The sequence below is a fragment of the Scardinius erythrophthalmus genome (assembly GCF_964197995.2).
Source record: "Scardinius erythrophthalmus genome assembly, chromosome: 24".
In the NCBI taxonomy this organism is placed as follows: domain Eukaryota; kingdom Metazoa; phylum Chordata; class Actinopteri; order Cypriniformes; family Leuciscidae; genus Scardinius; species Scardinius erythrophthalmus.
In genome coordinates this window covers 6,955,147-7,027,235 of record NC_138244.1, presented here as the reverse complement: position 1 = coordinate 7,027,235, position 72,089 = coordinate 6,955,147, and the positions used below count along the sequence as shown (strand labels likewise).

At 37.7% G+C, this 72,089-nt stretch overlaps 1 protein-coding gene across 2 annotated transcripts; it reads right to left on the bottom strand.

Moving 5' to 3' along the window:
- Window positions 1–44,810: 44,810 nt before the first annotated feature.
- Window positions 44,811–71,491, bottom strand: LOC308684779 (beta-1,4 N-acetylgalactosaminyltransferase 2-like). Of its 2 annotated transcripts, none has more exons than XM_081356057.1 (11): window positions 71,398–71,491; window positions 65,898–65,954; window positions 65,670–65,807; window positions 63,957–64,063; window positions 58,517–58,554; window positions 58,100–58,280; window positions 57,703–57,789; window positions 55,507–55,688; window positions 55,275–55,418; window positions 54,809–55,037; window positions 44,811–45,141 (listed from the first exon to the last, which is right to left on the bottom strand). In XM_081356057.1, exons 1-11 carry the CDS (start codon window positions 71,484–71,486, stop codon window positions 44,927–44,929), a joined length of 1,467 nt encoding a protein of 488 aa, XP_081212183.1. In that variant the 5' UTR covers window positions 71,487–71,491; the 3' UTR covers window positions 44,811–44,926. The 2 variants fall into 2 exon arrangements, with proteins under 2 accessions (XP_081212183.1, XP_081212184.1); XM_081356058.1 differs by lacking the exon at window positions 44,811–45,141 and adding an exon at window positions 52,314–53,577.
- Window positions 71,492–72,089: the final 598 nt, after the last annotated feature.

The window sequence follows — 72,089 nt, the reverse complement described above, 5'->3', positions numbered from 1 at the left end:
ATGTACAAGTAATTCTATACCATGTTAGCAATATGCATCACAATATTAACTACCATTGAAATGTTTAGAGGCAGTATATATATATATATATATATATATATATATATATATATATAAAAACACTTTTATTCAGTAAAGGAGCATTAAACTGATCAAACGTGAAAGTAACCACTTATAATTTTACAAAAGATTTCTGTTTAAAATAAATGCTCTTCTTTTGAACTTTCATTGAAAAAACAGGGTTTCCACACAAACATTGAGTAACACAATTGTATTACTGATGATGGTAATAATAATATGTTTCTTGATCAGCAAATCAGCATATTAGAATGATTTCTGAAGGATCATGTGACACTGAAGACTGGAGTAATGATGCTGGAAATTTTAGCTTTAATCACAGGAATAAATTACATTGTAGTAATATTTCATACAGTATTTGTTTTTAATGTATTTTTGATCAAATAAATACAGCATTGGTAAGCATAAGATACATCTTTCAATGACTTTAAAAAAACGTTTGAATGGTAATGTACTTGGTTTCGAAGGAAATATTCTAATCATTATTTCTTGTTTTCACAGAATAGATATTGAATTATTCACTGATTTTCTTATGCTAGCTATTGTCAATTTACACCTCACTACATATTTATCAGATTTGTTAATTCCAGTTGGATGAGAAAAGTTAAATTAAATTCAATATAAATTCTCCAAAAACAAGTCAATTTATCTTCTAAGGATGATTAGATATTTTTACTGAAAAACAAGGCAAAAATTCTGATTAACAAAATGATTTTTGCAGTGTAATCGCAACCTTGAGTTTCTCACACAAATGTGATAAATGATGCGAGGAAGACAAAGAGGAGTCTGTAATAATGTGATGAAGAAAATTATACAGAGGGAAAAAACAAAATGCAGTCTGCAGGCAAACATTCAGATAGAGTGGAAATCCACAGGAGATTCTATACTAAAAAAAAAGTCAAGAGAGAGAGAGAGAGAGAGAGAGAGAGAGAGAGAGAGAGAGAGAGAGAGAGAGAGAGAGAGAGAGAGAGAGAGAGAGAGAGAGAGAGAGAGAGAGAGAGAGAGAGAGAGAGAAATTAGAAGGTGTGAAAGGCAAGTGAAAGAGGGATCAAACCTTACTACTCACTGGAGTGTCGAGTGAATTCGCGGATTCACAGTTAGGGGTCTGTGAATACAAGTGTATGAATATTTATAAAGGACAGTGGGCGAACAAGGCTGAAATGAAACAAAAACATGAGCCAAAAAGTTATCGTTTACTTAAGCGAAGATGCGTCTTTCTCTCCTCTCGATTCCGAATGAAATTTCTTCAGTGTGTATGTAACTGTGAGCCGCTGCCCTCAGAGTAAATCTGAGAGGATTTCTGACGGCGAACTAGTGAGGGGTAGTAAAGGGCATCCGAGAGAGAGAGCGAGAGTCCGTTTGAAGGAATATGAAAGCCTTGTGCCAAGTGACTTTTCCTCCCAGACACTATAATACACTGAAGCTACAAGTAAATGCAAGATCTCAGAGAGTTTCCTGTGGTTTACCAGCCTCCACTCAACAAACCTGAATATTAACCTGGTGTTTTGATTCGCTCCACTCACAGAACTCATTCCTCCATCAAGATGCGGGCAACCTGTAGATGTCAGGAGCTATCTGCTTAAATGATTCTGAACATGCCGCAACCTGCAGAAATCGAAATCATCGCAGACTTAGCATGAAAACACGGACTCGAGAAAGCTTGACAGACACTTCATTGGTCCATGAAGGATAATTCATAAGGGCTGCTTGGACACCTGCTAACTCTATGGTGACATGAACAAACCAAAATCAAAGTCTTCTTCACAGCTGGAGAGAGTATGAAGAGGAAACAGACCATTCAATGAAAAATTAATGAGAGACACACTCAACATGGTGGCTGTAGAAAAGCAGAAGAGCCAATTGGTTTATTAGCCACAAAACATAACCAGACCATTGTTTGGAATGGAATGCAAGCATGCTAGTTACTAAATACTCTGTTGAATTATATGTATTATATGTATGCATGTATGTATGTACAGTACTGTGCAAAAGTCTTAGGCATGTTAATACCCCCCCTCCCCCCTCCCCCCCCCAAAAAAATGGTTTTAAGTCAGTTATATTATTCTTTTTGCCATTAATTGTAATAATCCAGTGAGATTTGTGTATGCACAAGGAGTCTGACAACAGCCGGTATGATCTGATCTCACCATCATCGAGTCCGTCTGTGATTACATGAAAAAACTGAAAAAACTGAGACAGACTAAATCCAGAAGAACTGCGGGAACGTCTCCAAGATGCTTGAAGAAAAAAAAAGATATATATAGATATGTAGTTGCACATTTTGGTAAATTGTGTATGACGACAATGTAATTGAAAATGACGTATGATCATGTATATAGAATGCCATTCCGAGCATAATCCTGGTCTTTCCCATGAATACACAAACCTGAGATGGGTATATCTTGGTAATTTGGTTATATATATATATATATATATATATATAGCCAAATTATATATATATATATATAACCAAATTACCAAGATGGTTACCAACTAGCTTACTTCGAAAATGGCATAACACCCTCTCAGTCAATGCAACCACAAAAACACAATCCCCTGAGGCAAACAAACATCCCAACAGAGTCAACATATCGGCAGCCAAAGAGCTCAATAATGGTTTTGAGGGTTTCTACCACTCATTAGAACTGCGCTACTGGTGGAACGAGAAGATAAGCGTTGGATCGGTGGCCTGTGACACGCTTGTCCTTATCTGACGGACCCATCGATCGTCTATCAATACAGAACCCAGAAAAATGAGCGAGACTAACACCTGTTCGATCAGAACAGCCAAATAGCACCTGATGACCTGCAGGACATCTAGTTAGACAGCCAATAAATGGACAAAGCAAAGGAGGAGACATGGATGAGCACACACAGAGACCTCTGACGGCAGCTCGATGCCCTGTGACCGAGGCATTACGCTTTGGAGCAGAAGTACACAACCTTTCTGCTGAGAAACACAGGGCAGATGCACAGTAGAGTCCACGCTACGTCAGAGAACAACGCTGTGAATAAACTCTCTCAAAACAAATCTAGCACATCCCTATTTGCTCCCTACCTCTAGCATGCTAAAGTTTAGCTCTAGCCCTTTAAGAATACACTTTTCCTGTTGTTTTCAATTAGAACCGCAAGACCTTGATTAGGACAGGTGTTTGATTAGAGCCGTAACTAAACTCTGCAGATAAAGTAGCGCTGTTGGCCAATTTGCATCATTTTTGCCATAAATAGTATAATAACAATGCTATGTTCATAACAGTACACAGCTCTTAATTTTTCTGCAGTATATAGTATACTGAGCATAGTATGCACATTTTCTGGTTTAAATTCAGTTCTAAATTAATTTTATGCTAATGAAGTTACCTAAACACCAAGGTTACACATGCAAGTTGTTAATATATACAAACCTAAATGCAAAGTAAAATATAATATTATGGTAAGGAATTTAACTAATGTAAACCTTCAAGTGCAAAAAGAAACAATATGCGATAATGTCATTTAACTAATACTAGTAATGTTTACATGCAAATGGTCGATAAAGTCATTTAGATAATGCTATCGTTCAAATGCAACTGGATACAATATGCAATGCAGTTGTTTAACTAGTGCTAACGTTCACATGCAAACAGAACAAATATGCAATATGGTTGTTTCGTTAATGTTAACATTCACATCAAGTGGAAAGAATACGCAATGAGGTCACCCAGGCCCTGTTTACAGCTGGTATTAAGATACGAAAAATTTGGATACATAGTATATATGAAGATTTGGTCGATCGGATCACAAGTAGACGAGGGAGACATTCCCATTTACTCTAATATTTAAATCAGTCTCTTTTGTTCACTTTCAACCACTTCTGTCCTGATTTATTCAAGGGAAGGGACTATGGGCGGGTCTTTCGATCTAATGGTCAAAATAAGCTTGCACAATTTACATTACATTTACGTAACCGTAGATGACGGAAAAACATGAGGAGAGCATCTGCTTTTGTTTCTGCTCTGACAGCCGCAAGATCACACCGAACGCTGTGAGTGTGTGTTAGAAATCAGGAATGGTGAGATAACATCGTGCTTGGTACGGTTTTTCATCTTCAAACCAAACTTGGGTCTTCAGCCAATAAAGGTTAAATCCCTTCTGGCTGGCGTGCTTCCCATAAAGTTTACGCATCAGGTCAGTAGACGGAGAGAAGGCAGTCAACGGCAGCCGACACAATTACCAAGCGACAAGCAATGCTCCGTAGGTTAGAACGTCCCATTTAACAAAGCTTGGTTTCGCACCTAGGCTTCGAGGGTGTGGTCTTTGAAGTCTGTGTCCTTCAAAGGATGCAGCCTCTGAATTAAAACACAGCTTATCAGAAAAGGTCCTCTAGCTAATGCTAACGTTCACATGCAAGCGGAAACAATTTGCGATGAGGCCATTTGGCTAATACTTATGTTCATATACAAATGGAAACAATAAGATAAATTCATCTGACACTATGGCCAAATACTGGTGTAGCCTACGGTCTTCCAACATTCTCAAAAGTAAGTACTTACTTTTTGTGCAAGTATGCTAATTGAGATGCCGCCGTTGATTAGCTAGTTCAGGTGTGTTTGATTACAGCCAGATCTGAACTCTGCAGGAAGGTATATTTCCAGGAGCATGTCTGCTCTACAGCATTGTTCAAAAATAGACCGTGATTACCGCCAGTGGTGAAGCAGATTTGCTGTAGGCTACAGTGTTTGTTCGAAATATACATCCGCTAGGAGGAATCATGAAGTACAGGCCTGTCACATGAAAGCTGCCATTTCTAAACAACACACACACAACAAATGCCTGCACATTTATGGCAAAAATGACTGGGTTGTTTTGAATAAATCAGGCTATTGATTTATTGGTTCAAAGTTGTTGTAAAAGGATTGCGGCATCACTGATGTATTAAAACGTGGAAATATCCATTACTAGTAATGGATCGCAATCTACTCGAGTGAAAATAAAGAGGCTGAATGTTTATAGACACACTTAAACCCAAACATCCTGTGCTTTTACTCCTCTTGGCGAGAAACACCTTCTACCCCTCTCGGCGTCGAAGTCTGGCCCCGAAAACTCGCCCGGTTTTCTGCAAGAGCCCACGGCCGGCCAATAATGAGGGAGAGAAAGAGAGCATGTCAAGAAGTGGATTCTTTCTGCTGAGCGCCATCTGGAAAAGGCGAGCAAGATAAACAAAAACGCTCCTCGTATCCCCTCCTCACATACACACACACGCACACGTACACACAAAGCCTTTTGGATTGTCAGGGATTCTGGCTTATCAATTTCCAGCCAGATACAAACCCAAAGATGAGAAAAACGCACAATAGCAGGAGCGAGCAAGAAATAAACGAGAAATGTGGGTTTTTCAGGCGATAATGGCCGACCTAAAGCAATGATGACTGGGTGTTCTCCTTCCCCACAGACCTTTTTGGATTTCAATCTAGTCAAACTTTGCCCCAAAACCCACACGGTAAATTGGAAAACGGTGAGATCCAACATATGGTCACAGACAAAAGGAGGTGTAAAAATGAGACCTCAATGACACGGTGCAACTCATGCTGTAGAATGGATCACATGGAAAAAAAGGTGATTGTGTGAACCTGAAAATGCCTCCAGGATAAATGTGAAGTGGAGAGGAAGTCAAGATGACATGTGGTTTGGGTTGGGTACCGAAACCCGGTACCGATATGGAACCGGTACCTAAGTAACCGGTGTGTAACCAAAACGCAGATTTCGGTGCCACTTAAATGCTTTAGCTGTCAGTTGAAATATTTGCACCCGTTCTCCGAAACGAACAATGTCATTTTTAATGTCATTCACCATCGTTTTGATGCTTTTTCGGTTCAGGCACCGGTACCGTTTTAAAAGTATCGATTTGGCACCGGTAGCGAAAGAAAACCAAATGATACCCAACCCTACATGTGAACCTTCAGAATCCTAAAATGAATAGCCTATGAAACATTTGAGGGCAGTTAAACTTTAAACACTAGAATAGATGTATTCAACTGGACAAAGAGAGACACCACCAATTCATTTTGTTCCCTCTTGATTTTACAAACTCAACACTCTTTCTACACCCTCAAAACGGGGTCTAATGCCCGTACACTTGTATGATTTTGAGCTGTCCCAGACGAAAGATGACCAATCGTGGCGATTTCTGTGGTCGTGGCAACCGCGTCTACTGACTAGCCAATAAAAATGCAACATGAAATGACGCATTGATCAACGCGACATGGCGTTAAAACGTAAAACTACTTTCCTCAAGCTCCATTTACAAAATTGTCCTCTTCTCCCTAGCCATGACCGCATCCATATGCTCCTCTTTTGCTTCCTCCTCTTTTTAGCGCACATAAAAAACATAATTGCCAAAGTGCGAATCACCTTTCTCTATTTGTTTACCACTAGCACTTGCTGATGACGTTTCATTCTTCTATACTAACTTGCGTCATTGCCTATGATTCAATAAGTGTCGACATAAATGTCGTACACAAGTTTATTAGATCCATGTAGTATAGTGTGATTTGTAATGATCTTATAGGATTGCCGAAATCGCAGGCATAACGCTGCTTCGCTTTCTCAATTACGTGTGCAAGAAACGAGATGACACACCTTAACCCAAACACACACTAGCATCAGCTGACCTGTATTGTTCGAGCGTTGAGGGGCTCAGGTGGCAGGTGGCAGGTGAGATCTTGGGGCGTTTGACAAATAGAAGCGGTCAGATAACGGTAAGCCAGCATCTCCCAGAAGAGGACGTAGACGGTGAAGAACCAGACGGCTGTCCGTTCACATTGAATCACAGCTGAAGAGTTTGACCTGATTACTAACCTGCCTGTTCAGCCAGAGCTCTGAGGACGCACAAAGACGCCAGAGACTGACGAAGAGAGAGCGAAGGCCAGCGACACAGAGCAGAAACTTTGTTTTGATATCTTTAATTGAGAAGATTAGAAACCGATGATAATGTGAAATCACAGCACTTAAGGACATGTCTGTTGTCTGCGAACGACGATTCCATCAATCTCGAAGCAACTAAAAACTAATTACAGCTCAACACACACACAGTGGCTGAATCACATTTCGCATACTTATACCAAGTATAAAAAAAAATATGTCCTGTGTTGGTTGGATTCATATTATTCTTATTAACACAATACATTGAAATAAAACTGATATTCGCATGACTATTTCATGATACAGTGTATCAGACATTGTGAGCTGAATACGTGTAAATGAACATACAGTGCATTTACTCTGAAACCGATGTATGAACATCCCAATATTTCCCAAAATGTTCAGCCCTAAAACGATTTCACATTTAAAATGAATAAAGTTTTCAGAGAAAAGTAATGTTTTGGCTCTTTTTATTATTATTATTATTATTATTATTAAAAATACTAATATTCTATGCAGATGCAATCCCCAACAAAATCACCCAAATCATTATAGAATTATTAAATCTACAGCTATTCAAGTAATCTGGTGTACATTTTTTTCCCTCATATTGCAATATATATCACAGTAAAACAAAATTTCGCAATGTCCAGTTTTTCCTAAATATCATCCAAAAATGTAATTTTTTTTTATAAAACATAAATGAAAGAAAATAAATTAAAAAAATTATAATTGCTATATAGCTTCACTGTGTTATATTAAAATTATTTTTAGGAAAATATTGCCGTTTATTGCTGTACAGAGGCATAAATAAAAATGAATTAATAAATAGGATCGAAAATGTGGTGGAAAAAACAGTGTTGTTTTACATTTTACTGTTTCACTTATTGCATGTAACCAAAACACTCTGTTAAGCTTCTTTTTTTTTCAGAACAAATACAAAAATATTGAGATGAATTAAAATTGATGATCATCAAAAGAATGAAAAATATTGAGATTAAATTTAAGCCCTAGTAATTCTAGCCCTGAACGCATACAAATAGTATACAATCTGGCCATGATTGGGGATGCACTAATCCTAAACTTGCATACTATCATGTCAACCTGAAAATGAAAACATCACGTTGGTTTCAAGCTTCTTATTTTTGTATGTTTTTTATTATTGTTAAGGGAAGGTCCCATAACGACTTCTCTGTGTGGCGTCTGGTTTACACAACATCCTCTCCCGGCATGATATTACCCGAGAGATAAAGGGCCGGCATTCATTTTTAATGTCAGAAATGTAATGCATTGTGAAGCGTCCAAACACACACACATATACATGCAGAAAGGCACACCTCATTAAGCAGTGCAGGAAATACTCTGATATCCCCGAGTCAGTGTAAGATCCGCCGTGCCACGAGACTAATGCGACTAATCGTTTGTCTGGAAAGCTCACGGATACCCTCAGGTAATGGGGCAGCACCTCTAGAGACAGACAGACGGAGGGGGGTTAGTGGTCCTGCAGTGTAAATCATCTGTGGAGGTCACAGTTACAACAATTCGTCTACAATGAGAGCGGACGACGCAACGCGGCAAAACCAGACTGATTACGACATAATCAATGAGAAACAGCAGGCATGTGACGCACTTTACAACACCTTGACTGATGATAACGTTTTGGGAAACCTGTTGGAAACTATTATTATTCAAATGAACATTTGCTAAGCTCCGCCCCCTTAGCTACTTTAAGTTAGAATTGGACAGTGACATTTTTAAGGCGGGGCTTAGCAAAGGTTTAATTCCATTGGGTGTCACTAAAGGTGCAAAATGACACACTTAACTCTGAATTGCCATGTAAATTTTAGTTCTAAGGGTTATTTGTGAGAAATTCATGTCAAAATATGATCAAATTGAGCTTTACCTTCACATTCCACCAAATAAATCAGTATTTTCAAGTAAAAACCTCTGATTTAAAGCAGAGACATCAAAACATTTTGTTAGATTTAAACAAGTCTTTAAAGGATTAGTTCACTTTCCAAAAATGTGTTGCTGATAATTTACTCACCCCGATGTCATCCAAGATATCCATGTCTTTCTTTCTTCAGTCGAAAAGAAATTAAGGTTTTTGAGGGGAACATTCCAGGATTTTACCATCTGTGAGATGCGCCACGCATTGCCTCATCACGTTGGAAAGGTCACGAAAATAAATAATAATAATAATAAATTAAGTTGAAGGAGAAAATGAGATGAAATTTTGAGTACACAGACAAATAACTTAGATAGATGACGTGACGTGTGACCTTTCCAACGTGATGACGCAATGCGTGGCGCATCTCAGAGATGGTACAAGACGAGTATTTGTGGTTAAAAGTATATATATATTTTTTATTTATTTTTTTTTGGGAAAATGACAGATCGTTTCGCTAGATAAGACCGTTATTTCTCGACTGGGATCGTGTAGAGACTTTGAAGCTGCATTGAGACGGACATTTGAACCTTCTTTGAACATTAGTATAGTTGGTTGCCATTGAAGTCCATTATATGTAGAAAAATCCTGGAATGTTTTCTTCAAAAACCTTAATTTCTTTTCGACTGAAGAAAGAAAGACATGGATATCTTGGATGACATCGGGGTGAGTAAATTATCAGCAAAAAATTTTTTTGAAAGTGAACTAATCCTTTAATATTTTATGCAATTCCGCTAGTCAAGTTAATTATCTTGTTTTAAGATCTTTAAATATTTTTACTTAAAAAAAACAAGACAAAAATACTGATTAAAAACATCTGTTAAGGAGCTCTGCTCAACATCTAGAAAGCATACATTTCAAATTTAAGTACCATATATGCATTAAAAACATCTGATATCCAAGAATCTGTTGAATGTCATTCTAACATATCAACAGAGACCCTTTCGAGGTGATAATACCTCTATAAGGCAACAAAGCTGTCTAAACTGGGGCATCGTTAATTAAAACGGAAACACTCACGTAACAGATGTGGTGCTGCATGCAAGGCGGCAGGAAAAAACGCAGCACTCTAATCCTTTCGACGGTATTATAAAAACATATAGAAATGTCAGGGCCTGTCGACATGGTTCAGCGCCCAGGCGTCTGGAAAAGTGATTCTTGTCCTGACTGAAATGATTTCTGCACAAGCTAAACACATTGTACTCGTGCTTTTCTTCAGAGGGATTTGGAAGTTTTAACTTTGTGGCAGGTGGCAGCGGCCGTCCCTGGCAGCCTGTCGAAATGTTGCCATGACTGATGGCATGTAATCCCAGCACAGCGAACACGTTCTCCTGCGTCTGGAGACAAACAGCTGAAGATCTGCTCGTCTCTGAGCTGCTTTAGGATTTGCAGTGAAATCATTTGGCAAGTTAAAGGTGAAGTGTGACATTTTTTGGATGGCAAAATACTAAAATACCATTTAAATGTGTAGAAACAACTACAAGTAAGCTGTGGCGCCCTAAAAATATAGCTTCAACATACCCAATCACGTGAATTTAGGGCGGGGCTATCTGTTTGTCCAACCAATGAGAGAGGTTTAGAAACACTCATTGTTTTTGCAGTTGGCACAGAAATACACACTTCACCTTGAAATACTGAGAGATTCATGTTACGGATCTGATTTAAAAAGAAAAAAAAAGTCCAATCTATGGGAAATGCATCCCAGTAAGCAAATATACTGTATATCAAATGCCAAACAGTCAAAAAGTTGATGAAGAAATGATTTTCACTCAAAAAATAATAGTAAATTTCACAAACAATTACAAGGAAATGGCAAGTAACGCCTTGAATTAAACATGACATTTTGGAGTAGAAAAACTGAAATGGAATTTTCTTTCTTTATTTTCCAAAATTTGGTTTTATTTACAACACTTTTTACAGTGTCGAAAACTCCAAAGTGTTGTTACAACATCCGAAAGGGAACATTAAGCATTGTATTATGGATGCAAGATTTCAGTTAGATGTAATTCAAGAAGCTGTTTAAGCAGAATGACTGTGACGCATGTTAAACACTGACTTGAGTTGAGCGGGGAAACATGTTTGATCAAACAGTGGAAGACTGAGGCTGTGTCCCAAATAAGTACTTATTTTGAACAAGTTATTTCTTAATGACTGCTAAAAAAGCATGTTCTATATAGTACGAATGTAATCTGGATGTACTACATTCGCCATGTTGTCATTATCATGTGACCAACCAGAGTCAGTTGCGTCGCTTCACTTCCATTCATAAATCCTCTCCCATTGCCTCATGGGATAGTAAAGCATCCATCATATGCACACTTCAGAATCTCGCCGGAAGTAGTATCATCCGGGTACTTTTTGCAGACTCTTTTCAGACATACTTCTTTTGTCACATACTGTTTTTCACCAACTATATAGTATTTAAGTGTGATTTCGGATGCAGTCTGAGTGTTTAAAACTTGTCATTTGACAACAAGTTCATTTGATGCTGCTAGAAAAAAATAAAAGAAAAAATAAATCAATCACACACTTCACCCTTAAATTTAGCTTTTTATACTATGGCCTTTCGCCTGTTTTAAATGACTTTAAATTTAAATGCATTTTCCCCTCCTGAGATCTTCATTTTACCACAAAGGCCATCCGTTTGTAATTTCTGCAGCGGCATCTAACAGCCGGCCATTATTAACTTCAGCGTCCAACTACTTAATTATCTGAATGAATCAGCATTTGATCATTATGCTCCTTCAGAACACATTCAATTCACAGATGTCTAATAATGACTCAGCTTTCTACCATAATAACATTTATAATGCAAACGCAGGAACTTCCTCTCCGCTCTCCCACGGTTTGGGTTGTTCAGGGTGAGTTGGGCCTGTTCGGAGCAGAATTAAAGCAGCAGATTCAAAGTAAAAAATTGAATATTATTTTGCTCTTTTGAAGTAAAAGTGATGGATGTACGATGTAGACATATACAACACTGGAAAATGAGGACGTCGAGAAGCCACAAATTTCACAAAGACAGACAAGAAAAGGATGCTGTCTGGAGAAGCAAGAAACTTGTGTTTTTTAGTTTTATGCTCTTCACCTTTATGCAAAAGAGCAAATAAGGAACACCGCACATTCAATGTGAGACAAGATGGTGCCATGACGGAAACCTCCTGTTGTCAAACAAGAGCCAATTCCATTTTGAATTGCTACATCACAATGCTCAAAATGGCGGCTGTAGGAATGGAAGCCCCGCCTTCCAGTTAAAAGAGTCAATTGATTGTTTGTTTACTCTAACACGAATAATAATAATAATAATCTTGCATGATTTGCGCTTAAGATGCACAATTTACTCTTTATGGTTTCCCAAGATAGAAACTTCCAAAAATATACAACCCTTTCCTTTTTTTACGTTTGCAATGAATATGTTTAGATATGGAGACTGACCTCATGATAAACATAATCAATGACAAAACGTCCATTGCTAAAAACTCACACAAGTTTGCATCCTTACTATGACAAATATGAATGTGCTACCAAAAGTGACAGAAGTCTGAACAGAACAAAAAATTTGATTTAAGAAAAAAAAAAAAAAAATAAATTAAGAAATAAAATCAGATAAAACAAATCAGGTTTTCTAAATTACAATTTTCGAATTAAGACAATAATGAAAATGAATAATAAAAAAGTAATTTTAAAAATCCTGTACAAAGCCTTAAATGCGGCATGACTCGGGTTCAATTTATTTTATAATTTTGACAAACTTGCCTTACAATTATGTATATTTTTTTTACATTTTTTATTTGACCATATACTTTCTAAAAACAAAAATATAGTAATCTCAGTTCAAATTAGGTGTCATTTTACTACACCTTCTGTAAATGATTGGAAGGAAATGAAGGAAAATCTGTGGAATTCCAAAATATTTAATAGGGAAACATGGGAATTGCAGAAATTCTAGAATGACAGCTGTTCCAATTTTCCCAGGTCCAGAGTCTGTGTGCGCCAACATACAAGCGACAAAAAACAAATGTTTTCCTGAGGAACATTGTCTGTGCATGTGTCATAGCGGTGTAGTGTGAAACAGACCTAACATGTACTAAGGATGACAGGAGAGACAGAGATGCCAGACTAGGTTGAGGTGTTTTCATAGAGATGCTTGGCATTCCTACTAGCTCACATCCCTGCGTTCCTCACGGCAGAAATTCACTGCAAATGCAATGAGCGAAAACAAGCCGGGATTCAGGCAGACTTTCACCCTCACCTCTCATTAGAGAGGCAATATTGTTGTAAACGAGAGAGGCGTGTTCACTGCATTAATATGAGAAGAAATAATCAGATTTATTGGCCCACAGCTACAAACTATCACCAGCCAGGAACGCAACACAAATCGCTATTTCAGGAAGGAGTAGGACACGTACGCTGACAAAAAAACAGTCTAATTGATATTCCGAACTGACTTTGTTAATTAAAGCGCTGATTATCGTGCCAAATGGGTCATGACAACTGGAGGCGATGGCTTGTCCTTTAAAAGCAATTGTTAAATTTGTAACAAATTGTCTCTGTTCCCAAGAGTCCTTATCGGAGGTGACGTGACGAGTAAAGGAAATACTGTGCTCTCAAACAACGACAAAAGATCCACCTCAAAGAATTCACTCAAAGCCTCCTGCTATAAACCTGCCAACGTCCCTGCTATGAAGTATGCTAAAAGCACCACATCAAATGGCATTAGTAGAACAAACTAGGTGGAAAATACCTGGATGAATATACTGAAATGTGAATCCGATGAACACTTTGCTGCAGGATTCCCAAGTCCAAGGTTTTCCTGCGTAACTGGGCTTCTTTTAAACTGTCCCCACGGGTTAAAGGTTTGACATACTGCATAAAGTATATTTGACTGGTAGAATATAAAATATTTCAATGCAAGCATTTCAATGACAAAACTCTGCTAGATGTTAGGTTTTCTGATCACTACGATATAGTGGTTTTCATTTTGCTTAACAGTGACTGTAAAATATATATTTTAGGTACGGGAATGCATTCATTTAAGTTTTGATATTTGGGATACGGTCATTGGGTTACTTTAGCCCAATGGCCAATCAAAAATAACCCAAGTTTTGTTACGCAGACCTGGCAACCCTGCTTTACAATCCCATGAGGCCACTGCATTTTTCATCTAATGCAGTACATACTCTTGACAGTATGCAACTTATTTTAAAAGACTTTATTTAGTATTTAGAGTCTAAAACATTTTATTTTGCCAAAAAATCTGTAAAAACTAAACTGTTAAATTCAGGGTCAAATCAAAAGTCTGATCGCTTTATTTTGCATATCAAACTCAAATCAGTTTACACTCTTAAAATTAAAGGTTCGTTATTGATGGTTCTTTAAAGAACCTTTAACATTCATGGAATCTTTCCATTACACAAAAGGCTCTTAGTGGAAAAAGGTTATTAAAATCGTCTTCACACTAAGAAAAAAAAATTGGTTCTTTTAAGAATGTTCACTGAAGGGTTCTTTTGGGGAACCAAATATGGTTCTTCTATGGCATTGCTGGTGAAAACCCTGTTTTGAATGTTTTTAGATATACTGGCCCAATGATGAAACATCTATTGCTAAAGTCTCACTCATGAAAAACCTACAAGTTTGAATCGTGACGACCAATATGAATGTTCTACCAAAAGTGACAACAGTCGAAAAATAATAATAATTAAGATTTAAGAAAAAAATAAAGAAAAATAAAAGAAAATTCAAGAAAAAAACAAAAATCAATCAGGTAATAAAAGATAAGAAAAAAAATAGTTTTTCTTAATTACTTGCTAACTTAGAAAACATTTAACAATAATAATACCGTAATAAATAAATAATAATAATTAAAAAAATTGCATTCAAAGACTTAAAAAAAATGCAGCCTGTTTTGAGGTTTCTTTCATGTCTGTAGCACAAACAGCTTGGTGTCTATTAAATATTAAAGTTTGTGATTCTTTTCATAGCAGCATGACTAAAAAAAAAATGGAGAAAGATTTCAAAAACTTTATGTTTCATTTTTGAGTAAACTAAAATCAGAGATGGGCATCGTCAGTATGAGGTCTCTAATGGAGTCAGCAGGCAGATCCTGTACAAAGAGTGTGTGTAGTTACTGAAAGAGTTAGTATTGGCCGGGCCATCTACAGTTAAGCCTCAAGCCTTCCTTTATTGGCCTCTAAGAGAGACGATAAGATAAAGTGTACCGTTCAGGTGGAGAACAGTGCTTGTTTTCGAGACTGAATGACACAGAGGACATTCAGAAAGCTGAACTGGATTACTTGAAGTAAATAAAAAACACGCCCGGCTTCTGATAAATCCACTAGGCACGTGTGGATGCAGATGAGAAGAGAGCGCTGGTTTGATATGAAGCGGGGGCATCCGTGCCCTTGTCCTGCGACCGTGACTCCGCGCGGTCATCACTGGAGGAAACAACTCCCCGCTCGGCGCTGGAAAGAGATGAGACGGTAGCCGTCAGCAGGGGTCCGGACCCCCCTCAACTAATCACAACGCTTAGATTGGCGCCTCCACACGTCCCGTACCTGGTAACGAGATCGTTCCTTTTGATAAACCAGCGAGCCTACAGGGAATGTGAGGCAGACACAAAAACACGCTCTAATGCGCTTGCGCACGTGTCCGGCTCAAGGACGTCTGCCTTGTTGATGCGAGGGCCGCGGAGCGGAGGTGAGATTGGTTCGAGACTGAATTATTGATCAGCTAACAGATTTAGCGATGAGGAATTCATGGATCCGTCTGCTTCCCCCCCCTTTGGGCTCGGGAAGAAAAAGCCCTGGACCAGGAAGAGGAGAAGAAAGAAAGAATTCACAGGATTTATAAAAGCTATAAGAAATGTAGGGATTGTGAACGTGTGAGCTAATACTCAGGTAAACAAAATCGATCGGAGTTGTTGTGAATTGAAAACAGCAGGCTGATGTTTGGCTCAAGCTTTCAGTCAGAGCTCTTATCGGTCGAAATCGAATCCTCGGGTCTTAAAACTTATCAGCGAGAGAAAGGTCTTGCTGCTGGGCTCGATAGGGGGGCTAGCCACACCATTAGCCTCTCCACCGCAATTACATCTGGAGACGCAGCGTTATTTTTAGTTAGTCACTTAAAGCATGCGCTTATAGAAGCCATTTAACCCAGCAGGAGTTTTGACCCTCGAACTAAAAAGACAGGACTTTGCTGTACAAATCAAAAGTGCTTCACAGAGCATCCGTTTGTCTGCGGCTTCACATAGTAATGCCTGAACGAGTCTAAGCTCTGGTCACTCTCTCAGTCAATGACTGCATGTCACACAGCACCAGCGTTTTGTTTAATGAGCTTACAGGGAGATTTCTAATGAGATCTGGTGTCATTGAGGAAATCGGCCAGCACAGACCCAATTTGGAGCTTGAATTTGTGCCACAAATCCAGCTGCTTCCCTGTTCGGATGCATTAAATTGGTGTGAAGTTTGTTAAAAGTGCCTTTGGGAAAGAAAAAAAAATGCAAATGAGATTTCTGCAATATCACAAACGTTTCTCTGAGATTCAATAGAGAGCCAATGGAGACTTTTATGCTCAGAAAAAGATATGAGCAAATGTCAGATCTCAATATGAACTCAAATAATTCTCATCAATCCAATACCAATTGATCTCAAAGTTTTCCAAGAAGTAATCATCAGAGATCTCAATATGAACTCAAATAATCTCATCAATCCAATACCAAATTACCTTAAACTTTTCCAAAAAGCAATCAGTGATCTCAATATGAACTCAAATAATTCTCATCAGTCCAATACCAAATGATCTCAAACCTTTCCAAGAAGCAAACGTCAGAGATATGAAAATGAACAAATACTTCTCAAACTGAATATCAAATGACCTTCAACTTTTCAAGAGGCAAACATCAGTGATCTCAAAATGAACTAAATTCCCATTTATCCAATACCAAATAACCTGAAATCTCATCAATCCAATACCAAATGATCTCAAACTTTTCCAAGAAGCAATTTGAACTCAAATAATTCATCAAATCAATTACCAAATAATCTGAGCTGCTATTTATATTCATTTTATAGCTCTAAACTCTTACTGTGTGCCATTAATAATCTCATGACTGACATGCCTGTCATGACATGACTAAGAACTCCACCAGAACTTCTCAGGGTACAATGAATACTCATAACACGTATATTTCAAATCTACAGAAGCACTTCACACACATTTTCAAATCATAAAAGGTGCTTTTTTCCCCCCCTTGTCAAATAACCTTGTTTCCAAGAACAGCGGTGAAGAACTTCTCAACTCTGAAAAACCCATAATCACCTCAGATTCAAAATTCTCACACTGAAACCCTGAGCAGGTCTGGGAGGAAACTGTGAAACACAATATATTGTGGATTAGGGTGAAGTATCATCCACCCCCAGACCAATAAAAGCATCTCCGCAGGAAAACCGAAGAACTTACGGTGAAGTTTCTGGCTTACAATTTCAGATTTTACTTTTCATTGGAAGGTCACAGATTCGCTAAGGAATCTACTGCAAATAAACAACATCAGTCACTAAACACAGCGGAAGGACCAAAAAAAGTAGCCAATCCGCCAAAAAACAGTCTATAAAAAAGAAGAAACAAAGGGGGGAAGTTAGCTGTTCCCTAAATATCCCAACAGATGCAATCATTCAACACAATATGATCAGCATCAGAGTCTACAAATAAACTAGCTCAAAATCCTAGTTCGAAATCCTGGTAGGCCTTAACATGACAAGTCCGATTTAGCCGATTAGCAGACAGACAAGCTAATCTTGTGCAGACGAGCCTGTTCACATATCCTGAGGGAGCATCTGGAAAAGCAAAAACGCTTATTTCTCATTTAGCCATTGCGTTAGCCAAGAGCTCAGTTGTAATTCTCCCAAAACCCACCACAGCCCCTCTAATGCTTATCATGATAATTAAAGGTCTGAACAGCAACAGATTAAAATGATGCTAACCACAAACACATGCTAACACCTTAACTTCAAAGTAGGAGCGCAAGTTTGAGAAGTGGGTTTATTCCTTGGTTTGCGTGTAAAACCTTTTGGTGTCACAAAAGCAGGGTGGCGTGTTTTTAGCTTCTGTGAGCTGTTGTTAGCATGTGTTTAGACATGTTTATGAGGTCTGCGGCACAGACTGTGATGTCATTTGCTTAAAGGCAGGCATTTGCTTTAAAGTTTAAAGTCAGGAAACTACTCCACAGAGACTGAAGCTTTGCTAAACGCTAAATTTGAATTCTGGGATACTGCCTAAAGGCAAAGGATTCTATAGCATTAGCAAAGACCTAGAACATGAAATACACAAAAGCAAAGAATAAATCTCATAACATCAAATTGAGAGGAGAATTCAACATACCCTTACACTTACAAAACAGTCCTGTGGTATTGGCATGTTTTTTGGGCATGTACAAATGGTAAAAGCATTGCATATTGACTTACTCAGCATGTCTTATTCAATACACTCTTCACAAGATGGTAATACTATGGTGCATTGAATTCATGTACCATGTTATTTACCAAAGTTAACTACCACCATATTTTGGACATAAAACAAGGTAACACTGTAGCATTTTGACATACTAAGCATGTATCAATCAATACACTTTTGTACTTAGTACCATAGTTTTGCCATGTTTTTTGGAGCTTGATGCCTTGCTAATACCACAACATCATGTTTTTTTTTATGTTTTTTACATATACCATGTTAAAACCAGGTTTTTGGACATATATACCAAGGTAATGTTGTCCCACAAAAAGTACTGTGGTGGTATCAGATGGTAATACTGTGGTACTTTAAATTATACAATGGTATTAAAAATTAATGTATAATTGGCATTTACCTAAAGGTACAACAGTGGGGTTTTTTTTTTGGACATGTACCATGGTCTTTCTAAGAAAATACTATGGTAGTACTATGGTACATATCCAAAAACATGGCAATACCATGGTATCATGTCCAAAAACCATGATAACTTTTTATTTATTTAAAGTACCATTAATTAAAGTACCAAGTAAACACTATGGTACATGAATCAGTACCATGGTAAATCATGTGATACCATCACTACTGCTTCAGCACTTTTCGGTAAACAGGTGTAAACAGGAAAGACATGAGAAATGTGTGTTTATATAAAGAGCTGCGGGTCAATGTGGTGGAGTCTCGACCCAGATGAGTCAGATGGAGTGGGGTGCGTGTCCGATCGGATCAGGCTACACACACCCGTACGGCTGGAGAAACACTGAAGACACACAGCTGTAACGACACCATCAGCCAGCCACGGATCCGAGGACGGATCCTGAGCCCGAGGCACCGTGGCAGCCGGATAAGGGATGGAGAGAAAAATACAAACAGAGAGCATGACAAAAGACTGAAAAAGAGAAGGGAAGCGAAACCATGGGGATGTGAGGAACAAGAAAATTACGCAAAGAATATGAATAAAGCACCAAAGGCCAGAAGGAGCTATTCTTAACTCATTAACATGCTTCTCTTTCATTTAAAGCTGAAGTGTGTAATTTATTTGGATGTTAAAATGCTTTCTTCTGTCCCAGTTTAATATGCCAAGATTACTTTAAGCAAGACAAAGAGTTTATTGGTTTGAGCATCCAGACCAGATCAAAACAGCAACACTGGTTCGACCAATGGTGCGAGTTGGAGGTGGGACTATCTAATTGGCTGACCAATGGCAGAGAGTTCATTTATCAAACCCATTTAGTGATGCTGCAATCACTTCTGTCCCAAATGGAACCACACTTTTTTTTCTTTTTTTTTTATGTTAAAGGAACACGCTGACTTTGTGGGACTTTAGCCTATTCACCGTATCCCCCAGAGTTAGATAAGTCCATACATACCCTATTCATCTCAGTGCGTGCCGTAACTCTGTCTGAAGCACCCACTGCTAGCCTAGCTTAGCACAAAGACTGGAGGTAAATGGCTCCAGCTAGCCTACGGCTCGCAATAAGTGACAAAATAACGCCAACATTTTCCTATGTTGTGATTTGTATAGTCACAGTGTGTACAAATAATAAGGTCACATGAGACACAGCCATCTTCTAACAGTATACATACTGGGAACTATATTCTCAGAAGGCGAAGCACTGCTACTTGGGCGGAGTGATCTGCTCGCAGCACCTGAGAAGCCCTGTGGTGAGGAGCAGAGAGTTCGCTCAGAGTTGGAGTAAATCACTCCGCCCAAGTTAGCGGTGGGTGCGTCAGACAGAGTTACGGTGCGCACGGAGAAGAAAAGGGTATGAACTCATCTAACTCTGGGGGATACGGTGAATAAGCTAAAGTCCCAAAAAGTCGGCGTGTTCCTTTCAAACTGTATAATCCAAATGGATTGACTTTTTATGTGCAATTCAAATACACAAATCTTACATTCAGGCCTAAATATTTTGAGTGTGTGTGTGTGTGTGTGTGTGTGTGCTAAAAAAATAGAAAAGAACATGCAGGAAGGAAAAGAACGGTTCAGACGGGCAGCTACAGAGGTCAGGAAGCAAAACAACAAACACCAAAATCAAAGGCCTCGTCATCTCCGAGCGGCCACCTCTCTCTGCCGGTCTGGTTTCATGCACATAGCTGGAATTCCTGGCTCTGGATCAGCTCTGGAATGTTTCCGCAGAGAGTCCCAGAGCAGCACAAGTCTTCCCCTCCACCTCCACGGCCCGGCAGGGTCACCTCCAAACACATGTCTGGGTCCCGGCATGCTCTATAGTGTAGACATATCTCCACACCCAACGCATGACTGATATGAGTGGTATCAGATATAAGGGTCATGACCTCATAAAACAGAGAGATTAGAGATCTCATTACAGAACTATGGTTTCAATTACAGATGGATTGCAGCTCTATGTTGCAAACTCTAAATGCAAAACAAGCAACTAACCTTATTATCTGTTGTTGATGTAAAAGACATGAATGCAACGTGAAGCATTACGACATATACGTATATGTATATGTATATGTATGTATGTATGTATGTATGTATGTATGTTTGTATGTATATATCATACAAACACACTTTATAAATTATCCATCTATAAAAGATTAAAAAATACAGGCAGACAAACAGATAGAAAGACAGAGATAGACAATAGATAGACAGACAGACAGACAGACAGACACTTTATAATTTATCTATAAATTATAATATATAAATAAAAAAATATATATTAAAATGTATTAAAATTGTGTGTGTGTGTGTGTGTCATCATTGATCTATATTTTATAATTGATCCTTTTCTTAATTATAAAAGATAGATAGATAGATAGACAGACAGACAGACAGACAGACAGACAGACAGATGAATAGATGGACAGATATAAACACACACACACACACACACACACACACACACTTGTAATACATTTACAAAATTTCTAATATTTTTTAATAATTCAATATTCGGCCAGAGCTTGAGGTGAGTTTGGTAAGTCACACTTCTGCTGTTGCTTATGCATTTACAATAATGCAATTTTCTTATTCAGCCTATGACTTGGTAATAATTTAGCAGTGGGCCTATGCAGTTCATAATAATATACATAACATATATTTAAAAAGGGCATTTAGGGTCATTCATGCTGGTCTGAGCTGGTCTTTTCAGCAGGGAAGGAAAAACAACAGCGTTTCCCATGATACCTCACCACGCTTTTAAGACATGCTGAAAATACTGTGTGAACCAGTTCTGCTTTTCTTTGAGTGTCTTTCACACTCGAGTCCAAGGAAAGCCACCGTAAAGTCTCGGATTAATGTCGAAAATAAAATATTGCAACCACCTCCTCCTCTGGCAACTGTCTCAACTCCTCACAGACTTCTTGCCAGCTTGCCGTCTTTCCGTCTTTTCGCTCAGGTTGGTGTGACCTTGGTTTCCAGCTGTTTGGCAAATGTCTGACCCTTCACTCATGCGTTTTGGCTCCGCCGGGACTCGTCTATTGCTTAATTAACAGCCAAGAGACTTACCCCTCCTCAACGTGCAAAGAAACCCCACAAACATTACCCACACCGCTGCCACATGGAAGCCCACATTATGAGAACTGTAGTGTCAGTAATTAAAACCAATCTCCATGTGACGCAACTGCTCTGTTTGAACAAGACATTACTCAGATCTGTAGAAATGAATTACACCCTTCAGTGCCCAAGTGAACTCCTCGCTGGAATGGCGGGGAAAAAACTGCAACAAAGGTGAAGGGAACGGCAATGTCACGCGCGTGTCAGGGGGATCTATCATTTTGCACTTATCCGTTTGACTGAGGCGGGTTCAACCGTAAAATCTCTCTGCGTGCAAAGATAAATATAAAGCATGCATCGGTTCACCTGAGCTTCTGAAATAATACCCCAACCCGCAGTTAGTTCAACTGTGCTGGAAACATTTTGGCAGCCTTAAAGGGTTAGTTCACCCAAAAATGTAAATTCTGTCAGTAATTACTCACCCTCATATTGTTCCAACCCCGTAAGACTTTCGTTCATCTTCAGAACACAAATGAAGATATTTTTGATGAAATCTGAGAGCTGGCTCACTCCTCCATAGGCTGCTAGGTAATCGATATCTGCCATCCTAGAAAAGTTAGTAAAGACATTGTTAAAACAGTCCAAGTGACTACAGGCTCAACCTTAAGTTTATCAAGCGACGAGAATACTTTTTGTGCGAAAAAATAAATGAATAAATAAATAACAACTTTATTCAACTATTAATTTTCTTTTGTGTGTGTGGGCCTCTGAGTGAGTTCACACAGTGTGACAGCGCAGCGCTTCTGGGTTGTACGTCAGAACAGGGGCTCACTATTGGCCGACGCTGGTCATGTGTGTGATGCGTGTGATGCTGGCCAACAGTGAGCCTCTGTTCTGACGTACAACCCAGAAGCGCTGCGCAGTTACACTACGTGAACTCACTCAGACGCCCACACAGAAGAAAATGAATAGTTGAATAAAGTCTCTTTAAAAAAAGTATTCTCGTCGCTTGATAAACTTAAGGTTGAGCCTGTAGTCACTTGAACTATATTAACAATGTCTTTACTAACTTTTCTAGGATGGCAGATATCGATTACCTAGCAGCCTATGGAGGAGTGAGCCAGCTCTCAGATTTCATCAAAAATATCTTCATTTGTGTTCTGAAGATGAACGAAAGTCTTACGGGGTTGGAACAATATGAGGGTGAGTAATTACTGACAGAATTTTCAGTTTTGGGTGAACTAACCCTTAAATATATCATCAAAAAGTCAGAGAAGTGTGAGTATGTCTCATAATAGGCAGGCCCAGACACAATCGGTAGACACATTTTGGTGTTGTTTTCATTTTGAGGCAAATTATGGATTAGGAGTGTACCGATATGAAAATTTTGGCTGGTTATTATATTCATGTTATAATTGCCCCATATTATAAATCTTACAACTTAAATAAATAAATATTTTGTATGCTTTTGTGGATATAGGAATCACAAAATAAATATTCCTACTGAAATTTGCTATACATCAACAGATCCAAATAAATAATAAGCTATATGCTTCTTGTAAATTTAGGCATCATAATAAATGTTACTTTTGAAATCTGCTACAGAAATATTGTTTGATACCTGATAAAGTAAAAAAACAAAAACTGAAATTATTAATAATACATTTTAATAACATTAATAATTAAATTTAGAATAATTAATCATGTAAAAAACTACATGAAGTTAAACATATTTTAAAAAAACCTGCAATAGAAATATTGTTTGGAACCTGATAAAGTAAAAAAAAAAAAAAAATCGATGATTAACAATACATTAATAATTAAAATAAATTATAATAATAAATAATGTAAAAAAATACATTAAGTGAAATATGCAATAAAAATATTTTTTTTTATTATTTTAAAAAGTAAAATTATTAATACATTTAAAAATAAATGCAAAAACATTAAGAATTAAAATTTATTAAAAATTAATTTGATGAAAAAAGCCGTAATAATCAATAACCGATATGACAATAAAGTTAAACCTGTATTAAAAACAATAATAACAACACCAACACACATTAAATAATTAAAATGTATTAAAAATACATTTTTAATAAAAAATTAAAAAAACATTCTAACCAATGTGTTGCTGATGTACATCTGTTCGATGAATTTAAACATGGTAAAATGTATTAAACAAAGCTGAGCACTGCACTCTTATTGGTAGCTGAAAGCATTAGCCACAAATATGTAATACATGAACACCCATGGGGTGAAAAACATCTAGATCTTTGTGGACGACGGGCGTCAGCGTCTGTAAATCTGCAGGGCTTTCTGCACACTTCTGTGGATGCTGATAATAGGTTACAAAAAAAAGCGAATTTATGTTTTGTATTCTTGAATTACGCCACTCAACCCATGTTTCCAGCTCAGAAAGAAACAGCTCGTGCCTGAAAACTTTCAAGTGGAAGCTGTCTGGATTTTCCACTGTAATAGTCAAGGACCTGGCAGTTTCCCAGAATGAGGCAAGTCTTAGACTAATTAAGGCTGTCAATGGAGGCTCTCCTTTTATTCTCGATCTGGGTTTAATCCCCGCTTGCCCCATTTGCTCCAAAGGGAGCTCCCGCCTGGGCTCAGTCCAACTCTCTATCCGTACAGTAGAGCGTTTCTGTGGGCTTGAGGCGGCTGTAATGTTACGCCATAGTCTCGGCCTGCGCTGATAGCGTGTTATGCTTGTAACGAGACTCTTTGAAGCAAAAGCTGGAGATCTTGTTCTCCTGCGGGCGAAGGTTTTGTGTGCATGTGCAAAAGTCCTTCCCACACATTCCAGTCTTATTTTCCCTAGAACACTGACTTTTTTTTAAAACTCAGAATCCATCTGCGTGACCAGAACGAAGCTGAGGAAATGGTTTTGTGCCCATCAGCAGATGGTATTAAAAGAGAGGGAAAAGATGGAGGAAGTGAAAGGGGGAAAAGGCGCAACTTTCTTGGTTTGGTCAGTGTACTGCGGTTTATATGTGACACTCGAGCGAAGCTGCATGAAGATCCCCGGGCGGCACAGATCTGGGGCCAGCTGTTGATTAGCAAGCGTGAGAATGAATGCAATCTCACCTTATGCCCGTCATTTCCCATGATGCTGTTGTAATCTGATGTAACTCGGCCCTTAGGGGGCTCAGGGGGCTTAAAACTACTCTCTCGACTTCGCACATCGCCAAGATGCCATAATAACCAGATTAAACCATAGATAAGACCTTGTAGGACCGACACACATGCCCAATGACAATGAGCCGGCCACAGTGTAAAGACAAAATGAAAAAATGTATTACACATTTATGGCCGATAAGCCAATTAGCATATCATATTTTCATCTTATAAATCCATTCTATTTTGTTAAAAATGAAAACCATATAGATACTAGTTTTACACACACACACAAAAAAACTTTTTGAAATCTGATTTAGAAATAATGGCTGATGCAAAATGAAAAAGCTATGTGAATTCAGGCATTACAATATACATTTTCCTTAAGACATTTGCTATAGAAATATTGGCTGGAAACAAAAAATCATTAAATTAAAAATACACAGATTTTCATTACAATCTGATACTATTTTGTCTAAATATATTCAAAACAAAACACTATAACTGAGATCAATTGTTTTAATTACCATAAGTGAATTTAAGCATCACAACATTATATAGTACGATATGAAAAATGGATATTCATTTTGAGATTTACTCTATATTAACAGTGTTATTAAATTTAAACATTAAATTTAAGTGAGCGTTAGAAGATGGCAATAATCATGTGCAATTATATATATATATATATATATATATATATATTATCTACTGATACCGAAATGAAAAAATATCAGCAGATAACCGATATGATACATATACATACATAGGTATAAAAATTGGTGTATATATAAAATATAGGTATTCACATTTAAATGTAGAGTGGGAGTGATCTAATGACATTTCGATGTGGGCGGGGCTACCTAAATACATGACCAAAACAGAAAAGGTGTGTTGGACATCGGCTGCGGCTGGATGTAACCGATCGGCGAGAGTTGCCGCGTGCAGGAGCTGAAAAATCTGAGATTTGAAGTCGGACACTTTCTGCTTCCCGTAGTGACCGTTCACGTGGTGTTTGCATACTTTACCACAGCTGAATTGAAATAAATGCAATATTTGCCAAATACACAGACGTTTCAGATTCGTTTTCATTTAATACTTTATGCACTGCTCAATACAGCGTCTGTTTGTAAAAGAATAAAGTTCAACATAAGCCTATACTACTTAAATACCAATGTAGTGTGGTCTACGGTTTTTCACACAATATAACATTGCGACTACATGAAAAAAGATTTTACTGTTATAAAACAGATTTGTGAACATTAGTGGAACTGAAGGTGTGAGCCGGCTGCTCTCGGCATACGTCACAGTCACGGGGCGTCTGCGCTGTCTCAAGTCGGACACAATTTCTAACCAGCATGCACTGCTTCAAGTCAGCCGGCGATCAGTCTGCACAGTGCTGTATGAAGCCTAAACTGAGCATTCAACAATGTGCCTGTCACTTGCCACAGTCGGACAGGACAAAAACACGGCCTGGAACCTGGAAGAGAGGCAATTAATTCCATCACATCTACTTTACCTAATTATTAGAGCATGAACTGTTAAATTGAAAACTATGAGAAGAATCTAAAGTGGAGACTTCAACGTCGCTCTCTGGACTGAATCAAATCGGGACTGTGTTAAGAAACACTTGCCAAACTATTTCAGAATATCTGTGTGAATAAGCCATTTTAGAGCAGCCAGACTCAACACATTGGTCCAAGGAAAAGCATCCGACGTTTCCAAGAATCTCCAATATCAACATGCCTTACTTTAAGTGCAGAGCAGAGTCAGACATGTTAAAAGGCAACACAAATGACCAATCAAAGACGCTCAGACATAAACTAGCAACATGAGAACATGCTTAAAAGCCTGTAATGGGCCAAACCACAGGGGAGGGAAAAAAGGAAGTTCTTCTGTGTCATTTCTTCTTTGGCAAGGTATAAGTCTCAATAAGTCGTTGTTGATGGAAAAACAAGTCCCTTCGAATAAAGGAAGTCATGGGTGTTGCTACTGAGAAAGGGTGAATGTACAACATTAAACATCACTATCCTCCAGGCAAACACCAGACAAATGCTACTCCTTTATTTAGCTTTTGATAAACCCAAGTGCTCCAGCCAAGTGCTTTCCCTGACAGCCCTGCAGGTGATTGTGGGTAATAGATGATTTCTGAGTGTAAAACACAGGGACATTCGGAAGGTGAATGAAATCATTCAGCTCCGTGCAGAGAGGACATTCATCATGCGTTTCGCGGCTCAGATAAGGGACAGTCGCTCTATTCTAAACGCTCGCAGGACGGCTGATAAGCCCGAGCGCTGTAGGCAGGAGCAGGACCTGATTTCACACCGACTACGTGGTGTGTGTGCGTGAACGCAGATGGTGTGTATTTATGAGGACGCTGCCTCTTGCTGCTGGGGTTGTTCGTTTCACCACACCACACCCACCCTTGGCTCTGTTGCCCCCACATGGAGAACGATCCCGGCTAATCTGGCTCGTTTGTTTAAAGCCATTTAATGAGGATAATCCCCCAGAGATGTCTCCTCCCTTTCACTGTAGAGCTCGGCATAGAAATACAGGAGAGCCCAATAAAGACGCAATTTAGAGGCACAACAAGGCGGTACAATGTGAGAGACGCACAACTTCAGAGCTCCGGCTGAAAGGAGCCAGTGTGCCAAGACAAACAGCGGGATTTACACAGTTAAAGACACAAAAAGAGCTTGTCTCCGTACCTGTTGTACTCGCACTGTACTCGAGCCCACATGCAAAGTGAATGAACAATGTGGGAAAAGCACTGCTTTTAAACATGCACAATTGAACCTTTTACCACAGAAACCTGATACGTTTCTAACTAGTGGCTTTAAATCACAACACTGTGAAATGTGAAGAGCAGTGCAAAGACTAAGGAACTATGTATTAACCAGATCCAACCCATTAAAAATGAATCCATCCATTAGCCTCAGACAATTCAAGGTCATAACTAGCAGTCGACCCATATGGGTTCATAGCGTAAATAATTAAATAGCAAATGAGACATAAAATTGCTTAAATTGCCATTTGGCAAGATATTTGCTTCAATTTCACTAAAAATATTTAGGGGGGGGGGGGGTCATAGGATACACTACTGGGTTGTTTTGGAAGTGATACAAGGAGAGGAACACACTAATTCTTGCCAAATCTCTCAAAACGGTAGCCAATTTATTGCCATGGTCAATAAATAACAAGATTCAGGACACTAAACAGTCATTTAAGAATCTGACATACTGGTCAGATTTTAAAGCTAACATTCCCTGACCAAGCTGGTGTTTAGTTGGTTTTAGCTGGTTTCTCAGCTTGACCAGCTAAGACCAGCCTGGTCAGCTAAAAAGACTAGTGTCCAAAACCCCTCTAAAACCAGCCTGAGAGGCTAAAACCAATCAGCTTAGGCTGGGTTTTGCTGTTTGTGTGTTTGATATTAGGTTACTAGTAAGATTGAAACAGTGCTTAGCAGCAATGGCAAAAACTACCAGCAACAATGAAACACAGTAACTGGGATACTGACTAGTAGCAAAGAGACTAACTGATAGTCAATAAGGACTAGGCCTATTTAATGAATATAAATACGAACAGGGAGCGAATTATAGGGATTTGGGTTGTCTGAACCCATTAAAATAAGTCAAAACAAAGGGTTGAGGGTCTTTAAAGAATGTTTTCATTTTAAATATAATACATTTTAACAACATGTTCAACCGTTTAAGTAACCACAAGAGTAAGTCAGATAGCTAAATAGACGCTCGCGATGTCACGACTATAGCAACAGCAACGACAAACGACTTTCTGTTATCATTATATCGACCAACCAACAGTCATTAGCCGACTAATCTTTTTAATAAAGATATACAAATAAACAAAATGTCTTCAACATAGTTTGACGGTTATCGTTATGGGCGACACTAAACTCAACCGATAGGCTATCTCGAGAGCGCCCCGAAAATCCAGACAGAAAAGATCTGGAAAGTCATACACTAGTTCGCACACTGCATACTACTCCAGTTTATTGAATACTAACTAGTGAAAAAAACAACATAACCTATTCATATTTAAATGAAAAGTAGTAAGAACAAAAAAATGCATTCTAGTTTCAAGGAATGAATGTTGAAAAGGCTATTCACTACACAATCGGTACATCATCTCACATGCAACATGCGTCTCCGTCATCCCGGGATGTGCGTCCCGTCTGAAACCAAACACAACCATACGGTCTACTGAAATGTGCAACGCGTCAGACACACAAATACAGACTCACCTATCTTGGTAGTTCAGTAGTTGCAGCGAAGACCACGGATTCCCTTCAGACTGAGAGGAATAGATTCCCGGTGCACGGAAAGTTCACATGTCACTCACGCGCGGAGAGACACAGATCTTCGGTTCCGTGATCCCCGTTACTGAATAAAACACTGAACGTTCGCTACACGCCCAGGTATCTGATCACATGATGCATCCAGGTGTGACTGCACTCTCTCTCTCACATACACACACACACACACACACACCTGGAGGTCCGATCGCGCTCTCCTCCTCCAGCCCGGTTACTCGCGTACGGAGGGACGGAGCTGATGTGTGTGTGAGTGTGTGTGTGTGTGTCTCCTCCCCTTCCCCGAGCTGAGAGCTTTAAACCACAGAACAAGCGAAGACCTGATGGAAGAGAGAGCTCGATCTTAAATGCTTTTAATCTAGTGTAGATTAGTGAAAAGAGCATCTCTTCCAAATCAATGATTACTTTTAATGCTCTGGTCTGGCACTTATAAAAAAAAAAAAGTGGTAATATGTTGTTTATGTTTCTTGATGTGTACCACACCATAGTATTAATTGAAGTAGGCTATACACAGTGCATACGCAGAGAGACAAGGCACCATAGTATTACCATATCAGATGGTAAAATATGGTAGGCTACTTTGATATAGTCCATATATGGCTTTTTTTTTTGTACTTTACATGGTAAATGTCCAAAATACTATGGTGAAGTATGGATGTAGATATGGTAATCATTCAGTACCATGTTTTATAACAAAGTATGGCATAACCTTCTGATACCATAATTAGCTTTAGTTGTGTTTTGCTTTGTGCAGCACAGTCAGCACTGGCACAACAACTTTCACTGACAGATCAAACTCTATCGTGTGTATCATCTGTCAGCAGTGCAAGTCACCTGTGAAAGTTTAACACAGTCACATCCATCTCCTGCAGTGGGACACGGTGTAGTTTATTCTTGTCAGGGGTCGTACAATAAATTATCCCATTTCTGTAGCTCTGTGTGGGGAAGCAAAATATGAGGTGTTCAATCAAACACGAGGTGTCAAACCCAGATCTCTATATGGGATTCTATTGTATGGGGCTGTAAATTTGAGAGCTGTTTCTAAATGCATTCTTGTGCAGGGCCCAAGAGACTCCGAACAGGTCTTTGTTCCGGATAACCACCCAGAAGTCATCTCCAGAACATTTTCCATGTGTACACCTTATACAGCCATGCACAAAATCATCTTCCATTAAAAAATAACTGGAAAAAGTTCACTTCCGCCAGGTTTTCCAGTTAAAATCTTGCAAAACAGAAAATTAAGCCTAGGACCATTAAGAACTTTTGCATTATTTTCATAACAAGCCCCAATTCTCACTATCATAATCTGTCTGGATGTTTTATTTTAAGTTTTTATATTATATTTGTTACATTTTTTACTATTTAAGCATAACATTTTATAGATTTTACATTAATTATAATAAAAACAAATATATTCAGAATATATTATATGGGAATGGGAGGAAGGATATGTTTAATTGTCATGAAAATAATATCATAAAGCAAAAAATTACTTTATATTTTACATTAATATATTATTTCAACAAATAATATAATTACTTTAACAGATAATAAGATTTATTTGCATTATGGTAATGAAAATGGGAGGAGAGATATAATTGTAATGAAAATCTTAAAAGGATAATTTAAAATTAATTAAGGATAAACTAATTTAATTAATTAAGGGTAATTGAAAAGCCCAAAAATGAAAATGTTGTCATCATTTACTCACCCTCAAGTTGTTCTAAATCTGTATAAATGTATTATTTTTATTTTGAAGAATATGGGTAACCAAACAGCTGATGGGCCCCATTGATTTCCATAGTATTTTTTATTTTTTTTTCCATATGGAAGTTCATCAACTGTTTGGTTACCCATATTTTTCAAAATATCTTCATTTGCGTTCAACAGAAGAAAGAAATTCATATGGGTTTGGAACAACATGAGGGTGAGTAAATGATAGAATTTTCAATTGTGTGTGAACTATCCCTTTAATGGTCCTAAAATAGGCTTTATTTTCTTTGTGCAAAATATCATTTTAAATGTCTTTCTTTTGATTTTGAGGGTGAAACGAAGTCATGTTTTGCAAAGATTCATCTCTTCATTTTAACTGAAACCTGTAGCTGCCCGGAAAGAAAGAGAGAGGCCAAGATCCAGAGCCTCCTTGTTTACTGAGTGTCACTTTTTGGTGAGTGATTTATGGTTATGCAAATGTGCATGTCTGAGAAGAGAGCGGGCACTGCCCCAAAGACTCATGGGATGAATCAAGAGTGGCGGCCCTGTGTCAGACTTACAGCTGAGGCAGCTGTACACAAGATGGAAGTGTGTGAGAAAGAGAGAGAGAGAGAGAGAGACAGGGAGAAGAGACACGGATAGCAAAATAAGGAAATGAAAAAGAGAGAGATCGGATAATGAGATCCGTGCAGAGAAACGGCCTTCGCTGGCAACCATGTGAGTGATGAGTTACAGGCCAGAGCAGACAGACACATGTGCGACTGGATTATTTTTAAGTGTGACTGGAATGTTAAGCAACACAGTTTTGCAGAACAGCAGATCATGACGCTGTAACAAAAATATTTAAGTCAGAGGTTAAATCCAACAATGCATTTCTAAACTACATCAATCTCTCTTCAAAATAAAGCTGCAGTTCACAAACAAAATAGCCTGCCAAATTTTTATGTTTTACCTGTATCATGCTAATACTATGGTATTCTTTGCAGCACCATGCAGTTGGCTACCATTTAAATACCATGGCATACACATGAACCATAGTCCTATACAAAGTACCAAAGTATTACCATCCTGTATCAAGGTAGGCTACTGGTTTGTAAGTGTTTGTACTGAAGGACTAAGCATTTCATTTGGGAATATTCAACAGAATATATTATAATAATTTATATCAAGCCAAAACCTTCAGCTCAGTTTCTATTTGAGTAGCTGATTTTGAGCCGTTTATGACAGCGCTGGATAGTGTGAGTCTTCAGCGTGGCCCTTTATGACACGATCGGCTGCACTGTCTGTAATGTTTAGTGCTGTTTGCTGAAAGTTGTGTATTTATGCACACTTTATTTGATGTTGCTGCCGTTTTGCACAGAATTTCCCTTCAGGGATCAATAAAGTATACCGTTTCCATCTGCCTGTTTATGTGCGCGTGCACGACGACGTTAGAGAGCCCTCTACTGGCCGAGACGAGCAACAAACACTCGCTGTGTGTCCTAAACCAGAAAAAAAAAGGCCTTGGTTAAATTTAACTACCCATAAAAGATGTGAATTCCTCATCCATCCTCTTTCAGACCTTGAGACATAAAGTCAATACGGCCTTACTGCCGATTCCGTTTTCATAGCCTGATTCATTATGATTTACTTCCCTGACAGCTGAAATTTCCATTTTTTCACCTCCATGAAGCTTCAGACTCTGTTCAAGTGAAGGATCTTGGCGCCTGTAAATCGTCCCAGTCAGTGGCTTCCGGGGCCCGTGGAAAGATTGTGTGGCAGATGGAGGCTCTTACACGAGGAAAGGTGGCATAGCGTGAGATAGCAGAGTTGAGAAAAACTCATCACACATTCTGAGGCGGCTTATTTTAGACACACGTTTCGTTAAAGCGCCCCATCTGATTCATCGCACACAGGCGCGGATTTATGGGTGGGCCTGGGTGGGCACGTGCCCACCCAGATTGACCGGTGGCCCACCCAATCAGATTAATAAAAACAATTTAAATTTTTAATTTTAATAATAATAATAATGAATTAATAAATAATTTCATTTTAATAGTTTCCTGAGGACATTTATGTACAATAGCTACGAAAAATAGCTACAAAAGAAAAATATTATGTCGGCATATCACGTGTCAGTCCAGTAATGCTATCACGCAACACCACTCTCTACTTGCGACTCGCGTGACAGACAGATGAACTTCAGGTTTAAAGCAGCCGCGGAGGGCTGACTGACATGAGTACAAGGTAGTTAAATTCACTACCTACGTACCGATCTGCTATACTTGACATATTTATCAGGCGTGCGTGTTACATAGGCGTAATTTGCGAGTGGGGCGGGTGGGACATGTCCCCACCACTTTTTAAAACATTTCGCGGCACGAATGTACCAATTCTACAAATAAACATCTCCAGTTAACCAGCAGAGCATTCATTTCGTTCGTTTGTTAAATAAGAGACGATCTAGCGCTGAAATGTGTTTTTTAAATCAAGTGATGAAAGTGCTTGTTGCCGCTGCGATAAGTGGCGCGGATACAGTGTTTTCTCGTGTGGCTCGCGCACACACCGCACTGTCTTGACTCGACGGACGCGCGCTTCAATCCGTTGCGGATACTCTCTATTCGTTCTGGTGAAATCACACATCATAATGCACACGTGTCCCTCCTTGATATACAACCACTGATGAACATAATCAGTTTTGATGAAAAAAAAAAAAAAAAATTAGGCTGGTGCGGACTAGATTCCACAACCTCTGACACTGTTGGCGAAAGTTCTACCACTGGACCATTTAGGTGTACGTTGTTCAAGTAAGCGAATCTATGTATTTTAGTCACACAACAAATCTATTATACAGCATATATTTGGCTACATCTCATTAAACGACAAATGTAGCATACTATTTAAATCGATGAACATCGTAATGTTATTGTACAATGTACATATATCTAATTTAGCAAAGTTACGCCACTGGGCGTGTATATAAGCTTAAAAAACCGAGGCCCCCCCGTATATTCACCAGGCCCCCCTATTAATGACATTCTGTATCCGCCACTGATCGCACACCTCCGCTGCTCAGAGACTGCCGTCCCGCTGGGAGAGCGGCAATTCACTGGAGTTGTGTACAAAACGAAATTCTGAATTATACAGGGGTCGTTCACACAGACGTTCTTGCGTCTGTGCTGTTTTTAAAAAAGCGTCACAGTCGAGCTAAAATGTTATCTTGTAAGAAAAAGAAGAAAAAAAAACACGTCAAAGAACCTTACTTCGAGACTTTAATGAATACCAAGGTATTAGGCTACTATGGAAGCTAAATGTAGCCTATGTGATATCCCTGCTAAAAGGAACACTTGTCATGGTTAAAGGGATAGTTCACCCTTTCGCTCATCTTAAAACATAAATGAAGATATAGGCTGCTATTTGAAGAATACATTCCTGTCCCTAATAACAGCTAACGTTATGCAACTAAGTTACCACTAAAGAGATCGTAAAACTAGTCGAGTGGTGGGTTCTCAAGTCTCACGCATTGGCCGTGAGACACAATTCAACCAGTTCACACGCTCACACGCCACACCGTGTATTTCTCACGCTGAAAAGGCAATGCCAACCAAGTTGTCCAGCAAGCTTTATATATAACGTTGTATACGAGGTGCAGGCACACAAAGTGAAGTTTCCTGCCGCCAGCACGTATCTCGGCCAGAGTGCGTTCGTTACTAGGCAACATAAATGCGCGAACACACGGAAGTTGACGGAACATTCTCGGCCACCGTACGTTCGTTACTAGGTAACGAATAACATTGCGCGAAAACACGTCGTGATGGAGAAGGTAAGTTGGAAGAAAGCTTGTCTAACATTTTTAGGCTAGAACATTTAATATATAGCCCATCGTTTACATTATTATTGATGAGTCAAAAACTCTACTTTGCAACCAGGCCAGAAGCTTTGGCTCAGTTTGGCTAGCTTACATTATCTGAAACTAAGGGAAATGTTAGTGGGTATATGGGAAGTAATGAAGATGTATTTTCTTCAACACAAAACACATGTCATAAGCTGGATTGTGTACTCTTGTTTACACACACACACACACACACACACACACACACACACACACACACACACACACACACACACACACACACACACACCTTAATACTCTAATATGTAATTTGTTCACAATGTCCCACCACACAATAAATCATTTTACCATTTCGACTAGATGCATTCAAAATGCAAAAATATTTGTTTTCCAAACTGTTTGGAGCAATTAGTATGAAGGTAAAACAGTAGCAAAACTCGAGAGCATGTAAATGTGAATTTGAGAACTTGTACAATAAATATTCGTACTTGTACATGAACATTTACACTCACAGCTCCAATGTGAAAACCTGTAAAATAAAAATCTGAAGTTGAATGTTGAAATTTGCACTCGCAAACAATAGTCACAAACCTGTATTCTGAATCTGAAGCTGCAGACAAGTAGACACAAATGTGTAAAATGCCATTCACAGAAATACAACGACAGACACAAACTTGTAATATATATTTTGCGTTTAATCTTACGTTCACATTCGCGGTACTTCCTCAATTAAGCACTTGCAGCTTCTCAAATCTGTCACTGCAATTTCAAATTTCGCGCCTTGACTTTTGCTACTCTTTTCGCGACATATCAGGTGCAAAACTAACTTGTGCACTTGAAACTCAGAGGCGGTGAGAGGGAAAGGGGGGCGGGAGAAGGGGGGGTCAAAGGAGCCGTTTTATTGGTTGGCACCTAGCCAATGAAATGGGAGTTCGATGATGTCACGAAACCCGCGTGCACTGAAACACTAACATGGCTTAATGCATTAGACTGATATTAAAATAAATAAACGAAATTATCAAACTCAGTAGGCACAATGCTAATGCATACTACAGAAAAGCAGATGAGCACAGAATATGACGTAAAACATATGACGTATGCCATATATATATATGCCCTATATATGGTATATATACCATATAGACTGTAAAAGAGTTTTGTGTGTCCAACAGTTAGGCTAGGGTGAATATTTAAAACATTTACATTTTTCCAAAGCGACTTACATTGCATATTAAGGTATACATTTTACATTCTTATCAGATAATTTAGGTGCATTTTCATATTGCAATGGAATTGGCACACACACACACACACACACACACACACACACACACACACACACACACACACACACACACACACACACATATATATATATATGTATATATATATATATATATATAGGCTATATATATATATATATATATATATATATATATATATATATATATATATATGAAGAGTTCAGATGCAAAAGCCTCTAAATGCCATTTGAAATTTTCTTATAGAATGATCATTTTTATCAAGCTTGTATATTTAAGTTCAGTAATTTCACTTAAATGATAATTAATAGGTAATCTTCACTGCCATTTAAGTGAAATTATTGAATTTAAATATATGAGCATCTGAACTCTTCATTTATATATATATATATATATATATATATATATATATATATAAGCAAATGTGTGTTCAGTGCAAATAAACTTGCTGCCTAGTGTTTTATTAATAAAGTAACAAATTATGTGTTTTTTTTATTGTTTTTAATTTTTATTTTATAACTGTTGGTCCATTAAGCCTCATTAAGCGTTTTCTTGGGTTTCGAGGAAAACGTACAATTAAACGCGTTGCGTTCATATTCTGTGCTCAATTTTTTTCTGTATAGGCTATGCTTTATGGTGTTTCCTGTTTGGTCTTTTAATACCACTGTCTCAATTAAACGCGTTGCGTTCATATTCTGTTCATTGGTGAGGCATCGACCAATAAAATGACTTCATTCCGACCCCAGCCCCGCCCCCGACTCTGCTCTCGCAAGTCTGCATTTACAAGTGCACGAGTGAGTTTTGCTACAGGCATATCGCAAAAAGAGTAGCAAAAGTCAAAGCGCTAGGATTTGAAGTTGTACTGCCAGATATGAGAGGTTGTGAGTGCCGACTTGTGGTTGTACAACGAAACTGAACTAAAGCACAAAGATAAATGTGTAGTACACAATTGTGCCTGTCATTTTGTTTATGTAAATGACACTTTACACATTTGTAACTATTAATCTGCAACTTCGAATTCAAAACACAGGTGTTCTGAGTATTGTCTGTGTGTGCAAATCGATAGATGCAGCTTTTCACATCAGAGCTGCAAGTATAAATTTCAACTTACAAATACAAATATTAATTTTACAAGTTCTCACATTCAAATTAGCAAGCTCTCGAGTTTTGCTACTGTTTTACCTTCATAAATTTGTTATATTTTTGTAATTTTGTATATTTGTAATTTTGAAATATAACATTAAAGAGTATATTTGATGTGATGAATTGCTCTGTCATCTATCCGATTTACCAATTGTTGTAATTTCAATGAACAATGGGTAAAATTGGGGGGCGGGGACGGGCAGGGGCGGGGCTCCATTAGGGCTCCTCCCCTAACTGCATGTAATCTCACTCCAAGCTTTTGATAAAACTTGAGAATCCTTTAGTCCTTAGTTAAATTTTCTGAAGAGACTCGATCACTAGCCTATATGATAAACAGATTGAATTTAGGTTTTTGTTTTCTCAACTCGTTCACTTCACGTGCGAGAACCAATGAGGGTCGTACTCGTGTTACGCAGGACGTTTGAGCTTCAGCAAGAACCAATGAGGTTCATTCTCGTGTTACGCAGCACGATGGTCTCCCAACCTGACAAGCTGAAAAGTGCCAAAAACTCCACTACAACCAGACCAGTCGAACCACAACCGGCTTAGACTGGTTTAAGAGGGGTTTTCAACAGGGACTGGTACCCAAAAACATTTTATTGTCATAGTACCATCCTAAAAAAATCACTATATACAATGCAAAACAAAAATAGGCTACACTACGTTTATACAGTGTGTGCCATTGTAAAGACTACATCAATCCCTCGCAGCCTCGTTTTCATCCGCGGTAAATTCAATATGGCGCCTATTTACCTAAGGTCTATAGCTGCAGTTTAGACACAGTGGTTTTTGCTGTATCCCCATAGCAGTTTGTGTGACAGACAAGTTCCACACAGTATGAAGATACACATTTGTGTGTGTGCTTTTGACCAGCTGCATGTGCTAATTGTGTTGCGCAGGTATGCCCACCTGTGTGCTTTGAGATCAGCTCCATTCATGCGTCCACACTTACATCTGTTGGTTTTGTTCTTCATGTGTTGTGTTTGAGAGCTGTGTAGCTTTATGACTCAGTGGAGTGAGAGATGATGAGATGATAGTCACTCCTCCACTCAACCTGATTCAATTCTGTTTCCTTATTCACCCAGATCTAATGCAAGACTTCACGCCGACTCGTACATAAATAACCTACATTTGGGAAGCCGAAACGGAAATGTGTTATTTCTTGATAATGATCTTGATAATGAGAACTTCACTGAATTGACAGACACACGGACTCATATATAACTAGGTTGTTGTCATCATCACTTTGATCAAAGAGCACAAAAACATCTTCATTTTCATCATTTCACAGTTCTCATTTTAAAATCAGTCTAATACCTTATACTGGGGCTTTGCTTTGATCTCCTCTGTGATTACAGTTTCTTTCAGTTCGCATGCATTTTTGCTACATTTCAGTTGCTTAAAGTAACAAACTAATAATAATTATAATAATAATAATAATATTATCAAGTGACTTGACTTGACTTGATTATATTTTAGAAAATAATATTTTATATTTATTATATAACATCCATAAGTAGCGTATTAATAATAAAAATACTACTTTTATTTCTCTAATATGTTTAATTTGATATTTGTTTTATATTTATTTGTGATAATGATGATAATTGACTTTTGCTCTATTATGGAATATAATTGTTCTATAAAATATTTTTGTTTTGTTTTACAATATTAATAAGTAACTTAAAGGCACAATATGCAACTTTTTTGCTTTAAAAATAGCAAAAATCACTATATCTATGTTATATATATTTTTTTAGTTGTGTACTTACATTATCCCGACTGTTTCCAACAACTTTCAAACCAGGAGAAATTTGTAATTTAATTCAAGAAACATCCCGTTTCTTTATTTCCGTTTTGTCGCTTCCAATGGCGTCATATCCGTGTTGTCCCTGGTTTCCGCTCGTGCTGCCATGGCAACCAGAGCCGTCTGATAGTAACCAAAGCGACTGACGCGGACAACTTTGTAGTTCGCAATGTCTATTTCCACGCTGTTGTTGTTTCGTTCAAACATTATGGACCATGGCAAGCAGACTTTGGATAAAAAAAGGAGAACTAAAACGAGAATCAATATCAGCGCGGTGTTTTCGAGATGCCTAGAGCTCCCATAGACAGTATATAAACGAGAGCTCCACGTCCGAGACTTCGACCGCTCCTACATGTACTTTATTAAACAGGTGAGCACATTTACATAAAACTAATCAATGTTATATAGTTCAACAATGATAAAATGTCAGAATATGATCTGTATGTTATGTTGATCTAGCTTACTGCTAGTCTCACAGACAAACTAACACATACATTTCAACACATTCAAATGCAGTTTAGTGTGATAGTGTAATGTTAGACCAAGTGAAACAGCGCTGCGTTACCTCACAAGTTTAATTTGTCTAATAAACTGACCTGTGAGTAGTAATTCTGCGTGTAGTTCGGTAGAATGAAATGTGCATATTCCTTTTATATCCGCGGGACTCGCGTCGCGTGTGGAGCTGATAGCTGTCTCTTAGCAATCCCGAACTGCTTCATATCACAGTCATGATAAAAGCATCGATTTATTTACTCATCCATAAACATTATTAGATCGGTCGGCTTGTCGTTGACGACAAGATCCATAATTCTTAGCAAATGTTGCGTCATCAATCTACGCCTTTGTTATTGTAAATAGGTTAGCGACCCCTAGTGGCGAAAAATGCCATACTGTACGTTTAATAAAAATAATTTATAATCCAATTATATTTGATGTCAGCATCACTGACATCACTGAACTTACTTAAACTGAACTATGACGCTATTTTCTTCAAAACAAACTTTGTTGCATTATTTTCCTGTTATCATTGTAAAGCTGCTTTGAAACTGAATTGATTGTAAAAAGCGCTATATAAATTCAGGTGACTTGACTTGACTTAAAATATAATTTTATTTGTGTGAAATATGATGTGGTATAGTGTTAAGCTAAAGTATAAATGATTAAGCTAAAGTATAAATGATTAAGCTAAAGTACAAATTACAGCATAATTATGTTATATTTATTTTACAATATCAATAAGTAACTTGTTGATAATAATAATATTTGCTCTATAATTCATTATAATGCTCTAAAAATATTATTTAACATTTTGTAGTTACTTAATAATAGCCTACTATAAATAAATGTATTGCTTAAAGTAACTTACGACTAAACAATTGCTCTATAATATTTATGCGTTCATATTTTTATTTTATTTATAATATTAATATGTATCTTAATAACAGTAAGTAATTTCATTGCTTAAAGTACTTCAGTATTTGCTGTGGAGCTGTGAAATGGTGGAGATGTTCCTACATGACATGAGGAATTTTTATCCTTCAGACCAGCAGCTCTTTCTCACAGAGAAAGCAAGAGCTCTCGTGTGGGTTTGGTGTAAAATCCTCGGCGATTTCACGGTGCAGCGGGTACGGCGTGGGTACGGCCCGGCCCGGTCGCTCAGCCTGATCCGATGCCATCACTCTGCCATCTGTTCATCTCTATTTCCAGCCCTGAGATCCAGATCCAAATCAAAGGAGGACTGACAGGGCCCTCAGGCTGCTTTCATATGCGAAGCTCCATCCTGGACCCATACAGAGCAGAGGTAATATGTTTAATATATATACAGTATATATACAGTATATATATATATATATATATATATATATATATATAAAGAGATTTCTAAAACAGCAGTGTGCAATGACAAACATTGTGGATAGAGAAACTATACAACAATTTATCAAAGACAGATGTGTCCTACATTTATCAGCCCTAAAAAAATGATACAATGCTTTTCATAAAATAGGAAAATAGGTTTTAGAAGGTTCTTTATCTGAATGATAAATGAGTTTAAAGAATCCAAACACAAATCTTTTAGGTTATGTTATGTAGGTCAACGTGAGCTGCAGAAATAAAATCCTCCTCATGACTGACCGTTCTGCTGATCATGAAGACTTCATCCTGTCAGTCAAAGTGCTGACATCCTCACCACAGACAGACAGTCAAAGACTCACTGACCCTTCAGCATCAGCACAAAGAAAAACATCAAACCACAATGAACCTGACAATCCATTTTTATCCACATTAATATAACGGTAGTAAGCTATACAATACTTATCCTTTACTGTGGATTGTTTGTAGTTGCAGTTTTAGTGTTGATGGTTGTCACATCTCATAATTGAGCTGCTTCTGACATCTAGCGGCGCTTAAATGTACTGCATCAGTGACGCTTACGTAGCCGTGATGTCACCACGCTGTTTTGTTTTGCTCTTAAATTGGGATTTATAATTCTCTTATGTCGTATTTTCGTTTGTGTTCTGGTATTACTTGTATCGATAACCAGCTCCACTGATTTCCTCGGATTCAGGGTTGATTATTATTGCTCTGAAACTAAATGTCCCATCATTTGCTCACGTTTCACCTACGTCACTGCGTTCCCATGATGCAACGCGAAAGTAAACAGAAATATTTTTTTAAACGCTATTTTTGCTTATCTGCACATTTTAGACACACCACTCGATTGATATCATCGCTCATGTTTAGACATACTTTTTCACTTGGTTATCTTGTCGTGAGCGACATTCGGTTACCGTCTCTGTAAAGGGTTGCATGTTTGAACTGACACTGCCCATTTCACTTTACTATTTCAGCTTTGCGCAGTGGCAGTATCGTAGCCTATGAGGTTTATCCGAGGCGCGATTATTGCTAATTGAAAACTTTACCCAATACCCCGCCGTGGCGACTTGAAATATAGTCGGCACTGGCAATTTTTGACGGTCTTTACGGAGACTGATATTTTGGTAAAAATCAGATGATGTTTAGTTTGTGTGGAAAAATTACTATTGAGAAAGACAGTTAATCTCAAGCATAGGTTTCAAGTACGTTTTCACATCAAAGCACTAATATCACGTGATCTATGACGTCCGAAGTTCTGCTGAAACCACGTGACTGCTTTAGTAGGCTTGTTTGAGATGCGCCGAGATGGTCCTCACTGTAGAACACGAAATCCAGGGTGAGGAGTTGGATCCAGATTATATTAGGCTTGTTTGAGATGCGCCTTGCCTCGCCTGGAATGTGTGCGAGAGTAGGCGCTGCAGTGAGAGGAGGAGTGAAAAAAGCGCAGGCAAGCCGGACAGTTCTCTCTTCTCGTAGTAGATCTGACACCTGTGAGATCAAAGGCGGATATCACGGGATTCACGCTCGTGCACAGTGTTGCTAATAAACTGGATGTAATTTAAGTTCTGTTGCTTTTATATGAAAATAAATGAAATTAACAAAACACCCAAAGTACTTATTTAATTCCATTCCAAATACATGTTTATCAATCATTTTTTCTTTAATACAGACATATGTGTTTTAATTTTTTATTTTTATAAAAAATTAAATTGCATAACCCAAAGAGATCGCACTGTCAGATAGTTTGGGAATACTCACACATCATTTATACACATAAAAACATGATATCAGAGTTTTAAAATCAAACATTTTAAAAAAGAACAATACATCACAGTTGTTTAAACCAATGAACATTAAGCTGTGTCGTCAGCAAGTCGTTTCGCATCGTGCTCTTGATCAGCGCAGTCAGTGGAGAAAAGTGAAGTCAATTAGAAGCTCTCACTTCCTGATGGTCGAGCGTACTGCGCAGAATCAAACTGAGCTTGACGACGTAGATGTGACGTGAGCAGCCCGTCTGTCTTCTAGTAGCTGTGCCAAGAGAAATCTGAATCATTCCCTTCCGAATCTTGCAGAGATGGAGAGTGTGAGTAGGAGGTGTCCATGAGCTAGGAGCAGGAGCAACTTTTGCTAAGTATTCTGATTCATTATTTTGTCATTTTGCCTTCACGTCTCCCCTATTGCGCGCAAGTTTCTCCTCCTGTCCATACGGTAATCTCTCTACTGTGCGACAGAGAGTCGCGTGGTTATGACGCAATCGTTAGCCTATTTTTACAAAAACTGCATCTACAGGGCCATAACGTAAGATACAAGGTAATGGAGCCTTTTATACATTTTCGTGTTTCTTTAGAAATAATGGACAAATGGAGTCTTTAAACGCCTCAGATGTAAAGTTATTCGCTGTCAAAGTGACGCCAAAATGAATGGGAGTCAATGGCGGCGCCCGGGGAAGCTTCAATATTTTATGAAACCATGCCCCCCTGGTTTGCCCACCCTGTTCCTGGTGACAAAGCAACAGTACAAATATCCAATGTTTCCCTAAGTTTGAGACGATAAATCAGGTGTGTTTGAGAACGTTTGCATGTCGTGTACCTCTGGGAACAGGGAACATTGTTGGCCCAGATCTGGTACACGTGGATTCCACACGGCTAATAACTTATAAGTGACTTAAAACCATACGTCTGCACAACACTCTCCTTGATGATATTGACAGGACACTTCCTTATCACATAGCAGAAGATTAAACATTAAACCATAAAATGATATGCAATAAGTAAATGAATATTGAATTTGAAGAAATTAGTGTCACAGGCCAGGGGTGGCCTCCCTCCCCTCCCCTGTTGAGCGAACCACCTCGAGGAGTTACCCAGAGACACCACGAGACCAGACAAGATAATCAGTATCAAAAGTTGTATTTTATTGAATTAAAATAAGCTAAATCCTAAACTAAAATTCACAGGCTGATCCGCCTCTCTTCTTCGACAGGCTGCGTGGGAAGTTCGCACAGCGATCCCTCTTCGGACAACCAGAAGTAAGTAATGGAGCAGATACTGGTAAGGGGTTCACACAGACGATGGGTTTTCTCTTCTCACAGGACAGCATCAGATACAGGCCGAGGTAAGTAACGGAGCGGATACTGGTGAAGGTTCACACAGTGGTTTCTCTTCAGGCAGCCGGAGGTAAATAATGGAGCAGACACTGGTAAGGGATCAACAACAGGAAGGGGTTACTCTTCTCACAGGACAGCATCAGCTAACTGAGTGTCACCTCTTTCACAGGACGACAGGGGAATGGCAGGATGCAGCGGCAGATCTCAGGATCTCTTTCTCTGTTCATAGAACAACAATAGTGCGTACAGAATCCAACAGTTACACTGAGTCTTCTTACCACAGGGCGGCAATGGCAGAATGCAGCGGCGGATATCAGGATCTCTCGCTCTCCCTGTTCATATTAATCCTTGGTCTCCGACCGAGCTTTAGAGTACTGGTAAAATCAAGCTTTCAAATACTCGTGCATGTATCAAACCACTTTAAATCTTCACACGTGCTCACTTCAATCATCAGACACTGCAATGACACACCACTTAAAAGTGAAAAGGGTACCTTCACCTCAACTCGTCAGGCCGGCGGATCCGTAATTCAAAGCACACTCGCTCCTCCAAACTGCCGCCTCTGCCTCTTGTCTTCTCGTACCTCAGTTTTGATCAAGTCCGCTTTGCTTGTCTGCACCTCTCCTCTTCAAACTGCCGCTTCTCTCTTCTCAAGCCGCCATTATGGTTCCTAGTTGTCACTCCGTGACATCAGTAAATATTATAGAGAGAGAGATCAAGTAAATAGATAAAGTAGAACAACTGTTTAATTGCTCACAGTCACGCACAGTTGTTTTATTAATTCAAATTAGATTCGGTGTCATGTTAAACAAACTGACTGTTTAAAATAGAAACTGGAATACTCTTTAAAAATGAGCCCTGTCAATGCGATCCTGGTTCACGTGTGACGAGCTCTTCTTCTTCAGTGTCAGAATGTACTCGGCAAACTCTCGAACGGCTCCGTGGCCGGCGGGTCTCTGACAGGTGTATTTCGCTGCGATGAGATCTGCCACAGGTGCGTCACATGGGACGCCATTCAGCCCCACCTGAGACAGGATCTCTACGTCTTCAGCTTCTGAACCTGTGAGGGAAAACATCACAGACCGCTCAATAATAAAATATTATTTTGCATGTGGTTCCAGGTTTATTTACACCATTCATTTGAACGTTCCAGTGTCTTGCAGTGTAAAACACTGCAAAATGCTCTAGATCAAAGCTTTAACTAACAGCCTATGATACATAGATTATTAAAATCTATATTATTAATTAATAAAGAGCTACAATTTATTTGAATAATTTCACTAGTAAAAATTAGCATAGTTATACCATACAATACAAGGCAGAGTAAAATGCATTTAAAAATATTATGTATGTTGAGAGGTCTTTTGAATATACAGGAGCTCATAATGGATATAAATTATACAGTACATCTAATATAGTCAGAGTTATAAATATATATTTTATAGTTAGGCAAAATACTTTTTTGCATTTATTTAATAAAAAATACAATAAAAACAGTAATATTGCAAAATATCTTCAATTCAGTTCACATTTATTTGTATCCTTGATAGCATACGTAGGCCTACATCACGGAGACGTCTATTTGATGTGCGTGTTTACATCTGGAACACCTATTGTGTTTAGGACGTTTGGATGTTTTCCATCAGATGTTCAATAGTCGTTTAGAAAATGTCTTAAGGCCAATTCACACCACACAGACAAATGCCAACAAACAAGTCTTTCGGAATTTGTTGGATCAGTGTGTTACCCCTGTCGGTGTTGGTCTCGGTTTGTTTTCACCTGACTGAACATGTTCAATCAGCGTTTATTAGGTTGTGGAATGTCTGAGCAGTGTGATATGATTTTACAATACATGACAAACTCTGACGTAATCTGATCTGGCCACAAACCATTGCAACTTGTCATGACGATGAGCGAGATGAAAATGAAGACGACGAACCTGCAGAACAACGTCTTCATATGGATGTATCGCAATGGTGTGTTACTGTATGAAACTTTGGTCTTCCGACCTTTTACCACCGTGTCGATTTATTTTGATTAATATGTGCGAGGGAGAGAGCAAGACAACGTCTAGCTTGGAGACGGTGATGTCTTGTTTACACTTTCGCCTGGCTCGGAAGAGAGAGAGTGAGCGCGCGCGCGACCGGGTCTATCTCTCTGCTCGTTCTTTCAGTTAAACATGCGTCCTGTCACAAGCGCGGCAGTTCATCTACATTAGACGGTGTAATGAAGCGTGTGGGTTACTATCCAACAACCGAACATTTTAACTTACCCTCTCGTAACTTCTGCATCCTTTAGCTTGGACTACAAAATTGCAGCGAGAAATAGAAATGGAGGATTGCTCGAAGTGTTGGGCCGGAAGTCAATGTCCTTATTTGGCAGTTCCGCTGCAAATACTGTGACGTAATAGTTCAAAAAACGTTATAGATCAACTAAAAATCGGAAAACAGAAGAATCATAAACAGAAAAATCGGAACAGGTTGAAAAATATGACCAAAACAGAATATAAAGATATCGAAGCACCTGAAGAGAATAATTTCATATTTTCTGTACTTCTAAACACTCCAAATATACAACAAAATGCATAGCCTATAAGGGCTAAAAAAGTGCATTTGGCATGATATGTCCCCTTTAAGATGTTTATGATTTAGAATGTATGTAAAACTGACATCTTAAATACGTCTATCAAATGTTAGTAAACAGCAGATGCTTTCCAGATGAAGTGATCTTTAACAGACATCTTGCAGATGTGTGTGCTATCATGCTTTACAGAAAATACATGTGTCTACATTAAATTTAGAGTGATCTGCTATCAGAGGCGACTCTGTCCAAGTCATGTATTATGGAAATATATATAGAAATCACACATTTAGCTAATAATGTATTAATTTAAGGCAAAAACAAATAGGTCTTTGAAGTAATTAACTACAAGTTGCATCATAATGATAACGATATACTGAAAATGTTAGTCCTCACAGGAGTTGGAGTCATCTCTTCACAGGTGTTGGAGCAACTGAAGTCTTCATAAAATAATTTCATGGAACATAATTAACATAGCTGCTGTTCATAACATTAAGCAATGATAATCTTGTGCATTTGATCTGATATAACTGGAGTACAAGATCATGAGGTGCATTATGTGAATGCTTGGCTAAAGAGATGTGTCTTTAATCCAGAAAACATTCTCCCTCCTTCAGTGGACTTATAAAGGTACAACCAAAAATCCAGAGTTTTGTGAAGAAAAGAACTGTTTTTGTAAAATAATTAAAGGTACTGTTTTCTATTTGAATATATATTTTGAAATGCAATTTATTCCTGTTATCAAAGCTGAATTTTTTGCATCATTAGCTTCAGTGTCACATGAAGCAGTGTCGCCATATCCGTGTGAACGCGCCTATAGAGAGAAATGCACATAAATAGGCCTAATGGATTACATAATCAGAGAGTAGCCTTTTTCTTTTTTCGTTTTGAATTATTTCGTTTAAAGACATTTCAAGCTTTGAGTATTTGAGTATATTGCTTCTTATTCATTAAATACAGACAATTGGTTGATGAAAAATTTATTAAAATTAAGATACAATTTATACAAAACGAAATTCACTTTAAAGAAAGGTTAATTGCCTAAATGAAAAAAATTAAATTACTGTTTGTGTAGTATTCAATGTTTGTGACACATGACTTGTGCGCTTGCTGTACTAGTTGAGATTGCTGTTAGCCTCGATCGTTTCACTCAGGGGAAAAATGTCAAAAAGACAGAAAAGTTTGCTTAACTTTTTCAAATACGCTGGCCAGTCAGATCCCAAACAAGCAAAAATCGTTTCCGCTGATCAAGAATGTGGAGACCACGCTGGACACAGCAGTAGCCTAGTATCGACATAATATCCCGTTATTTCGACAAAATAAGGGGACATTCTAATCTGCATTAAGCCACATTAAGCGTTTTTATAATGTTTTTTTATGGGAGGAAAATGCTTAACGTGTAATTGCGTTCATATTCTGGGCTCATCTGATTTTTTAGCTTACTTTGTTATGATTTTAGTATGATTAATAAATGCATGCACAATTATCCGTGAACTTGATTTGAGCAAATGCCTTTCAACTTGTGTGTGCAAAATTCAGAATAAAATGAATGTGCAGCAATTTGTACAAATAGAGAGCATGTAGGCCTACTATAGGCTACTGTTGTAGCCATTAAATAAGCGCATTTAGTTTACCTTTCTTTAAAGTGAATTTCGTTTTGTATAAATTGTATCTTAATTTTAATCAATTTTTCATCAACCAATTGTCTGTATTTAATGAATAAGAAGCAATATACTCAAATACTCAAAGCTTGAAATGTCTTTAAACGAAATAATTCAAAACGAAAAAAAAGGCTACTCTCTGATTATGTAGGCCTATTTATGTGCATTTCTCTCTATAGGCGCGTTCACACGGATATGGCGATCGTCAACTTCATCTTTGCAGTCGACAGTGTCAGAGAAAACACTTGTTTATTAATAAAAATCAATACACGCGTTACCGGATTTACAGATGCACATCTTGCTCGTTGCACGCACACACATCGAAATAATGAGATATTGTGTTGAAATAACATTATTATTAATAATAGCCTACATCTTTTAGAATATTTGATTGAATGCTGAATGTTGCGCTTGTTCAATTTAATAAAATTAAAACTTTAATTGTGATCATTAACATAACTGAATATTAAATATTTAGTGGCCAAGTTTTGCGCAGCTCCCCCAGTCAATGATCTAGCACCCCCTCAGCACGAGTTAAAAATTCTCTGGCGCCGCCCCTGCAGAGAAGCTACGTAGGCAGTGTAATTATTTTTTTTGTTTCTGTTCCGTTACCTCCAACCCCCGTTTTGAGTCGCCGGATCCACCCCCCCTCTGCGCTCCGGGACCTCCCACTTTACAAATTAAGCACAGCTCGGTTTCGAGGCGGTGAGACCCTTGGTGCGCCCACCAAACGAAACAAAGAGCTGCTCAGAACGCATGAAGGCGGTGGAGCGCGTGATGTAAACTCTCAGCGCCCTGACGGGGCATAGGAGGTTATCACTGCCCTCGCTATCGGATGCTGGCAGAGCCGATAGGGAGATGATCTGCGCTCAAAAGGGAGTGCCAATCGCCTTGGGGACGTAACCATGTCTCGGTTTGAGGATAACTTTAGAGTCATTTGGTCCAAACTCGAGACATGCAGGGCTAACAGATAGCGTGTGCAGATCCCCCACACGTTTTACTGATGACAGAGCTATCAGAAAAATGGTTTTGAGCGAGAGGTACTTTCGGTCCACGGATTCTAACAGTTCAAAGGGATACACTTTCAGGGCCTCTAGGACCAAAGAAAGATCCCAAATAGGAACCGAAGGGGGCCGCGAGGGGTTCATCCTCCTGGCTCCTCTAAGGAAGCGGATGATGAGCTCATTCCTTCCTACAGAGTGACAGCTTCGGCGTTGAATGCTTCAAGTCGAGCCCGCAGGGTCTGAAGAAATGCTGAAGAAATGAAAATCAGAGTTCAGCCTGTTGAGCCCTTCCTTATATACGCTAAGCCACACCCATTTTGGCAGGCTGTGACGCGTGGAGTCATTGGGCGTGACGTCACGCAGGGCTCACCGGTAGGCTGCTTACGCAATACGAGAGAACCTCTCGTAAGAGAACTTTTGTTTTTGGACACAACAAAGATCATAATGGATCCACTAAAGTTGAGTCAGAGTTCTGAACCCAAGTGCAGTATATTCCCAAAAATACTCATTAATTGAATATAAACATGAATTGTGTCTTGGTATGGCATGGACATAAAACTCAGGACAGCATGACACAGCTAGGCCAGGAAAACAGATTTACATGAGGCAATAAAACAACGGACAAATGGGAACTTAACACAATAGAAAATTATATGGCATGTTCACACATGACGTGGAAAATACAATGACATGATATACAAAGCAAAAAAAAAAAAAAAAACCCCAACCAAACACCAGCCTTGCAAAGATTTTGTTCCTAAACATTAATTTGACTTATTAGAGGTCATTGTGTCCAAAAATATCCTATAGGTTTCAGAACTCGAAACTTCCTTGTTAGTCCAAAAACAGCTTTCATTGAAACTCAGAAAGCTCAGAAACGACTCATTTTGGATTTTGTCACATTATTACGTCATAGTATGATGGAAGACGGATGCAGAGGAACATTAACATTTACATTGCCTCTTTAGCCCCACCCAACGATTCGAGCATGTCGTAGTAAATATGAGATGGATGCAAACACAGGATACCCCAGAGACAAATCAATAGAGATTACAAGACTTTTTGAAGATATGAAAAAAGTATTTGCATTGCCATCCTTGTGATTCTAACATTAAGAAAGCATGAATGAACTTTACTTTTAACAAAGTTCCAGTCAGATCGTGTCAGTATGACACTGTTCGCTTCATTTTACTGCGGATTCGTTTTTAAGACAGCTCGACGCAGGCTTTTCAGAGAGACTGAAAATCAAAGATGATGCGTGCCGACTATATTGGAAACGACAGTAATGTCGTAACATACAAGTGTCACACAGTATAGCTGCGCACATGGACCCCTATAATCTGATTGTAATCGGACTAGCAACACAGTCGGAATAAAAAAATGACATGTAACCATGTCAATAGGAATGAACGGGCCAAATCCGATTAAAATGTCATTCGGATTGTACGCATGAATCTTTAAACCTTTTCTAATCTGATCAAGAGGAACGCCGGAAAGAATAAAAGACCAGCAAATCACAACTATTCAGTTTTCACCAACATGTACACTTTAAATTTGCAAAACTGTTGCCCAATCACAGCAGTGGGCGTTTACTTCAAGTCTTGAATGGCACGACCATCAAGTGTTTGAAAGAGAGGGTCAAAAACAGGATAGAAAATAGTTTACTTCTAAATTAGGATTTCTTTTTATGTAAAAAAAAAAAAAACTTAATAACATTATAAGTGGACCTAAGAGAACATTATTAAAAAAAAATGCAGTTCATGACCCCTTTGAGACACGAAATGCAAATGAGCTGTCTTATGCAAACCTTTGAAGCAAATACTAACAGAAGATGCAAGTGAGCTACTAGGTTGCAAACAGAACTGCGTTCCATATTAAATCCACACAGGGTGTGGTTTACCCCGTATTTTAATGTATTTAGTGCATATAGATATGATTTTATATTCAGAATAACTCATTACAAAGAACAACAGAAAACCATAGAGACTGCTAGCCCTCACTGCCTTGACGCTGCTATATCACGTGGACACTGCATGTGACAGCGCAGGAATGTAAAAATAATGTATTTAAACAGAGCTACTACAGAATTCTCAAAAAAATAAAATGACAACAGAGAAATAACTTTTTATTGGCACAACAATGTATTTTATGAAAATGACAGAAGTGTGAATCCAGTAAACAGAAACGGCCTATTTGAAGGACTGATGATCCTCTTTGGTGGCATTAGTGAATTTACAGTCCTGTAGAATTTAAACAATAAAATACATTTCTGACACTTAAAGGTGAAGTAAGTGATTTTTGAGAAACGCATCAGACTGAGCACCAAAACACTCTTGTAGGCAATCAGCAGTTGGGGGGCGTGTGATGGGGGAGGAGAGAGAGAGAGAGCAAGAGCGAGATTTGAAGAGAAATGGCTTGGAAAAAGAAGGGTTATGATCAGGCTAGAGCTTTAGGACCCGCATTAATATTAGAAAAGCTTTCCAGCGTTGGAGGGACCGAAGCGGTCTCTTCGACCTGAAAACAGACGCTGTGTTGTTTCTGCTCCATTCGTGAGTAACATTGGTTTTGCTAAGGCCTACTTACTGTATGCAAATTTTTTTTGTTCTCCCTTTAAGTTCATTCATCATCTTCGCTTTATTTTTCACAAAACATTATTTTGCTTCGCTTCTGCTATGATAAAGAGACATCAACTCTGAATGGAGGGGTGTGTCTGTTTGGGTTGATTTCAAATATCAACAGTGTTTCTCAGAAATCACTTACTTTTTAAAGCAGTTCAGTCCTTTTTTACATAATTTTAACACAGAAATGCAGGTGAGTTCAACAGTTTAAAAAGTATATATAATATATATATATATATATATATATATATATATATATATATATATATATATATATATATATATATATATATATATATATATATATATATATATATATATATATATATATATATATATATACACTGTATATATAAAAAGAGAGAGAGAGAGAGAGAGAGAGAGAGAGAGAGAGCCTGAAAGTGACACACTATGACCTACAGGTAAACATGTTGAGTTTTGTAAACTTGTGTAGCCAAGTCAAGCTGGTTGTTGGTCTCTGGGAGAACAAGTTCTGTTGATTTTAGATGTGTGCTTAAATGCTTTCATGTTGAGCTGGATGAGCGGTGGACGCTGAATAAATAAAATCGTACCTAAATAAAATTGGAGTGGCGTATTCAAGGGCAGTTTAAAAGCGCAACCCCATGACGTCGCCCCCTATTGACTTGGCTACACTTGTTTCAACAACCTTCGTTCAGCATAACTTTAACATTCTGTAGTGTACACTTACATACGTTTGTATGCAGTAGATGAAAAAACCCTATGAATTACATTCTAAGAAGAGCAATATACTGTATATAACACTATAAAATTCACACTCATTATCCTGAGCTCATTACCCGTTACCCTCATTTACATTTCAAATGCTCTTTAGTTACAAGATCCAACTCGCATTACTTAAAGTAAGGAAAAGTCAAAGTCAAAACCAGCTGACAATTCATCCCAGGATGCATGAAGTTGAATGAATGATCAGAGTGACATGTTTTGATCATTATTCACTACATCATTTTCATTTTTACATTTGTGTTACTTTGCTATTATTATAAAATGCAAAAAAAAAAATAAAAAAAAAATAGTGTTAACAGTTTACAATAAGGTTCCCTTTGTTAACATGAACTAACAATGAAAAATACTTCTAAAGCATTTATTTTTCTGAGATGATATTCATTTCAACATTTACTAATACATTATTAAAATCAGAAGTTGAATCTGTTAATATTATTTAATGGACCTGAACTAACATGAACTTACAATGAACAGTTGTATTTTACTAACGTTAACAAAGATGAATAAATACTGTAACAAATGTATTGCTCAGTGTTAGTTAATATTAGTAAATGCATTAACTAACCTTAACTAATGGAACCTTATTGTAAAGTGTGACCAAAATATTCATTATAAAGAACAAACAGATGTGTCCATGATTGAAAGAGTAAAAAAAAAGGACAAGCATATTTCAACTGAAGATTTCCTTAGTATTTCATGCATTTTAGATGGTTCTTGAAAAAATGGTGACTCATTTTTGCCTGTGAATCACTTTGGGGAGGATGCCTGAAGGAACCGTACTTGTCTGTGTGACTGCGTTTTTGGTGACCAATTCTGAGACCTTTGCAGGTGACAACTAATAAATCTCCAAGTCCGTCAACGAAGAATTCTGTATATATATATATATATATAAAAAAAAAAAATAATAATAATTAAAACAGATTCTTAATTCTTAAACTAAAGGTTATTTATTGGCATTGATGGTTCCATAAAGAACCTTTACATTCAACAGAAGGTTCGAAAACGACATTTATTTTTAAAGGTGCTGTTGATCACATGCGTATTATCTCAGCTGGTATGTCAATAGATTGTTCACCATGGATCATGAATGAACTCAATTCTCATTTAACATAAGATACGTCAATTTCTGAGTCATAAACAGGTTTTGTTCCTGGTAAGTAAATCCAGATTGCCTGCATTGTTTGTACCATGTCCATGTTTTAAATCACCTATGACCTAAACCATGCAATCATTAAAGGTATAGCTCAACCAAAATTGTCATTAATTACTCCCTCATGTCGTTCCAAACCCGTAAGACTTTCGTTCATCTTCAGAACACAAATGAAAATCTTTTTGATGAAATCTGAGAGATTTCAGTCCATCCATTGACAGCTACGTCACTACTACTTTGACGCTTCAGAAAGTTCATAAAGAGATCGTAAAATTAATCCATTTGAATTGAGAGCTTTAGTCCAAATTCTGAAGAGACTCGATCGCTTTATATGATGAACAGGCTTTTATTCACATTTAAACATTGATCAGCGAACATAAACTGAAGCTCAACTGAACCTGCTTGACGTGTGAGAACAAACCTCATTGATTCTTGCTGAAGCTCAAACGTGATGCGTAACATGAGAATGAACCTCATTGGTTTACATGCTTGAGCTTTCGTTTACCACAACTGGTGTGTGAGTTGATGAATGTTTATATGTGAATAAAAGCCTAAATTCAATCAGTTCATTATATAAAGCGATCAAGTCTCTTTAGAAAATTTAGACTAAACCGCTCAGTTCATGTTCCAAAGATAAACGAAAGTCTTGCGGGTTTGGAACGACATGAGGGAGTAATTAATGTCAGAGTTTTCATTTTTGGGTGAACCGTACTTGCCTGTGTGACTGCGTTTTTGGTGACCAATTCTGAGACCTTTGCAGGTGACAACTAATAAATCCTTTAAATCATCCTTTAATCTCTTCATAAAATATGTTGTAAATTATTGTCAAAACTTAGTTTCACTTTGCAGGTCTATTAGGAAATAATTAAACAACAGACTTCATCCAGAACACATCGTGTGACTTAATTTGATGTGGATGTTTTCAATCAACACTTAAAAGTCCACCTACCAGTGTGAGCCACTCTTTTGAGGAACGGGTCAAAGCCGACCCTTCGCACAGCATCCGTCCGGCCCAAGAAGAAGTTGACAACTCCATCCACGAAGAAGCAGCCGTCAAAACCTGGCAGAGGCGCGTGGTTATGATTTGATACCCGCGTGATACAGCCGCCTTCCTCGCTGCTCCCTTCCTCATATTCCAGCTTAAAGAAGAACTGATTTCCTTCTACCTCACCACCAACCTGATGGAGAGAGACCGAATGAATGAATAATAGCCTAACTACAAAAAAGATGACTGGAGTATTGATCACAATTACATTTTTAAAACTAAAAAAAAAAATATTCCATAAAATTACTGTTTTTACTACTGTACTGTTTTTGATCATATGAATGCAGCCTTGGTGAGCAGAAGAGATCTTACTGACCCCAACTTTTATATGTATTTGAGGTCATCAAGATGATATAATTGACATAATTACCACATCTAGTTCAGGAACGGCTTCCATAATGTTCACAAAGCTTTCAATACGCGTCTCATTCAAGAACAAAAAGTCATCATCCACCCACAGGAAGTACTTAGTGGTGACCTGTGACACTGCCAGATTTCTGCCTGCAAACCAGCCCTGAAAGGCCAAACAATATATACATATAAACTTTTATACTTCAAGCAAATTACAATAACATTCAGTTTAAACAACCTGATGTTTGTACCTGTGCAGGGGGCATTACATAGTGTTCTATATTGTCCCCAACCACCTTCTCTGGTGTCAGACTGTCATCAGCAATAATGATCTTTATTTCTGGGTAGAGCTGACGAATACTATTGATGAGGACATTTAGTTCTTTATATCTCAAAAATGCTTTAATTAGTACAGTCACCTGGGAGTTTACGTCTACAGAGAGAGAGAGAGAGAGAGAGAGAGAGAGAGAGAGAGAGAGAGAGAGAGAGAGAGAGAGAGAGAGAGAGAGAGAGAGAGAGAGAGAGAGAGAGAGAGAGAGAGAGAGAGAGAGAGAGAGAGAGAGAGAGAGAGAGAGAGAGAGAGAGAGAGAGAGAGAGAGAGAGAGAGAGAGAGAGAGAGAGAGAGAGAGAGAGAGAGAGAGAGAGAGAGAATTATGTGCCCATTACAGGTTAGTGTGGTAATTGTGTTCACATAATAAAGAATCTGTGATTAGATCTGTCATTTGTTCAGAAGCATTGTTGTTACAAGCTATGTTTCCATCCAAAGGTGCAAATTTAACTACGCAAAATTGGAATATTGCATAAAACATTTGTGATAAAGCACTGTTTCCATCTCATGCGTTCCAGAGAACAAAATCGTCACTTTCTGGAAACTGGCATGAAAAAAATCTGAAATAAAAATGGAAGTTGCTGCAATCAGGGAAGTCACTGTATCTCATTTTTCATACATTATGAATGTATTGCATCTCAGAGTGTAAATCATGGGTCAGTATGAGCTGTGCATTTAAACCTCACTCCCCTGGCCTCAAGAGGCTGAATCCCGCTTGGAAAAGGTCGAGTAGAACCAGTTTATTGGTGCCGTGACCCGGATGGGATTGAGGTTTAGGGGGTGAGTGTGTGCGTGTAAACCCCACTCCCCTGGCCTCAAGAGGCTGGATCCAGCTTGGAGCAGGTCGAGTAGAACCAGTTTATTGGTGCCGTGACGCGGATGGGATTGAGGTTTAGGTGGTGAGTGTAACGGATGTATGCCAGTACGAGCTGTGCGTGTAAACCTCACTCCCCTGGCCTCAAGAGGCTGAATCCAGCTTGGAGCAGGTCGAGTAGAACCAGTTTATTGGTGCCATGACCCGGATGGGATTGAGGTTTGGGGGTGAGTGTAACGGATGTATGCCAGTACGAGCTGTACATGTAAACCTCACTCCCCTGGCCTCAAGAGGCTGAATCCAGCTTGGAGCGGGTCGAGTAGAACCAGTTTATTGGTGCCGTGACCCGGATGGGATTGAGGTTTGGGGGTGAGTGTAACGGATGTATGCCAGTACGAGCTGTGCGTGTAAACCCCACTCCCCTGGCCTCAAGAGGCTGGATCCAGCTTGGAGCAGGTCGAGTAGAACCAGTTTATTGGTGCCATGACCCGGATGGGATTGAGGTTTGGGGGTGAGTGTAACGGATGTATGCCAGTACGAGCTGTACATGTAAACCTCACTCCCCTGGCCTCAAGAGGCTGAATCCAGCTTGGAGCGGGTCGAGTAGAACCAGTTTATTGGTGCCGTGACCCGGATGGGATTGAGGTTTGGGGGTGAGTGTAACGGATGTAGGCCAGTACGAGCTGTGCGTGTAAACCTCACTCCCCTGGCCTCAAGAGGCGCTAGCGGCAGATGCTAGAGGCTGCGGTCTTTAGCGTTCTTGTTAGCGTGCACCTCCAATGCCAGAGACCCCGGTTCGAATCCCGCTCGGAGTGGGTCGAGTAGCACCGGTTACATTTGGTAAGTATGAGTTTTTTGTTGAGTCTCGAGGGATTTATTCAGCAAATGTGTTTCCATCGTGGTTTATGCGCATGTCTTCTTATTGGATAATTTTGTTTTAGTTTTCTTTATGCAATATTGCAAAAGGTAGATGGAAACATAGCTACTGTTAATTAAAACTAAATGTATTAAAAATCATTAATTGAAATAAAGCTGAAGTAAAATAAAATGTAAATATTAAATGAAAAACACAAACTTAAAAAACCTGGGGAAAAAAATAGGTTGTTTGGAAACTTAAAGTTTAAGCTGAAGCACTAAAATGACTAAGACTAAAACATAAAAATAAATAAAAGATAAATAGAAATATTAAAATACAAATGACAAAAGCTGACAAAAATGACTAAACTTAAAATTAAATTAAAAATAACAAATAAAACTGTTCAGAAGCGTAAGGATATTAAATAATGTGTTAACACTTGAGCTGACCTTTTCCCACGTCAAACAGAACAGGAACTGACGGACGTCTGATCTCAATCGGGAATATAACCTCATGGTTCTCGAAAGAGAAGTACGCTAAAGACATGAAAACATGTATAAAATTAATGAATAGTTTTATTAGTTTTAGTATAAAATTAATGATTAGTTTCAGATTAGTTTTAAGTTTAAAAAAACTTAAAAAAAAAGTATCCTCAAAGTGGTCCATATTCCGTCATTTTTTTTTGTCCATACAATAAAAGTTGATGGGTCTAATGTTTTTTGGACCCCAATATTTATCAAAACATCTCCTTTTGTGTTCAGCAGAAGAGAGAAAGTCAAGCAGGTTTAGAATGACATGTGAGTATGATAACTAAATGTAAGTGAACTATCCCTTTAGGTTACGTACCAAGGTCTTGGGTCTTGATGTGGTAGACGGTACTGGTGTAGGTCACTCTGCTCAGAAGATCATTGAGCTGTTGAAGGTTGCTGGATGAGATGCTCAGATGTTTCTCATTTTGGCGGTCCACCTGCTCACCCTCCTGAACATCCAGCACTGAGAGCAGCCCTTTCTGCACCCTTAGAGACACCTGGAGACGTTTCAGATCCTATGAGCTCATTTTATTCTCTTTAACATCATGACTTCTTTTAAAAAAATCCACCCACATTTAACAAATTTTGATCAAAAGTGCACAAAGCATCGATTGAAAGGAGGAAAAACGCAGTAGACCCCCATACAGAGACCGTCTGAAACAAACCAATGACTGAGGTATAAAAAACCCACCACCTTTAGACAGAAAAGAAAAACATTTTCAGCCGAACAAACCTTGTAAACTGCTCTGCTTTGTGTTTGCAGCGCTAGACCTTTAATAATGATACATTTCTCAAATTAATATAGATAGAAATGCTTTAATGTCATATTACTTTTTTTATATTCAACAATAATAGCAATACCTAAATAAACACATTTTTATTTATATATTCTGTACACTACTGGTAAACATTTTGCAATAATTAGGATTTTCAATAAGTCTCTTCTGCTCACAAAGGCTGCATTCATTAGATCAAATTACATTAAAAAGTAATATCGAGAAATATTATTACAATTACAAAATAGAATGTAGCCTAATTTATTTCAGTAAAATGTAATTTATTCCTGTGATCAAAGCTGAATTTTCAGCATCATTACTCCAGTCTTCAGTGTCACATGATCCTTCAGAAATCATGCTGATTTGATGCTTAACTATGCTTAATTATTTTTTTATTTTTATTTTTATTTTTATTTTTATTTTTATTATGCAGAATGTACAAAACAAGACAGGGAACAAAAACAACACTGTAAGACACTTCCACTGAGGTAAATACAGAGTTTGAATAAAAAAAAAGAAAAAAAAAAAAATAGGAGCAAGGATGAAGACAAGCATGTAGCCAGTATACATCAAAGGAATGAAAATACTAAAAAAGTAAATATTTAGATAAAGAGAGACATAAAGTTTCAGACTTTCTATTACATTTTTTGAAGTATTTAAAACTCTGAAACAGTTGAGTAAACTCACAAACTATGCTTAATTATTAGTAGTGCTCAAATATTAATAATGGATTTATTAGCAATGTAGAAAACAGTTGTGCTGCTTTCTTTTTTTTCAAATCATATTTTTTTTTCAGGATTTTTTAATGAGTAGAAGCTTTCAAAGAATAGCATTTATTTTAAATAAAAATCTTTTTGTAACATTAAAAATGTGTTTAACGTCACTTTTGAATGAATGAATGAATTTTATTCTTTTTTTTTTTTTTTTTCTTCAGAACATGATCATTAGCAACAAAACATATTTTAACAGAAAACAATAAAACTAAAAGTCTCAGCATGTTCAAAAGAAATGAAAAAAAAACAAGAAAGGAGAAGGAAGAAGCTAACTTATATTTGCCTTCCCCTTTTACACATCTAGCTTTGAAACGGCTACTGTTTACTCTTGCAAGATATCATAATTTATCCTTATTAAGAAAAAACTTAATCATTTAAAGTACATTTATCTGAATATAAATCACACAATATAATATAAAAAAATAGTAATAATAATTAAATATATGCAAAATGGCAAGAAACAGACGAATGGTATCAACCTCTTGAAGAGGAAATGAGATGTTTGTCCCATGTCCACCTTAATTTATATACTTTTCTAATATAGACATTTTAAACCTTCTTTTACATTGCACAATATGTTTGCTTTCCTTAATTGTTATAGGTAAATTATTCCACAGCCTCACCCCGTTGACAGATATGCACATGCTTTTAAGTGTAGTACGTGCCATTGATTGAGAGAGATTTCCTCTCCTTCTTAAATTATATCTACTATCTCTTTCCTTGAACCATTTTTGAATATTATTAGGGAGTACTTTGTTTTTAGCTTTATACATAATTTGTGTGGTCTTAAAATCCACTATGTCTTTAAATTTTAATGTTTGTAATTTTAAAAATAAATCATTTGTATGTGCATGATAGCCAACATTGCAAACTATTCTTATTGCCTTTTTCTGCATAGTGCATATCGTCTTTAGGGTGGTTTTATAGGTATTGCCCCACACCTCTGTACAATAGGACAAATAAGGAAGAAAAAGCGCACAATATAAAATATACATTGTTTCCTGGTTCAACATCGCTCTCACTTTACAGAGTATACCAGTGATCTTTGCCAATTTAGAACTAATGCAATTGACTTGTGGTTTCCAGCTGAGCTTATGGTCAATTATTACTCCCAGAAAGGAGTTTTCATAAACTCTTTCTAATCTGGTGTTATCACACAGTACTTCAATAGTTAAGTCTTCAGGAATTCTACGTTTCCCAAAAATCATAAATTTAGTTTTCTTTATATTGAGAGATAATTTGTTTAAATCAAACCACAATTTAAGCTTAACCAACTCTTGAGAGACAATCTTCAACAGATGTTGAAGATTCTCTCCTTCACAAAATATATTGGTATCATCTGCAAAGACTACGAATTTCAACAAATCAGAAGTTTTAACAATATCATTTATGTATAATGTAAATAATTTTGGTCCTAATATTGAACCTTGTGGTACACCATACATTGTATTTTGGAGCTTTGACTGTACCTCTCCCATCTGCACAAATTGTTGTCTATGTTCTAAATAGCTTTTTATCCAATTTAGGCCTATTCCCCGAATTCCATACATTTCCAGTTTTTGAAGCAAAATGTGATGATCTATTGTATCAAAGGCCTTTTTAAGGTCAATGAATACACCTATAGCAAACTTCTTATCATCAATACTAGTTGTTAGTTCTTCCACCAGGTCAATTAGAGCCAGAGATGTAGAATGATTTGATCTAAAACCATATTGACTATCAGTTAAGATCCCATATTTATCAATAAAACTGTCCAATCTGGTGGAAAATATCTTCTCCAGAATTTTAGAAAATTGGGGAAGCAATGAAATTGGCCTATAGTTAGTGTAAAGATTCTGTTCACCAGATTTAAAGATAGGAACAACTTTAGCTATTTTCATACTTTATTGGTTTCCAGCAATCTACTATAATAATCTTTTTTACATTTTCTTAAGATAACTGTTAATTTATTTTTATATGTCTTGTATTTAGTTTCTTTCTCTTCAGTTCTGTGCTTAAAGTCTTTATATAAAATATTCTTTTTTTTGCAGGCATTCATCAGACCCCTTGTAACCCAGGGTTTATATGGACGTTTAGTTGTTAACTCTGATTGCTGAATTGGACAATTTTTATAATACAAAGTCAAAAAGGTATTTAGAAATGAGTTGTAGGCTAAGTCAACATCCCCTTCTTCATAAACGTGCTTCCAGTCTTGAGCTAACAAGTCATTTTTTAATTTATTCAGGGTGTGTTCTGTTCTTAATCTCCTCTGTATATTTATTTTGCTGGTATCTAAATTATCGTGTTTGCATTCATGGAATACAAATATTGGAAGATGGTCAGTGATATAATTTATTAACAATCCACTTTCTAAATTACTACTCATATTATTTGTGAAGATATTATCTATTACTGTTGCTGAATGGGTGGTAATTCTGCTCGGTTTGGTTATACATGGATATAGGCCTGTACTATACATTGCATCTATAAACTCTTCTATTGCAGGTGATTTACTTGGATTTAAGAAATCTATATTATAATCCCCACAGAAATAAGCAACCTTCTGCTTGGCATTCAAAACCATAGCCACAAACACTTCTTTAAAACTTTCAATGCCAGAGTTGGGAGCTCTATAAACACAGCTAACGATAACATTCTTCATTTTACCCATATTGATTTCCACCGTTATACACTCACAAATGTCATCAATAACAGTCGTCATATTTTCAACAATCATATACTTTAACCTGCTATCCACAAACATTGCAACGCCCCCACCCCTTTTGTTCACTCTATTCACAAAATGTAAGTGATAGCCTTCTAATTCAAAGTGAGTCCCTTTGTCATGACTGAGCCAGCTCTCAGAAATAGCGACTATATTAAATTGCATGGTATTATGTTGCAAATAGTCTCTGATCTTATCAAAGTTTGCATATAGACTCCTGCTGTTGAAGTGTACAATTTATATACCATTCTCCAAGTTAAATTTTTCCTTAAGTTGGTATTCAGTATAATAAAAACAATTTCTAGTTACTTGGTCAAAAAAATTACTTTCCGGGTCTATATCTCGTTCCAGCATATTAATTGTTCAATGTGGTCGCGAACATTCTTCCCAATCTCACACAAAAAGTTGAGAAGTTGCAAAATTATTATTCGACAGGTAGGCATATAGTAATAAGAAAGTGGGTTCAATATAAGTCTCTGGAACATAAAGAAAAGCACTTGGCAAAAACAATAAGTCGACCATCAGTCTCAACCAAAAAGGGAGAAAAAAACCTTCATAATTTGTATCAGGGTTGTTCCAAGTAAGTGTAGATCTGCTCACCACCACCAAGTTGGGCTCTTTATGTGTAAAACAAACCTCCATCAGATAGATCTGGACCTCAAGAGAATGTTCTTGTTGGCTAAACACTGCCATATTTCTCCAAGTCTTTGAGGTCCCGGATTAGCAGGACCTTCATCCCCTCACCAGATGAAGCATTTGTACGTGTCCAAATTTTACATTCCCTTGTCCATGTTGAATGGATTTTCCTGTTTCTTCAGTGCCCTTGCATGTTTAGCTATTTCAGCATTCCTTTTCGTGAGATGTTCATTCACATACACCTGTGTGTCCTCTGTTTCCTTTGGGGAGGGTATAGCAAGCAGCGATACTCTCCTTATGAATAGAGATGTCCCTGCTATTGAAGAACTTAATCACCTGCTCCTCCAGCGTCTGTTTTTCTCCCCTTTGTTAGATCAGCTTTGCTGCTTTCCCCTCGGATGACATTGGAGTAGGTGCGGTGTGTTGTTTTTAGGCCACTGATGACCACGTCTTCTTTTCTTGTATATTGCTCCAAGTCATCAACTCTTTTCTCCAACTCTGCAATTTTCTCATCCTTCTGTGCAAGTAGGTTGTTTAATTTCTTCACATCCTCTACCAAACCACTTATCTTGCCCACGTTTTCAGCCATTCCATCAATTTTCTTTGCCAGTTCTCTCAAGGCTTTCTTGACATCCTCCATTTTAAATTTGGCTGGTTTTCAGACTCTTGACATGTATTATCAAAAGTGCCCCAAAACATCAAAAATTATGGGAAATACTCATACAAGTTAAATCCCAATGTCCATATAAAGCCATAAACTTCACTTTTCTGCTTGGATGTCAAGTCATTTTCATGATTTTTGACGGATTGTTCAAGCCAGACATATCAGGCCTACCAACAGATGTAGCCATCTTGGATCCAATCTATTTTAAAGGATCAATTTCATGCATCCCTTGCTGAATAAAAGTATTCATTTCTTCTAATTTCTTCATTTCAACATTGATAATAATCAGAAATGTTTCTTGATCATCAAATCATCATATTAGAATGATTTCTGAATGATCATGTGACACTGAAGACTGGAGTAATGATGCTGAAAATTCAGCTTTGATCACAGGAATAAATTACATTATATTCAAATAGAAAGAAAAGTAATTTTAAATTGTAATAATATTTCACAATATTTACTGTAATTTTGATCAAAAATAAATGGAGCCTTGGTGAGCAGAAGAGACTTCTTTCAAAAACTTTGACTGGTAGTCTATGTCTCTCGGTAACCTGACGTGTTTGAGAAAGCTGAGATCATCTGAAATCAAATAAAGGATCAGCAGAAATCAGACTCACCAGGAATGAGTGTTTTACTCATGGGAGTCACTCTGAATCCTCTGATTGGATACTGGAGTGGGGTGTTGGCAGGGGCGAGAATAAGAACATCGTTTTCTTTCCCTGTCCTGGGAGACACGACACTATTTTTCTTAACCCTCTCTTTGGGACATTGTCATTTATAAATTATGCTAACAATTCTGACTTTTTTTCTCGAAATTGCAACTCACAATTCTGACTTTATAACTCACAATTGTGACTTAATATCATGCAATTCTGACTTTATAACTCGCAATTGTGCAATTCTGAAAAAAAAAAAGTCAGAATTCCGAGATGTAAACTCGCAATTTTGAGAAAAAAGGTCGAATTGTGAGATAAAGTCTCAATTACCTTTTGTATTTCTTATTCTCTGGTGAAAACAAGCTTCCGTATATCGCTTGCAGATAATAAAATTAAAATCTTTTTGCCATGTGCTTGACATTAGGAGTGTTCGGGTTAAAGGGTAACTCTCGCCAAAATGCAACCTAGGGTCTTTTTGTGAATCGAGGCAAACTTTCATTTAAAAGCATAATTAGAATGGAAACGGCACTTATGGGGAACTGGCACGTTGACATGCGCAGTTATTGTTGTTATGTGTAAAGAAAGGGACATGCGCAGAAAAAGTGTGTGTGCGGGTGAAGCTCGGATGACGGCAGTGTGTGTCTCACGAGATGAGCTCTGATAAATAAAAGAAGTCTGTAGAGTCCCTTATTTCCGTGTATGCATGCATCAATATGTTGAACCCATTTACAAGAGACTTCGTCTTATGTTCCACAGCCCCTCTTACATTTCATAAAAATATCTGTGGGGTATTTTAAGCAAAAACTTGACACACACACTCTAAAAAAAAAAAAAAGATACTAGGTTGCATTTTGGCGAGAGTTACCCTTCAAACTATTCTAGGCTTCGACCGATGGGTGAGATCTGCCAGTTGCAGGCAGAGAGGAGTTTAAAGATGGATCCGTCAAGCAATTTTCTGCTTCTCATTTCAGACGTCTTTGAATTTGAATATGTGAGAAGTTTCAGACAATTTGCCAAAAATGATTTACCCTAATTGTCATGATTCTGCCTTCTTGTCTTTGATTTTCTCTTGTCTTGCGGCAGAATCATGACAGGCCCATGTTTCATGTGCAGCACATGGCCATTTGTTTGGCCATGTGCTTGCGTTGTCTCGTCCCCTAGCCCCGCCCCCTTGTTATCCTCGTTTTGTCATTATTGCTTTACCCATTATCACCTGTGTTCCAGATTATTTGTTCCCTATTTAATCCCCTCATGTCTGCTGTCTTGTGTCGGTTCATTGTCGATCAATTTCATACTTTGTGTGATCACTTTGTGAGTATTCCTGTCCAGTGAAGTTCTGATCCTGTATTTGCTGTTAATTTGTAGTCTAGTTACGTCAAGTCTATGTCATAGTCTAGTTAGTATTCATAGTCCTGTCTTGTCCTGTTTTGCCCCCTCGTGGGTTTTGTTTTCCCTGTTATTTGTACAATAAACTGTGTTGCTGTGACCACTGTCTGCAATTGGGTTCATCTCCACACATCCCATAACACTAATAGGACAAAGTCATTTATAAATGACGGCACCCTAACCTTAACCCTTGTACTGTAAAATAAAGTGCAACCACTTTAGTCTTGTAAAATGTTAAGTAATTTATTTTCTTCTAGCTGTGAAAAGATCAGATAAATTGTGAGAAACCTGATCTGGTGTTGTCTGAACTCTTCTGCCCGCCGTTTCTGCAAGTCATCCAGCTCATCTTTTGGCACAAACCTGTTTGCAGGATCAGTCTTTTGGCAGGTACAGGGCATTGGATTCTCATTGTGAAAAGGCCCTATACTGAGACATGCACACACACAAAAAAATCCTTAAAAAACTAAAACAAGGAAGATACAGGTTCTGGGTGAAAAGTGAAATTAATCTACTCACTTTGTTTTGGGAAAGTCTGGTATCTCTGTATCCTTGAGACCTTGAGAACTTGAAAAACTTGTATGAGTGGATAAAAAAAAGCATATTTGAGTACAATTTACATATAACCAAATGAAACTGAAGCAGGAATGATCATACAATTTCCTCCTAAACCAGAAAAACATAGTAGCTTATACAGGGTAAATGTGGTAAAAAGGTGGTAAAAGGGAGGGGCCAGTCAACCCAAAAGCCGAGTTCGTAATGACCATGCCGACAGGACGTGCCAGCCGCACCCAGCGACAGCACCTAGACTCGCCTGACCCAGATCATTTATATTTAATAAAATATAGTATACAATTATAAATATTTATATGTAATGTTTTCTGAAATGTTGTTTATATAGTAGAAGAGAGGGAATAGTACAAATGTTTTTATAATATCAATACACACATCTATATCTATATCTATATATATATCTATATATATATATATATATATATATATATATATACATTTACATACATAAAAGACCTCAATCCACAAATAATTGTAGAATGATGTATTCAATAATAGTCAGAACCTAATTTTAAAGAAATCTGATAGTTTATTAGCAACATCTATCCAGAACTGATTAACCGGTGGGCATAGCCAGAGTGCATGAAGGTAAGTGTCTAGTGTATTTAAACTGCAGTTAGTACATCTATCGGAAGTTACTATTCCCATTTTAAACATATTGTGCTGTGTTATGTGTGTTCTGTGTACAATTCAATACTGAATTAACTGGATGTGTATGTTTGTACTTAAAGGCACACTATGTAGAAATTGTGTTTTTGTCAAACAGCGAACCCTAGAGTCGCTGTGGAATACTTGCACTGTCATAAATACCCACCAGAGGTGTAAAAAGTACTAAAAAATGTTACTCAAGTGAAAGTACAAGTACTGAGGGAAAATTTTACTCAATTAAAAGTAAAAGTATCTGGCCAGAATCGTACTCGAGTAAAAGTAAAAAAGTACCACATTAAAATTGTACTTGAGTATTAAAGAAGTAAAAGTAATAGCAAGAATGAAAACTAGAGATTCTTATTTAAGATTTTAATCTCTAAAAACATGAAGTGAATGAACCACATACAAGGTTTTATCCTGCTTTAGAACTGTTTGTATTTAATTGTATTTATTTATCAAACTATAAGACTACTATCTAATGCCTATATGCAACATTCTTTAAACAATCAACTAAACATGCTTTTACCACTAAAAGAAAAGAATTCGCTAAGGTACAGCCACTGGTGCTCTTGATCCTGTGGCTTATTTTGGACCATAAACAATGGACAAATGGAGTCTTCAAACGCCTCAGATGTAAAGTTATTCGCTGTCAAAGTGACGCCAAAATGTAGGGGTGTAACGATACACGTATTCGTAGAATGGTTCGGTTCGTTGGACCATTTTTCCTGCCGACCAAAATTTCGTTATTTCAAATGTAGGCGTGTTGCACGTGGCAAGCGCGCTCATAATGTAAGAGACGCCGGCACAACCACAACATTTCCCAACATCAAATGGCAAACGTAATGCAAGAGGAACGAAACTGCTTGTTATTGTGTGGTTGAAGGACCGTTTATCAGTTTGGACCAAAGCAGCGCGAGCCAATCGTGATCATGCGACACTGTTACTACACAACGCTAATAAGAGATCCAGTAAAGAAAGCATTTAAAATCGCCACAGAAGTAATAACATCGCTGCGAGATCTAGTGAGAAACATTCACATTTCTCCGTTATTAACGGATCAAACAGCGCTGATGTGGAAACCAGGAAGAAACATTGTGCCATGAATGAACTATCCAGTGTCCACAGATCTGCAACATTTACCATGGATTTACTGTAGTAACACTAACTGCAACCATGGAAGTTTGGCAGGAATAGTAGGCTACAATGCCTTCAATGCCATTGAATGCCAATCAATGCCATTACGTCGGTTTTATTTTGACATTATGAATACAATTGCTGCCCTCAAATGTTAATCTGAACTAAAATAAACCTTTGTTTATAACTACTACAATATTAAATTTCATTTTTTCCAAGGAGCTGTTTGGTTTTATATGCTCCTAAGAACAGTCAATTATAGCTCCAGAATTGCTCAAAGTAAAAAAAAAAAATCATACTTTATGATGTTAGTTTTAATAAAAAAAAAAAAAATTGAATCAAGGAAATTTCTCTGGCATTTCTTTCTTTTTGCTGTATCGAACCGTACCGAACCGAACCGTGACACAAGTGTATCGTATCGAACCGAACCGTGAATTTTGTGAACTGTTACACTCCTACCAAAATGAATGGAAGTCAATGGAATGCTAACAGCAGGTGATGGCTTGTTAGCCAATGGCGGCCCCCGGGGGTGGTACGCTCTTCGGCTGCTGGATTGTCCCCCTGAGAATGACTGTAATAATTTCTCTAATTTATAGGTCAACGTGCTGTGCATTGTGGTAATAGATGCGACATGACGTCACTTCCAAAGGACCAATGAATATGTCTGACCAATTTGGTGAAATGTGAAAAAAAATCTCATTAAATTAGACTAGACACTAAACTTAATTAAACTAGGCATCAGCGCAATTCAATTGGTTTGGCAATAGCAAGGAAAAATAGAATGAAGTGATCTCCAAAAAAGAAGTACTTTTTGACTGTAAATAAAATTGTAAGGAGTAAAAAGTACTTTTTTTCTTAAAAAATGTAATTAAGTAAAAGTAAAAGTACTGATTTTTAATTGTACTCAAGTAAAGTAAAAATCCCCCAAAATAATACTTAAGTACAGTAATCAAGTAAAATTACTCAAGTATTTTACACCTCTGATACCCACCCCCACCCTGTACACCGGTACCTGTTCGGTAGGATAGAAGCGTCGGCAGTGTTGCCAACTTAGCGCCTTTGTCGCTATTTTTAGCGACTTTTCAGACCCCTTTAGTGACATATTTTCAAAAAAGCGACTAGCGACAAATCTAGCAACTTTTTGGACAAACCTCAGCAACCTCTAAAAGTTGCCAGCACAGTCCTGCGAGCGCGAGATCTTGCTTTCTACTTGCCGTCACACCTCTCTCTGCGTCTACCCTGTTCAGTGAATGAGAGGAGCAGCACGGCAGCTGACAGACGTGAATGAGTTGTTGTTTCTACGGACTTATCACTTATCTGCTTCTCTTTTGTTTAGCTTGACCATTTTTTTCCCTTTCTTTTCTTGTGCTTATCACTTGTAATACTCACTATTACAGTGCTTTAGTTCACCCAGTTCCCGAACTCTCTCAATTCAGATAATTTTACACATAAAAAATGTAGTCATTCACTATAGCTACTCGTTCTATTGTCTGACAAAAAATATAGGAAATGAGAACAGCTTTATTGTACATTCGGCTATATTATATTATATTATATTATATTATATTATATTATATTATATTATATTATATTATATTATATTATATTGTATTAAAATACAGTATGTGAGCATGAATTTAACGAGAAACCACATTGGGGAGGCAGAACGCAAGTACGATGAGATGACGTCATGAATATGCTAATTGACGTATGACGTCATCTAGCGACATTTAGCGACTTTTAGGGAAGGCGTTAGCTACTTTCCTTTGAAAATAGTTGGCAACACTGAGTGTCTGGCATGTCAGTATGTTCTCAGAAACAGAAGTAGTACTGAACAAGGGTAATCGGGGTGAAACTAGGTATGAATTCCTGGGTTCCATAACTCGGCAAGATTTAATTGACTCATAAAAAACAATTTCAAGTAAAGTTACAGTCGGGAAGTTCACGAGTTCAGCTGGCAAACTAGCTCGTGTGGCAAGCTAGGCAATACAAGATAACGCAAAAACACGTAAGAGAAACGAGTGTTTGTTAGCAAGTCTGCTAACAGCTCTGATAATCGAAAGCTAGCTAGACATATGTGGAAATTATTGGACTGGTCTAATTATCAACAATGGATGAATGAACAGCATCGTAAAAAAAATGACAGCCTACTACAAGCAAGCGCAACAACATACAACATAGAACGCAAACAAGTTTACAAATAAGAGATTTACTTTACTTTACTATGAGTTTGTTTACCACCGAAATGACCTTGAAGCTGTTATATTAAGGTACAATTCTTTCATAGTGTGCCTTTAAGATAAAAGTGTTTCTGCAAACTGTTTTCCAAAATTTCTCTTTTGTGTTGATATTGAGATCTTTTTCCTGGTGCCACTTTCAACAGATCCCGTAGCCTACATTCACCTACATTTTTACCATCTGTTGAAATTTAATAGATTTGTTCAGGGGAATCAATGGGGCACCTTCCTTCAGTGAGATTTATCTTATTTATTTATATGTTACATAATGTTGTGTGTGTGTGTGTGTGTGTGTGTGTGTGTGTGTGTGTGTGTGTGTGTGTGTGTGTGTGTGTGTGTGTGTGTGTGTGTGTTCTTATAATAACCCACAAATGAAAGATTGATAACTGCAAGTAATAAATAATTAACATAATTCCTTGTTTGCATAGCATACACAGATTTGAAGTATTTTATATTATTTAAACCTTTTCAGTATGACAGAATTTTCTACTTCAAGTTTATTGGGAAGTTTAACTTCAACTACTTCACTTAGATTTTCTTCTATTGATGTTTGATATCCAAAAAGATTAGGCAAGGCAAGTTTATTTATATAGCACATTTCATACACCATGGCAATTTAAAGTGATTTGCAGAATTAATCAATTAATTACAACTGTAATTACATGCAGGATTTTTTAAAATGTAAGTACAATGTAAAAACATAGTTACACAATAAGTAGCCTACATTGTATCAAATTATTAATTTCAATGTAAGTACATAGTACTTAAAGCCACTTAATATAAAGTGGGGCCATAAAAGGAATTTAAAGAGTAAAAAGATTATACATAGATAGCCTTCTCATCTGGCAAAACACCGGTGTATCATATTTTTCACAACTCCCAGTTTTACTCTGAGATTTTACTATGGTGATTACACTGTGTTTTACTTATTCTTACTACATAAATTATTAACATCCTGATGAAGTGAAAGCAATATCTGTTAGGAGCAGGAAATACGCATTTTATTGATATGATCACTAGGCTTACGAAAACTAGCTGCGTAAAGACTCAAACATTGAGGAATGCATTTAATTTGTTGCATTTTGAGGACTTTTGCATTTTCCTGTTTCTAATATTTGATTACAGTACATGTTTTATCAGTGTCAACGTAGTTTTAATGGGATGGGGGGGGGGGAACAGAACGCTCTTTATGGTCAACATGAAAATATTTCTGTCTAACATTTCAGTTGCCCAAAATAAGGGCATTGTCATTATCATATCAGACACGTTCAAAACGTTTTAAGATCCCTGATTTAAAATGTGCTTCATGAGGTATAACGTCAAAACTGAAGTCAAAAATATTATTTCATTTGACTGAATCAATCGGAACACATTAGGAACATTTCAGGTACAGGGTGATGTAGGAAACACAATAAAGTGACACATACCTTAATACCTGTGCTGCAAAATTTAAGAGAATCAGCAAACCCGTTAAAAGAACGATGACGATGAATAAGGTTTTGATGACTCCGGGCATGATTAAATCTGTCAAGATTCAATCGTGATTATATAGCCCAGGCTATATATTTATGCATAAAACGTTCTATATCAAAATGAATCGTTAAAACCGTCAAAATAAAGCCATGATTAAGGATTTTCCGAGGTGTTGTTACCTGGTGAAGAGCGGCAGGTGAATAGGGGAGTGGCAGGACTCCAGTGGCAGGGATGTGGCCGTTTGAAGAGACTCAAGGCAGCTGCGCATTAGCCTACTCCAAGATTGACGGATAATTTCCCAAGACTATCTGTCATTGCTCAAACGGCTAATTTCTCGCGTCTCCAATGAATATCTTTAAAACATTTTCCATAAAAGTGTTTGTAATATATTTAGCTTTAATGTGTAGTGTCAATTGCCTATAAAGTAGGCTAATCATAGGCTTTTTGACCAGACTGAACGTTTCAAGTTTGCATGACATTCGACCTCAATAAATCTTTATATTGAGCAAAATAAGCAAGCTGACATTCAGTACAATCTATATAATTTATATAGAATACATACAATTGTAATTTACATCTTTTAGTCAGTCAAAAGATTTAAAACACAGTATTTGAAGACTGCGCATGTGCGAACGTGCTCTACTAC

Excerpts from the sequence above, each read along its gene's own strand:
- LOC308684779 (XM_081356057.1), bottom strand. The coding sequence starts at position 71,486 with ATGCCCGGAGTCATCAAAACCTTATTCATCGTCATCGTTCTTTTAACG. Across the intron at positions 58,555-63,956 it reads GAGTAAAACACTCATTCCTG|GTCTAGCGCTGCAAACACAA; the intron begins GTGAGTCTGATT and ends TCATTATTAAAG. Across the intron at positions 45,142-54,808 it reads CAAAAGAGTGGCTCACACTG|GTTCAGAAGCTGAAGACGTA; the intron begins GTAGGTGGACTT and ends TTTCCCTCACAG.